The sequence below is a fragment of the Folsomia candida genome, unplaced genomic scaffold (assembly GCF_002217175.1).
Source record: "Folsomia candida strain VU population unplaced genomic scaffold, ASM221717v1 Fcan01_Sc004, whole genome shotgun sequence".
NCBI lineage: Eukaryota > Metazoa > Arthropoda > Collembola > Entomobryomorpha > Isotomidae > Folsomia > Folsomia candida.
The window spans coordinates 4411450-4477536 of record NW_019091196.1 but is presented as its reverse complement, the minus strand read 5'-3'; the positions used below and the strand labels follow the sequence as shown (position 1 = coordinate 4477536).

The window sequence follows — 66087 nt, the reverse complement described above, 5'->3', positions numbered from 1 at the left end:
AACTACTTGTTATTACAACGATACACAAGGGAAATTCACGCAAGTCTAGGTATTGTCAAATCCGTAAATCTTGTATATAAACTTGCAAACTTTTACAAAATTTTAGAAATATTTCTGAAGAAAGTTATCTTACAAATTTTTGTAAACTTACTCAGATCAAGGGCGTCTCATTTTGTAAAAGTTTATGAATTTATTTTACAAAACGCACAGATTTTACGTCTTTATTTTGTAAAATTATTCTACAAAGAACCAATTTTACAAAGTTACCAAAGACTGCGTGAATTGTATCATCTTTTGACAACCTCTGGGAATCTTGTTTTCCAATTAAAATTTCTCAATAATTTTTTTCAATGGAGTGTTAGTATGACAAATGTGAGAAGCGTTGTTTTCTCCGGATAGAAAATCTATCTTGAAATGTTCAGATTTTAATTTTCACTAAAAACTTGAGACAATTCACGCAGGTCTTGGTGACATTGCAAAATCCGTAAATTCTGTAAACCCACAAACTTTTACAAAATTTAGGAACATTTCTGAGGAAAATTAGCTTACAAGTTTTTATAAACCTGCTCCGATCAAGGATATTTTGGGCAAATTTATAAATTATTTTACAAAATACACGAATTTTACAATGTTACCAATGCCTTCTCGCGAATTGGTCTCCTTATTGAAACAAAATTTGCATTGATGCCATGAATAAATGACAAGGTCGGAAGTATACAAAATTCTACCACTTATGTACCATTCATTCCTGGTGGTGGGAGTGGCATTGGTGACACAGGTTGACCTCCAGAAGTTGTCCCATTTGTCGTCGTGGGAGGTGTTGCTGTTGTCGATGATTTTGTCACGTTGGTCGGTGCGTCTAGGGAAGAATGAATATAGAGGGAAATCAGACCAACTGTGCAACAAACCCTGTTTCCATATTCAAAGAAGAGAAAGTGAGAAACTCGGATTCTGGTGGGTATCCACCACCACTGCATACTGTGACTTCACAGTGCCGTATGGTGGTCTTGATTGGATATCATCAGTATAAATTCAAAGGAGCGTTAGTTTTTAATTTGGGGCAATTTTAATAACTTAAGTAATTGCAATTATCTATATATTTTTTTTCATAAGCAGCCATAAGTTTGTTACGGCACTTGCCGTATAAGCCACTCCTTTAGAAACTTTGACCCCAAAAAACTCATTGTTCCCACACTTTTACTTCGGACAATAAAAGGTGAAAATGTAGCTCTTCTCAGGTAGAAAAATCTGGCATCAGGTTGTCAGAAGTAAAAGTGTGGGAACAATGCGTTTTTTAACGATTTCTGTGTATGACAAAAAACCGCCAATTTTCAAATTTTGAAACTTTTGATGCATCAAAATGTTCGTAGGGGCAGGGAAATTAGATTGGCAAATGCAACCTGTGGTCTAATTTTTGTTTTACCCAGTGTGCATTGACTTTCACATTTTTTCAAATTTCCTTCTCAAATTTCTGAAAAGGGGATGGGTGCATGTAATTTAAAAATATACATGCTAGATTTATCCTTGCACCCCGAATTCAACTTGCAATTTTTCTTATCAAATTCGGTGAAATCGACGCGAAACGGGTTTGCACAGTTGGGTCAGCCTGTACCTATAAGGATAAATTGTTACACCATTAACGCAACGACTTACTCGGAATTTTATGTAAAATATGTGCAAATTTATGCTACAATTTTCTGCAAGTAAGGAAACCTAAATTACTAAAGTCAAAATCACAATATTTTCTAACGAAGTGTTTATGATCTTACATTAATTGAATAATATGTCAATACTGATTAAAATATTGCATTTTTCCATGCTTGCTTTTACTTAAAACAATCTTGAGATAAAATTTCCTGCAAAATAAAATTATTAAATAATTTCTTATTGAAAATGTTAGAAGGTTGATGCCCTTAGTAAATTCTTATAAATGTTGTGCAAATTCTGTAAAATTAATGAAGATGCTTAAAAAATTAGTATTAGAAAATAGTGTATTAAAAAAATCGATTTCTAATCGATTGTGCGTAAAAAAAATTGAAATTTTAACAAACGGTTATTTCTGGCCACATCATCAAGTTTGGCCTGTCGTCTACCTTTGTTACACTAATATAAATATCATAAACTAGACAAATTAAGTTAATTGATTACAACAAAGCTCTGAAACACTTTCATCAAAATTGTTTACCATTTTTACCAGGTGGTATTATGTAAATATTTATGCTTGTAAAGAATTATCATCTCATGTTTCACTTGCTACCTTCTTAAGGTAACAGCCGAAAAGGATTTAAATTCTATTTTATGTGGAAAGATAATGTAGAACCGACTAATCTTGCTTAACGTGTAGTACAAAAACTTATACATTGTGATAAAACCCTGAGCGTCAAGGTAATATTAACGCATTCCATTGTCTCAAAACAATGCTTATCGAGATATATTTTTGTGTGCCAATATTGGGGAAATTTGCTTGAGATATGTGAAATAATACGGTTCGAATCATGCAGTGGACATAATACTTCGTAAAAGTATTGCGCAACATCATTTATATAGATTAATACCAAAATGTGTCCTATTCCGGACTGTTAATGTTAAAGTTTACGCTGACGCCGACCCTCAGGGTTTTATATTAATGTATTAGCTTACAATAAGGAGGTGTGAGGTGATAATTTCCGATTTTGATCGGACAGATTTTAAATTGTTTACGCTCAGAAATAAGTGAATTTTGTGTTTTCTAGTGTTTTTCTAGTGTACGGAACTCTCCATGTACGGAATTTTTATATACATTTTCAGTCAAAAGTTGGATTTTTCAAAATGCTGTCACTTTTCGAATTTTAACCCGATTTAAAACATGAAGCACAATTTTTGTTCATAATCGCTTCACTGAAATGACAAGATTTCATTTCTAAAAAAACTCATTTAATCTTCAAAAAATGAATGTTTTTTTAATTTTTAAAGATTCAGAAATATCTGAAAAGTTAAGGTTTTAAAAATTTGAAAGAATGAATCTTTACAACTTCACGGAAACAATTCTGAGCAAAAATTGTGCTTCGTTTTCTAAAAAGGGTTAAAATTCGAAAAGTGATAGCATTATGAAAAATCCAACTTTTAACTGAAAATTTATTTTTAAAATCCTCCACAGGCGAATGCACATGTATTCTATTCTAGAATTTCTAGAAAACGCAAAAATATGAATCCGCTTATGTCTGAGTGCGAACAATTTAAAATATGTCTAGTCAAAATCGGAGATAACCACCTTACACCTCTCCATTGTTTGCTCGGGGTTCATATGTATGTATAAGATTAATATATGTATATACTACATATTTTTTATTGAAACAAAAAAAATCAAAATTCTTACCTCTTAACTTTGTAAATTGTCGATGTTTAGGGCAATAAAATCTTTATTTTGTAAAAAAAAATGCACGGGATTAACACGCTTCAAAACCCCCCATTGAATACACGGAAGAAAGTTGGGGACAAAAAAGTTAAATTCAAAACCCGCAAGCAATGGGGCCTTAAAACAATTCAATAATTATGAATAATTTTTGCCCTGCCTGAATAGGTTCCTCTGTCGTTTTGGACGATCTAGATGCTTATGATTACTACTACTTAACAGCATTCAACGATGTAACCAGCTCATTTCGAGTCAATTATGGTAGCTGTGTTGAAATGCATATGGATAATCCCCCAAATTACAATTCCGACTGGTTTTGGACCATGGACCTGGATTGGGGTAATGTAGGGTGCATACCTGTTCACTTTCATTCGTTTAACTGATTATAATAGCTAATGAGAGTAAGTTTCTTGTCATTTGAATGGAAACGACTGTAGGATTCCGTCATTTCCATTAGAATGAAAAAAAATTATCACTCCTTTCATTTCCTGAAGTGAAATGAAACGAATTTGAACAAAAATGAATGAAAGTGAATGAAAATTTTCTGACTGACCTTTGAATGAAAACAATGTTTTTGAACAGGTAATGTAGGGTCCCAATATAACGACCGGATTTCCAGCATTAAAGGTTGCGGTTTATCTAGTCGTACAATTCGCTGCCCAGAGGGGACTTTTGTTAAGAAAATTGATTGGGATTCGGACAGCTTAAGGAATGGAATAATTCTTAGCTGTTACTCGCCTGGTGGTTTAATTAGTAGTCCCGCAAACAATACGATTCGAACACATGGCCTTGGCTCCCTGGATTATACCGAAAATTGTATAGGAGTTCATGGAATATCTTATACTTATGACGAAAGAAGGCGTGCCGATGTCGGGCTCAGACCTGTTTGTGACACCGCTTCTGGCGATCATGTGATAATGTGTGGAAATAACCAGGCCCTTTCCGGGATGATGGTTACGATCGAGGGTAGATGTACGTTTCTCCAGTACTCAATTATGATTATGTATTTCATAATTACACCTGATAGCAACCAATTAAGACTTCAACAAGTTTCTAATTTTTGAGTTTTTTTATGAAAAACACGAACAATCCATTTTTTAACATTGGAAAGTACAAGGGAAATTACAAAACTTGAGAAGATAAATGCTAGAAAAATCCGCAGTTTAAAATCTGGTTTTCCCAAAATACCAAAGAAATACTCTTTTTTAAAGAAATTTTGGTGTTAGGGTAATTTATGCAGAAGACACATTTGCGTAGTATTTTATTTGACAAACTTTCAAGAAGAAGAGTATTTCTTTGTTATTTTATGGATAATTCGATGGTGCAAAGTATCAATATTAAAAATAATACCGACCAATATTAAAACGCTAATTTATCGGGCTTTTCGTCAAATAGACTTAGAAATTGGATACTATAATTGGTTACTATCAAGTGTAATTATGAATATCGCATCGAAGGAAAATCTTACTAAAAAATCAGGATACGAAAAGGTTAACTGTAACTGTAGTGGATGAAGTTGAGCAGGCTTCCAATTCCCTACACCCAGTTAAATGCAAAAATGTGATAGTCCAGGGTCCCTACTAAGTCCTCCAAGTCTTCTCACACACCGCAAATTATGTCAATAATTTCAAAACTTGACCACACTTGGCAATGGAGAAGCACAAAGTTTTATTACGACTACCGGTTCAAAGTTTAATGTTGCTGGTACAAATGGTAGATTGCTTCTGAGGTTTTATGCATTCAAACATACAAATATAAGTACACGGTTGTAGTCCCAAAAACTGACTGACCAATCACGAACAAGGGTCAAAAAGGTTCACTTATACAAATAAACTCACTTAAAATAATCTTAAAACTACAAATTAACTCCAGACTTTCTGGCACGTTGACTGAAAAATCGAGCTGACTACAACATGGACTGAATACCGCATAAAACTTGACAAAATGAGACAAAATTGCATACTGAAAACTCAAGATTAAACTTACATACTACACATGTTAAAATGAGACAATGCTCTCAACCTTCAAATTAGGGTAAAAATGATAAAATGACCATAATACAAAATTAAAATTATTCTGTCGGCGACATTCTCCCACCAAAAACGCGGTCGTGGCGTTTTCACTCCACTTCACGGAGCCGACGAGGGGACAGGGGACGCTGTCGTTGAATTGCTGGCGATTTGGGGTTCTGGACAAGCGGGAAAATTGTCTTCTTTGGGCATGACATCTAGAACGCATAATTTCGAAACTGGACGACGGTAGATGTGACCATTCGACATCTTCACATCTACTACTCGGATGAGCTTATCTGCGCCAGGGAAAATTTGGACAACTCTTCCTTTCGGCCATCGGTTACGGGACAATGCTGGATTGACTTCCACAACAACATCACCGATCTGTATTGGGCGAGAAAAAGAGCACCATTTTTCACGCCTTAATAATGTGGGGAGGTACTCACGGATCCACCTCCTCCAAAAGTGGTCCGCTAATTGTTGAGAGATTCGCCACTGCTTTCTCCCAAAGACTTCCTTCTCATCAAATCTTCCAATTGGTTGAAGATTGCTCGAGCGCCCAATGAGAAAATGGTTTGGGGTGAGCGCTTCTGGGTCATCGGGATCGTCTGGCACGTGCGTGAGGGGATGGGAGTTGACGACATGTTCTGCTTCCACCATCACGGTTGTAAGGACCTCGTCTGTTAGGGTCTTCTGGTTCAAGGTCGCTCCCAATGCGACTTTGACGGCTCGTACCATCCGTTCCCAGCTCCCACCAAAATGAGGACTGGCTGGGGGGAGGAAATTCCATTGGATGCCAATCACTGTACACTCTTCTTCCATTTGCGATTGGTTCAACTCTGCTAATGACTGGGTCAATTCATTTCTGGCTCCATGAAAATTGGTACCGTTGTCAGAAAATAAGGCTCGTGGACAACCTCTTCTTCCCACAAAACGACGAATTGCTAGGATGCAGGAGTCGGTCGTGAGGGAATTCGCCACCTCTAAATGAATGGCTCGGGTCGACAGGCAGGTGAAAAGAACTCCGTATCTTTTCTCCGGCTTCTCTTCACCACCACCTCTATAGGGCCAAAATAGTCCACTCCAGTAGCCGTAAACGGGTGGACATTGCTGTCGAGACGGTACTTCGGTAACAATCCCATTTCCGGTACGGAGGGTTTACTTTTCAAGTTGCTGCAAGCTTGACACGACATCTTCGCCTTCTTTACTGCGGCACGGAGGTGAGGTATTCTGGCGGATCTCATTGACAATCCGCTCGTGACCATGATGATCGCATGCCCAGTGATAGTAACGAACGATGAGCTGCGCACACGGGCTATTCCTGTCGAGAATTACAGGTCTTTTGACTGCTACTGCAATTCCCTTGGCGTTGTCTATTCTTCCTCGGACCCTCATAACTCCATACTCGTCAAGATATGGAGTGGCTTTGATTAGTCTGCTAGTGTTGGGTATACTTTGATTTGATGAGAGAGCTGCATATTCGGCTGGAAAGCTGGTCCGCTGACTGAATTTCCACCACCATTGCTCTGCCTTTTCCAGTTCGACAATTGTTAAGGATGAGGGATATTTATTTCTGTTCTTCTTGGCAAGGTGATGCTTCGCTGTCAATTGCCGACTGGTTAGAAACTGCACGAATCGCAATACATATGCAGTTGTACGGACGAGTCTTGTCCAAGATGAGAACTTTTCAGGGTCGATGAAGGGTTGCTGTTGCTGAATGAGAAACAATTGATTCTTTCTCAACTCAAATTCGTCGCCATCTAATTCTGCGTCGGCGAGTTCGGCTTTCTCCTTGAGCCAATCTTCTTTTGGAAGTTGGAGAAAGTCTGGTCCATTCAGCCATCTGCTTGTAGGACTCCAATCACAGGGTCTATCCATGCGCGTCAACTCGTCTGCAACGTTGAGCGCGGTCGGTATCCATTTCCACTGGGAGACGTCTGAGAGTTCTTGAATTTCTCCCACCCTGTTAGCCACAAATTGATGAAATTTCTTCCCATCTGCACGAATCCATCCAATGACCGTGCTGCTATCGGACCACAAAATTGTCCTTGTAATGGGAATCTCGAGTTCGGTTTTGATGAATTGAGCCAGGCGACTGCACATCAGGGCTGCTTGCAACTCGAGTCTCGGAATACTCAGAGTCTTCATGGGGGCGACTCTTGCTTTGCTCATGACTAGGGAGGTGTGGATTTCTTCATTCTTTTTTACTACCAAATATGCTGCTGCTCCAAAGGCTTCTTCTCCAGCGTCGCCAAACACGTGGAGTTGAACCTCATCTGCGCTCGATAAATTTGGGGAGTAGCAGCGATTGACTTCAAAAGTGGGCAAATTTCTCACTTCTTCAATCCACTTTTTCCACAATGAATGAGTAGGAATGGGGATTTCTTCGTTCCAGTCAACTTTAGAGCCAGGTAGCTTGTAGTAGAGCTCGTGCCTTTATTGTTAGCACCGTGATGAGCCCCAATGGATCATAAATTGACATTGTAAGTGCCAATAGTTCTCGTTTTGTAGGAATCCTTTCTCCGCTGAGTAGGTCTTCCTTCGTCTTCAGGTAGGAGAGAGAGAATGTGAAGATATCAGGATTTGGCTTCCAAAACAAACCAAGGACTCTCTCCACCAGGGAATCTTCACCAACGTCGAGATTCTTTGATTTCTCGGCGCGAAGCTCTTCTGGGATTGCTGCCATCATCTCTTCTGAATTCGACAACCAATTACATAAATTGAAACTTCCTTTTGCTTGGACGTGATGTACGTCGTGGAACATTTTGATGGCTTCTTCTGGGGTGTCACAACTGTCCAAGTAGTCGTCCACGTAATGGCGACGAACAATTGCTTCATGTGCTGCAGGAAACTCTTCTTTGTAGTCCTCAGCGTTACGATTTTTCGCCTCTTGGGCACATGATGGTGAGCAGGCTGCTCCAAATATGAGCACTCCCATCTCCAAAATGTCAGGATCTCGTGAACGATCCATGCCCCTCCACAAAAATCGCTGCGATTGGGCATCTTCTTTTCTGACCTTGACCCGATGGAACATATCTTTGATGTCGGCGGTGAATCCTACACGCCGCTGCCGGAATTTCAACAGTACTCCGGGCAGGGAGACCAACTTATCCGGGCCTTGGAGTAAGTGGTCGTTGAGACTGGAGCCGTGCGATTTGGCTGCAGCGTCGAATACGAACCTCAATTTGTTAGGTTTCTTCGGGTTGATTGCCATAAAGTGGGGGAGATAGTACGTGCGATTCGTTTCCTCTGCTGCCTCCTCTGGAGAAAGCACTCTGGCAAAACCCTTGTTCTTGTAGTCGTCAATCTTGGCTATGTATTGACGGGCAAATTCTGGATCTGAATCCATCTTTCGTTCCATAGTGGCGAGCCTTTTCATCGCCATTCTCCGACTTTCTGGAAGTTGCACTTCGTCATCCTTCCACAAGAGTCCTGTCTCCCACCCGTCTGATACTCTGACAAGTGTGGAGTCCAAAATCCTTTGCGCTTTGACATCATCTCGAGACCTCGGCGCCTCAATACATGGCTTGACACCAAACGCTTCAGTTGTGAACTGCTCCTTGACAAGTTGATGCAGTTCGTCATCCACCATTTCTCGGACATGATATCCGTACTTTTCCCGTGAGTGAAAGGGAGCAGGTCCACAGAGAGCCCATCCAAATAAGGTTCTCGTGGCTATAGGGGCGTTTCCTCGTCCAAATCTGACTTGACGAGAAAGGACAATGTCGGCGTGATCCATACCAATGAGAATTTTAGGTTTTCCCATATCGTAAGTAGAGAAGTTGATCCCTTTGAGATTATCGTACTTCTGCAGCAATTCTTTTCGCAATTGTTGTGGAGGAAGGGAAATATTTGGTGTAGTTTTCACCTTCCGCAAAGTTCGTACTATTTTGCCGTCGACTGATTCCATATCCACCTCGACGGTCTTGGTAGTTAAGGCCACATTCGTTTGAAAACAAGTGATATTGAGTGTCTTGTCTGGTCCTCTGATACCAGGCAAGTCGAGTTCACGTGCCACATCTTCATCTATAAGAGTGAGGGTTGATCCATCATCAAGGAACGCCAAAACTTCCATTTTCTTCCCACTCGGACCACGGAGAACGACGGGAATGACCTTCAGGCTAACAAATCCTGATGGTGTTACAGTGTGGACTGATCCGTTGATTGCTGCAACGGAACCAGGGGCAATTGTGTCTTGACCACTTGATTCACCTCCTGAATCTGGTGGTCTTCTTCTTGGGGCTTGATCTTCTTTGGTAAAATGCAGGAGTTTGTGGTGATCTCGGGTACAGCCATCGAGACCACATTCCTTCTTCGACCTGCAGTCCTTTGTAGCGTGACCGAAATTGAGACAACCGTAACAGCATCGGTTATCTCGGACAAGTTCCCACTTCTGACGGGGTGCCATCTTTGTGAAGGTGGGACAGGATTGGATCCGATGATCCATTCTATTGCAACAAGGACACTTTCTCTCTCGGCGATCGTGGTGTTCTTGTTTCTTCTTTCCCTCAGTGGTGACAGCATGAACACGTTCTTGCTGATTGTTTCGTCCTTTCGGGGGTCGAGTTGACTCAGCTTTGAAAGTAGGGGGACACAATTGACAGGCCAAATCTGTCTGCATTTCGATCCAGTCTGCAAATGAGTCGATTGATTTAGGATTTGTTGGGTTCAATTGCACCCACGACATCCACTGAAGTTGTTGCTGGACCGGAAGCTTGTCGACGAGTTCCTGTAGCAGGATGGGGTTGCTGAGGTGTTGTGGACAAGATAGCGAGACAATCGTACCTCTGAGATTCTGTAGTGCGATGCCAAATTCTATTAGTGATTCTAATTTCTCTGCTTTCACGGGAGGAGTTTCTCGTACTTTTGCCATCATGGATTTGATAATGTGCTCTGGAGAGCCGAACCTTTTCTTTAATTGCTGGATGACCATGGGGACGCTATTTGGGGAAATGAGGAGGCATTGGACTGACTTGATGGCGTCTCCTCTCAGGCACTTCTGCAGTCTGGCAAGGTTGTCAGCATTTGTGTACTGACACGTTTTGGTGCCGGACTCGTACGCTGCTATGAATCCAGGCCACTGCTCTGGGTGTCCATCAAATATGGGGAGATCTCTTCCTTGGACCTGACGCGCGAGGAAACGATCTGTCGAATTGCTTTGCTGTTGGATTGGTTGTGATCCCAATGCTTGCTGGATTGCCTGTGCAATCATTGTGGAGGCCTGACCTATGGCTGTGAAGTCAGGTTGCTGCTGGGGTTGGTAGCTGACGAATAACGGGTTGTGTGGTGGTGGTGCTGCTATTGTTCTTCCCCCACCTACTGGGGTTGGAGTGATGATGGGGTTTGAGATTTTCAACAATCTCGCTGTGAGGGCTTGGATTTTCTGTTCCTCTTCATCTTGATCATTACCAAGCGGTACAGATTTCGCTGCCCAAGATGTTGTGAGCTCGGTCTTGTCGACATGCTTGCTCACTTCTTCTGGAAGACTGACCCAGTCGGCGTCCAAATCTTCTTCTATTTGTGCATCCACCTCGGCGATTTTCTTTTCAGAGTCTGCCATCTGCTGGACTCGTTTCACGCGTTGCTCGTAGCTCTCGACTATGTATTTCAAATCGAGCATCAAGCTGGACATTGCTGACCTCTTGCTGTTGAGTTCTGTGGTCAAATTCAAAATTGACGATTGATTTGCAGCTTTCTTCTGTAAACTGCAGCTGTCGGATTTGCATTCTTCTTCAAGAGCAGTTATCTCTCTCTCGTGGAAGCCACTCTCTATTTGAAGTTTCAATATGCGATTTTCTATATCGTGTTTCTTCTCTATTAATTCCTCTTCAAGCTTTGATATCTTCTCCTCCGCTTCGGCTTGGAGGAGGATCTTTCTTCTTTCAAGGGCAGCACTACTGCAGCTGCTACCTCCACTCTTGACGAACTACAAATTAACTCCAGACTTTCTGGCACGTTGACTGAAAAATCGAGCTGACTACAACATGGACTGAATACCGCATAAAACTTGACAAAATGAGACAAAATTGCATACTGAAAACTCAAGATTAAACTTACATACTACACATGTTAAAATGAGACAATGCTCTCAACCTTCAAATTAGGGTAAAAATGATAAAATGAGCATAATACAAAATTAAAATTATTCTGTCGGCGACCGTAACATTGTATTTTACAGCTGGGTATATCAAAATGTCCGAATTATTATGTTCAGAGGTCGGAAATGTTGAAGATATATGTCGTGCTCATGACAAGCGGAATGTCCTCTTTATCTGAGACGCTTCCGGGGCTGTGGCACGATTAAAATGCACTTGGTCCAAGATGGTCGGCTATGGGAAAAGTTCATCCTCGAGTGAAACAGAAACAGAGGAATTTAATTTCCATAGTGAGTTTGGGTTTGAAATGGGTTTCGCAGTATACGGACTTTCCGCCAATTTTAAAGCTAATGTGGGCACAAGTAATACTACCGGATATAGCTGGACAACCACTCAAGAATCCACGTGGGCGGAGGAAATCACGATCCAAGTCGAAGCTGAAGCCCCGCCCGGTTGTGTGACAACCGTTTATGAAATAGTTGGCGAATGTTCGTTTATTGACGTGAGACCTTCCAGCTTTCAAAGAACGGATAATTGCACTGGAACCTCAATTATGACCGAGGTAACAATTCCGGAAGGGTTTGATATTTCGAAAGTATTTGTTAGCCATGTTCCAAATGAGATTTGGGAGGTCCTTGGGGTATTCAAGTAAATGTGGCATTATTTTTATCGTGTTGAATTAAATGATTAATTTTGGAAATGCCAAGGTTTTCATTTGTTATTTCAAAAACTTATTCTTAAACCAGGCATCCTTTGTGCACTGTATCCTTAGAGAATTTCGAGATAGGGTCATACCAGTTCAAAATTTCTCAAAATTGTTATTTCCAGATTTTAAAGTTTGAGAATAGGGGAGAGCTTACGATTTATGCTGGGAGGGTATGGTTGTCAAGGGAAATAAAATACTTTACACAGCATCATATTCCGAGTTTAATTTTGCTAATTAAAATATTTAGAAAGCCATTGAACTATGATCGGTATGAAAAACTGTACCTAAAAATTATTCGCATGGAATATTTTATTTTTCTTTGCAACCAAACTCTCCCAGCATAAATCATCCACATTGTCAAAGTTTAAAATCTATAAAAAAAATTTGAGAAATTTTGAACTGACTTGATTGTCGTAGGTTCAGAAATAATCCAAGGATGCAGTCACAGTCACAGGACCCTGCTCATAAGCATATTCACTTTTAACTTGCTTTGGTATATTCTAAGCCTGATCATTAATCATATAAGTCTTTTAGATGATCTATGGTATCTGATTAAACATGTCATGAGTAAACTTGAAATCATGAAATGTGTATGTGCATATGCAGTGACAAAATAAATCTAATACTTATAAAAATTCAATAAAATTGCACTTATTTCAAGAATAGAAATAAATTTTTAATCGAATTTTACTTACCAGTCGTTGTGATATTGGACATCTTTTCCCTGTTGGCTTTTTTCTGCACGACCGTTTCCTCGTCCATTTATTCGGCTTCTTGGCGTCGTTTTTTTAACATGGCTTCATCCTCGTCGATCTCATCGTCAATCTGTTTCCGGTCCGCGGCTTCGCGTTTAAGTCTAATTAATTAATTACATAAATTTAACGTACCTCAGGTTGTGTGACTAAATAATGAACGCAGTGCTTGGTAACTTTGTAAAATCCGTGTCTTTAGTAAAATAATTTTAGAAACTTTTACAAAATAAAGAGACGCACTTGATCTGAGGATGAGTAAACTTAACAAAATATGATCTAATTTTCCTGCATAATATTTGTGAAATTTTGCAAATGTTTGAAAGTTTAGAGAATTTACTGATATTACAATGTTACCAAGGCCTGCGTGAATTGGCTCAATATATTACAAATTTACAAATTTTGAAAGTTTTGTTGGATTTTCAAGCCGGTAAAGTAAAGTCTTGAAGACAGAAATATTAAAAGATTTACAGGTTTGCATGGCATGAGACGGAAAAAATGAAACATTGTAATATTTCATGCCATTACGAGAAACTTTGCAAATTTTCCCGGTGATGATTTCTCACTTTTTAATTTGTGTACTTGAAAAAAGTCTAATATTTTACAACTTTCAACTTAAAGTTTGTAAGTTTACAGAATTTTACAAAGTTACCAAGAACAGCGTGAATTGTGTCAATATTTAGGTGTATAAATGTGCAATCGTATTGAGGAACATAATTTAATGCATTTTTTGTAAATTTGCAAACAATTCGCAAAAATAAGAGACTGACCTTTTAATCATAATATTTCTCACGATGGCTTCATCCCCCTCCATCCGAGAGGTTTGTGCCTCGTAAAGGTCAAGGCTGACGGGACGTTTGTTAGGGGCCGTTCATAAATTACGTAACGCAAAAATCGCGATTTTCTAGACCCCCCTCCCCCCTTTAACATGTAACATAGGCATGATATCATTGGAGCCTTAGACCCCCCCTCCCCCCCTCTTGCATTACGTAATTTATGGACGGTCCCTTACTACTTCCAGTCGTGGTTGTGGCGTCGTCCCGTCCTGTGCCCGGGATCACTGCAGGATTACCAAATATCAGGGTGGGCGTCACCACGGACTTTCGACTTCCGGTTTCTTGCAGGCTGCCTTCATAGTCGTGGTCATGATGTCGGCGCAATTGGCGACCTTCGGAGGTACTGTGGATGCAAAATAGTAATTTGTAAAATTATGTAAAAATTAATAGCGCTAATCCTAAGCTTGTAAATCGATTAATTTTGTGGGATAATGTATTATAAAACTTAAGGTTGCATTGGATGATGATATGATACGGCATAGATTTTTAATCTCACTCTACCCCAATTAAGCCCACAGGTGAAATATGCGACGCCACCTATCCGTCCATACCGCTGCATGTTATTTAATGTGATGTCACTGATTCACAAGAAAGTTTTGAGCGTCACACCCACTGGTGCTTCAGACTTGGTTTTGGCCTCAAAAAAAGCTCCAGAATGTTCTTCGTCTACTCCCGGATATAAACATTTTAAAAAGTTTCTGAAAATGTTTGAAATAATGTATCAAAGTTTTCAAAAAAATTAATTTACACTTTCGGCAACTATTTTTAAATGTTTATAGCCGGGAGTAGACGAAGAACATTCTGGAGCTTTTTTTGAGACCAAAACCAAGTCTGTAGCACCAGTGGGTGTGACGCTCAAAACTTTCTTGTGACCTAGTTCCTAGTTTTTATTTTTTAAGCAGCTGGCGTTTTAACAATTGTGGATGGATTTTATTCATTGTTTTTGAAAAATGATCTGAATGAGTTGTATTTGGAAAATTTTAGTTTTTTTTAAGTTAAAAAAATTTCATGCGCAAACGGCAAAGGTCATAAGGTCAGATCTCACATAGCCCCATAAATGGGGTATGGTTGGAAAGGTCCTGATGAGAGGATTTAGAATATATATACTTTGTGGGGTCTGGGACCACCCCCTGATTATCTAGAGACCAATGAAAATTATTGAGTTTTCCTGGATTTAGTGCCATGTTACTGTTTCATTTGCTGGGACTCTGAAATCGAGGATAGAGTTTTACAAGGGAACTGGCCAAGGTGTACAGCTGCTCCTCCCATAATGGACGAAGTCGGGATTACATTACCCGAACAGCCGAATTACTTTATTATTTAACATCACTCATTTTTATTTTGGCGTTCAAATTATTCAATTTCGTAAGACTTGTACGCCAAAATCAAAATAATAGAAGTAGAAATCACACGAAATTGAATAATTTGAACGCCAAAATAAAAATGAGTGATGTCAAATAATAAAATAATTCGGCTGTTCGGGTAATGTTATCCCGACTTCGTCCATTATGGGAGGAGCAGCTGTACACCTTGGCCAGTTCCCTTGTAAAACTCTATCCTCGATTTCAGAGTCCCAGCAAATGAAACAGTAGCTCTCAATCTGCTCCTGTGTTAATAACGTGGTGGTATACATGAGACACCTGTCTCACAAATGGCTCGCAATGCTGAGTTTTCCTGACCCTGATGATGATAAAAAAAATTTGAAAATAATGTTCTGAAAATTTTGAAGGTATTAAATAGATAATTATGTTTTGATGTGAAACAAATAAATCATTGTTCAAAAATATGAGAAGTTTATTCAAATGTTGCAATCTATCAGTCTTTATACTGCTTTTTCTTACAATGGATGTCTCCCAAATGCTCACAGATTTAGGCCAAAGTAATGCCAATCTAAATTTATAGAAATATGAAATTTGCAAAAGGTAGTATTAACTATCTGTCAATGGTCAAATTTGGCGGAGATATTTGCATCCAAAGAGGCGAAAAGGGCACTAAAGCTGAGAAATTTTGAATTGTCCAAATTTACTGCGCGTTTTCTCCTCTTCAGATGCAAATAGCTCCGCCAAACCTGCGCATTGGCAGATAGTAGGAAAAAAAGTTGGTACAATTTATCTCTTCATTTTTTATTAGTTACATTTGTTATTCAAAAACTAACATATAAACACGGACATCATTCAAAAGTAGGATCACATTTCATACAATATTCCAAAAAAATGTGCATTATATAATTAATTATGGTTTAAACTGAGGATTTAGTCGTCGTCGAGGAGTCCGTTGTGGGTGGCGTTGACGTTCCAGTTGAAGTAATCGCTCGCCGTGAGAAGCCAACTCCAATACCAAATGTTGAACAGGATGAAGACCACGGAAAAAATTAGAAAAGCCCATTTCTCCGTAAATCTGAAAATCAAAAATATTCATATAAAAAGATACAAATCTGGAGCAAAAAAAACGCGTTTTTGAAAAACAGGAAGAGTTACACGATACAAAAAATTAAATTGAAAATTATTCAGTGAAACAAAAGTTCAACAAGTTTTAAAGTATGGAAAACAAAGTCTTTGACTTTGAATTTTTTGTGAAATTTTAAATTTACGAGAGTCCAAAATCAAAATTTGCTACGAATGTTATAGATCGTCGACGTTTAAAAAAATCAGGTTCAAAGTAATCTTACAATGTGAAGAGATTCGATGTAGGTTGAAATTTAAAGAGTTATTTTACTTAAAGTGTAACAACTGCTCGGACATTTATCATAAATAAATTTGGCATGAATTATATGTACAACTCGGGAAAAACTAGTGCAAGGTTTACCGTAAATTAGCAGTTTTTCGGGTATAAGTAACCACTTGCAACAAAATTACCACCAGAAAGTGGTTTCTTGCAAGTATTGCTTTGCACTGCAAGAAATGTCACAAACCTCCAAGAAACTAAACACTGACCGCAAGAAATTGAATTCTTGCAGCTATTTTGACCTGCAAGAAATTTACGGAGCAAGAAACTCCTTGCCGACGTTATACTTGGTACAGGGCATGGTGCATATTTCGTGCAGTTTCTGGCATTTTCGTGCACCTTGCATTTCTTCCTTTTCTTGCTTTCCAGTGCAAGAAATGTAGCAAACCTTTAAAAAGCTAAACACTGAAATTTGGCACAAATTATTTGTTCACTTACTCTGCGAAAGACTCGTAATATTTGAGATCTTCGCTTCTCACACTGCGAGACGGGCTAGGATCACGGTCATGATTTCCATTCTTTTTCCCACCCCCACTTCCGCGACGTTTCTGCATCTGTTGATGGATAAGATGAGATGAGTAAAAGGACCTTATTGGTTGATAAGAAGAAGAAATTCATAACACAAATTTATTACAAGTCTTTCATGTTCGAGTCGTTTTTCTTCGGCGTCCTCGCGAAATGAGCGAATCCAAACGAGCAGGGAGAACTCGAGGAGGGTGAGAAACACGAAAAAGATGCAGAAAACCATCCAAATATCGACGGCCTAGTTTTTACAAAAAATGACAAATTTGAAGAAGCTATTTATAAATATTAAAAAAACAAGAGCAAAGTTTCACAAAATTGCTTCAATATTTCATTTTTTTTAATGTTTTAAAAAATATTTTTAATAATTCTTATACATTTATTCTTACTATATTATTTTATTTTTCCAATTTATTTACCTTAACGTAGCTCACGATGGGTGTTGATTCTCTAAAAAAATACAGATAATGACGGATAATTTAATTTCGAGGTACCATAATTTCTGTATTTGTTGGAAAGTTAATAATGTAAAACTTGATAATCTTAGTTTTCGAAAATATGAGATAAACCTACAAAAATTTGTCACGATTAAATTGTTTAAAGTTTCGTAAACATGCACATATTTAAAATTAGAAATTCTAAAACCTCAAAATATTATCTCGGAAATGCAACCTAAATACTGTAAATTAATTATTGTTTTTCTTGTTCATCCATAAATGGCGTTCAACCTTATGATAAAAACTCTACTGCTTCTCAGATTTTGATGCCCTTTTGGACATTTTGTGTCACCCCGTGAGTGAAAAGTAACCCCACGTGGTTGTTGATGCCATGCGCTTACCACACCCACTCAAAGGGACAAAAATAAATAAAAATCGCCTTGTTTAAACGCTCGCCAAAATACAATTTTGCTCGGATTTAGGAAACCCTTGTAATCCAAGATAGTTGTTTTATCGTGTTCGATAAATATCAATCTTAACTTTAACCTCATTGAGGCCATGATTCTTCTAAAATCACTCGAGTACGATATTCAATTCATAACTGCATCTGTTAAATTCCCATGATTTTCTATAAAAGACCAATATTTATTTCAACCAGTTTCCAAGTTTTGAGTTTTTTATACGAAAATCATGAAACATCCACTTTTTAACATTGGTCGGTATAGGGTAAATTCCAAAATTTGTGAAGAAAAACATACAAAAAAGTCAACTTTTTACCATCGAGTTTTCCACAAAATAATACCAAACAAACACTCGTGTTTCGAAATGCATAGGTCATATGACGAATTTGGTGTAAATGAGGTTAAAAATTTCTTCACGTATGTTTTTTAAAATTTCGCTTTGAAATGTTTGTAAAATTTTGTAAAGGTCTGTAAGTTTACGAAATTTACGGTTTTTACAATGTTACCATGCTTGAATTTCTTCAATACTTTACAAAATTTATTAAACATTTCTAACATTTATGCAAATAAGTTATTTACGTACCGTACGGAGGAGAACATTGCAGTGAGAGTTAGCAGCGTCGTCATGGAGATGCCGATACGGGCCTCGACCATTCTGGCCGGCACGAGAAAGCAGAGCCACGTGATCACGATGAAGAACACGGAGGGCAGGTAAGTCTGTACCATGTGGTAGGAAAGCTTCCTCCGCGCCACGATCGTGAACGAGAGGCCGTCATACGTGTCATCTACAGGAAGAAATAAATATTGACGTGAAAAGTGAAAGTTCAGAGGAGAAAGTTAAATCGTTAGAGGTTTTGTAATTTGCGCCATAGTTCAATTTATAACATTGGCGTAAGTTGGCAACGAATGAACAATGAACGAGATGCACTGCCTTAAATGTCGCCTATAGGAGAAAGAAATGTAGATTTAAAAGTGAAAGTTCAGAGGAGAAAGTTAACCTGCCCTGTTTTTAGCAATGTGCGCCATAGGTAAATTTATAACATTGGGCCCAAGTTGAACGATGAACCGTCATGCAAAACGATCCTACAAATAAAGGCGAAAAGTGAAAGTTCTGAAGGGAAAGTTTGACCGAATTTAAAATAAACTTAAAAAGTTGACATTATAATATGACTAGAATTTGGAAATTATTCGCATAGGTTTATTATATTAAAATTTCCAAAATTTCCGAAATTTCGAAAACTCGCTGATGGAAAACCTTAAATTTGTGTTTGCAGTTTGTATCACAATGTTACTGCCATTCCTGATATTTACAAATTTTACTAGTACCTGAAATACTCATAGATTAAAACGTAATTGAAATTGCGATCTTACCAAGGACTAATCAATTTCTCAACTTGACAAACAGTTTGCGAAATATTTTTGCGAAATAAAAACATGCCGATTTGTTGGGTTAATTTTTGAGTACAAATCTCTGTCTACGCAACAAAGTAATATGCAAAAAATGCATTAAATGAGAAAAAGTTGATACGAAATATGACACAAGTACGGGTGAAAGTTGTGGAGAAAGTGGGAAATGTGAGACAGATGAGGATTTGGTGAAAAACGGGTAAAAATCGGGGGAGAAAGTCCGCATTATTATTTTTTATCTCACTGTTTGATTCATGGAAGACTTGATCAATCTTAATTTCTTGAATGTCGTCGGCCTCCAGGTCGAAATTAGGGTCTCCCGGATCCTGCAGAAATACCCCGTTTCGTAACCAGCTCAAGTCAAGGTCAACATCAAAATAGGAGTCTAGAAGAATTTAAAAAACGATGTGCAAAAATTAGCATAATTTAAATGTGCAAAAATATACACATAAATTCCACTCACAACTTCTCAAGTGAAAGACACACTTATGCGTGTCTGCCGGATAGTAAAAGAAATCCATTTCACACGCGAGACGGACTGCGACCCTGGTTTACATAATTGAAAAAATCAAATAATTTATTTACGGAATGAGTTTTTAAGTGTCCAAAAATCGAGGTAAGGTTTATAAAAAAGTAGGTCTTCAAATGTAAAATTTATCAACTTTTTCGTCAGTATGTTAATTATTATAATAATAATTATTATAAAGGTAATGTAAGGTTAATTATTATAAAAGTTAATTATGACACGATTTATTTTCAAATCTGTAACACCGTAATGTTAGAAACATTTCGATAACCGTGGGGAATAATACAGCTCCAAATTCAAAAATATTCATCTTTTTAAAGCATTGAAAATTGCACTTGACAATATTTGCTACATTTTGACGTCCATAGCAGCAAAATATATTTAATCTATAACTGGATAAAATTTAGGTCTTATGTGGATTTGGGTAAAGCTGAATCTGAATGTAAAATGTAAACCTTTTTGATAATTATCTGAATGTAAAGCTAATTTTCATACAAATATTTGTAAAAGGTTAGAAAGTTTATGAATTTTACAAAGTTTCGAAAGACTGCGTGAATTGATTCATTATATTTTTTCCCTAACAGAAAAACATGTCAAAGACTTGTCTACGATTGTATAAATGTGCCGCAAGGTGCATTATTTTATGTAATTTACTTACCTGAAAGTATATGAAACGAGGCCGGTTCCGGGTGAGAAGAGGAGCGTGTGGGGTGTGGCCATCAATTCCGTCTTATGCACGCGTACCGTCTCATCTATTCATTAAATTAGGGTTAAATGTTCTTCTTAATCAGGATTTTTCGTATCCCGCCTCATTTCGCGAATAGTATGCGAAATAATTTCGCGAAAAAAACATGCCGGTTTGCTGGGTAATATTGTGCACCAACAATTTTAAGCGAAGACTTTCCGGAAAGAAAAGTTGACAACTTTTGTTGATATTCGCAATTTTCAATTTGCTAAATATCGTGAAGCTGCTAAAAAAATGGCAAATGAGATTTTACACAAACTTGGTAAGACACATAATCCACTTGCAATTCGAGTACATCTATTTATTTTTAAGGGTATAAAGTATTCACGCTATTTGTTAATGGCGTAAATGGTTCACAAAATTTGTGCTTATTCCTGTTTTTTTTACAATACGACCCTTTGTAAATGAAATTGCACAGCCCCATCAAAAATATACCGTTTCAAATTTTTGTCAAAATCAAATTTTCAAATTTTCCAAAATTGTACCATTTCCCAGCAACTTGTTTTTGCGAAATTTCCGGCACATTCCTCAAAACTTGCCAAGTTATGCGCTCAATTTGCTCAATTTTTGGTGAGTACGCCCATTAATTAACTACATAAATTAATTAACTATGATTGAGTTAATTAATTAAAAATATTAAGACTACGAACGAACCGATATAAATGTCGGGTTGCCAAATCTTCCTCAAAAAGACAGGATTAAGCGTGGTGGGTTTCGTGGGTTTGGACCTTAAGGCGTTGAAAGGGTCGAAAAGGATCCCGTCCACCCATTCAACTTTCATGTCCAAGTCCAGCACGATTTCCTGTGGAGAAAAAAGAAAACATTAATAAATTGTAATGCTGAGAATAATTTTGTTTACCGGTTTGGTAATAAATTGCACACTTTTCAATTAGAAAGGACATTATCTGCAGATATTTTCATCAATTTAATCGTTTCAAAAATAAACAGTTTGGAATAGAAGGTACTCACTTTTTGCTAAATTTTTTATCCAGGACGAAAAATTTAAAATTTTTAACCAGCTTGATAATTGGTTGATATTAATGTGAAAAGAGATTTGACCTTAAACAATTTTCGAAATTTTGCGAGTAAAACATTTGTGAGTTGTGAGTAAAAGTGACACCATTTTTTACAAGAAAGTCGACACTCGTTATCTCGTGTTTCAAACAAAGTACAAGAAATCAGGCGAACCTTTACCAATTTGATGCAGCCTGTTACCAACTTGATAAAAGATTTGTTTACCGGCTAAGAATTGTACAACAATTTCATAAACAGATCTTAAGCTTTAAATCATTTTGAAAATTTAGGTATTAGGAAGAAAAAAAAACAAATAAAGGTGGATGCTGGTAATTGGTAATAATTTGGTCTACCGGCTTGGTAATAACCAGTGAGCAACCTTTTAATTTTGCTAGTACATTATCTTTGCATATTTTTATTAGTTTAAAAATTTCAAAAATAAATGGTTTGGCGTTTAAGGTATCAAAAATAAATGGTTTGGCGTTTAAGGTATACAGTTTTTATTAAATCTTATTTATTTTTTTCCCCAAGGAGAAAATTGACACTTGTATTCACCTCGAAAGGGAATAAAATACTAGAAATCAGGTGAACCATTACGAACTTGACAATAATTTACTACTAAATTGATAATAGATTTATTTACCGGTTAAAAATACTACAAAAATTTTATACACTGTTAAAAACCTGATAGAGACACATATATTCTCCGTACTGGTATTGATTTGGTAATAACTTCCTACCGGATTGGTAGTAGTTTGTTTTTGAGTTGTAAGTTTTTCATTACCACAAAATAATTAAACGGTAATGCCAGTTATTACCAGTGTCGGTAGAGTTATGTGGTACCACATTCCTAAGATAAGTTTGGCGTTGACACTTTTTCATTTGAAATTCAAATTTTGAATGTCCTCGTGGAACGAAAGTTCAATACAAAATTGTACCAATTATGAAACCTGTTATCAAATTTGATATTAGCTTGATAATTGAGTAATTTTGATAAGAAAATCTACGATCTTGAAATAGTTTTTTAACGTTTTCTGATTTCAAAATTTAAGTTTGACGTAAAAGTGACACATTTTTTCCTAAATTTTCTGCATTTTTTATTGAAAAAAATTGACACTTATTGTATTCACTTTTTTAAAAAAATACTAAAACAATGAAGAATTTCATTCATGATAAATAACATCTAAATCATTTTGGGAATTTAACACAAATACGTTTGATGTTAACTATCAACAATTTTTTGCAAAATTTTCTTTATATTTTAGCGAGAAGAAAACCGACAGGTGTTTTATTATCTCGTGCTTAGAAGAAAGTACAAAATCAGGTGAACCGTAACCAATTTGACAATAGTTTATTACCAAGTTGATAATTGATTTAATCACCGGCTAAGAAAATTACAAGGAGTGTACTCTCATGGAGATGTGCAGCCCTTACTGTCGAATTTTTATAGCATTATGAAAAATTTTAAACTGAGCATTATGAAAAATCCCGAAACATGTGTTCAATTATTTATGTAAGGCTACATAATTATCGATGTTTCATAAAAATCGGAACAAGATCGCTGGCGTCATCGCATTGTAAGAAAAATTTTAGTTTGGAGTCAAAGTTAGACATTTTTGTTTAATTTTCTGTTTTTACCGAGGAGAAAGTTAGTACTTTTATTTTTCGCCTTGTATTTCGAACAAAGTACAAAAAATTAAAAAAGCGTTATCAATTCGATAATAATTTGTTATAAAGGTGCTAACGCTCTGATTTATTTTCCAGTTAAAAAAATTAAGCGAGGATAAAATTATGAGATTCGACCTGTGGTGTATTTTACCACGGATGAAACTATGACACTTCTCGTGAGCCGTTAAGGTCGGGATGGGGGTGGTTGATGATTTTGCAACATTCACAAAATAACAATATTGTTCACCGCCGTGGTGCTTATTACACTGTCTTTATTTTTAATAGAAAACCAATTAGTCCAATCACATTTATAAAACTTAGTCGAATTTAAAAGACAGGGAAGTTCCAATACAAAAACATTGAGACACAGACTTTTAAGTGGACAATGCTTCTTCCACCGAGTCTAAACTGGAACTTAACAAATTACAACTTTTCACAAACTTAAAAGTACTCACTTCCCACAGACAAAGTCCACCCAGATTTACAATTCACCAATGAATGAGTAGTCTACCGACGCTAGGGTGATACCGTCACAAAATAAAGAACCAATGAGACAAAAGGTGAAAAAGGTTCAACAAGTTCAAGGGAGTACATTTTTACAGATAAAATACGAACAAAATTCTACTTAAACTCCGTCAAGCTGGCACCATTCAAATTACTTTTCGTCCTCTTGCCAGTCTCAACATGCCTCTTCAATACCAAAGTCATACAATTATGGGTCAAAATCATGCAAACCATTTTATCATCATATCGCATTAAAATCATGTATATTTTTAAATCAAATTATGTAAAACGACGACACGACCTTTAAATTATTTGGCCAACTTATTAATTAAAAAGAATTAAGCTTGGCGTATAATGGACAATTTTGGCAAATGTTTCTTAATTTTTTCACCGAGGAGAAAATTGACACTTGTTTTATTATCTCGTGTTTCAAATAAAGTACAAGAAATCAGGCGAACCGTTATCTTTAAATCATTTTACGAGTTTAGCCATAAGGAAAAATTAAGTCAGGCATAAAAGAGCTACAAGTTTTGTTAAATTTTCTGCTTTTACAGAGGAGAATGTTGACACTTTTGATATTTACCTCATGTTTCAAACAAAGTACAAGAAATCAAATAAACCGTTATCAATTTGAGAATAATTTTTTACCAAGTTGATAACATTTTGATTTATAAACCGGTTAAAAATCACTAAATAAATTGAATGAAGAGACTTCGACGTTTTAATCAATTTGAAAATTTACTCCTTAAAAAGATAAGTTTGGCGAAAAAAGAGCCACCATTTTCATTGAATTTTCCTTATTTTTTACCGAGTAGAAATTCGACACTGTTTTTTCATGTCGCGGCTGGAAGAAAGTACAAGGATAATTCCAAGTACAAGAAATAAAACTAACTAATCTGTTACCTATTGATAATACGTAACTAGTTACGACTTCGATAATAGATAATTTCATTTTAAAAAATAGAGTAAAATACAAATAAATTACGGTACTGGGAATAATTTGGTTTGCTAGTTTGGTAAGAGTTTGCAATCAGTTAGCACATTTTTCATCTTAATTTGAACAATTTATTTGCCCAGGTAGAGTAGTTTTATCTATAAAAGTTTTTAAGAATTTCATCTTTTCAAAAATTCACACTTTGCCGTAAAAGATACACAATTTTTGTTAAATCTGTAGAATCTTTAGAATTTAGTTATTAGGAAGAAAAAAACAAAAATGAAGTGCAATGCTGGTAATAATTCGGTTTACCAATTTGATAATGACTTGCAACCAGTTTGCACACGTCTTTTCATCTGACAAAAATATCTTTAGATGTTTTTATTAATTTCAAAAATTTCAAAAATAAATGGTTTTGCATCGAAGGTACACAATTTTGTATTAAATTTTATTTTTTTTACCACGGAGAAAATTGACTTTTGTTTTATTCACTTTGCATGCGAATAAAATACTTGAAGTTAGACGAACCGTTACCAATTTTGGTTATAGTTTACTACCATGTTGATAATCGATTTTCTCCTTAGAGGTTAAGAATATTAGAGTGATTACATGCTCTGCTCATGTAACAATGTAATTAAAGTGTAAACTTTACATCATTTTACGAGTTTAGCCTGTTAGCGAGTTTTGGGCCATGATTTTTGCTAAATTTCCTTCATTCTTTTTACCGAGAAAACAGTTGACGCTTATTTTATTTTCACCTTGTGTTTCGAACAAAGTACAAGAAATCAAATCAACTTTTTTTTACCAAGTTGATAACATTTTTCGATTTATTTACAGGCTAAAAATTACTATACTCATAAATTTTGGAAATTTGTCCATTCAGAAAAAGTACGTTTGGCGTTAAAGAGCCACAATTTTTGTTAAATTTTCTTTATCCTGTTTACCGAGGAGAAAGTTGACACGTTTTACTTTTACTTCGTGTTTCGAACAAAGTACAAGAAATCAAATAAAGTGTTACCAATTGAATAATTACTTGTTACCAAGTTGATAACGTTTTGATTTGTTTACCGGCCAATGTTTTCTTACTTACCTCACTGAGCTCGTCGATATCTCGAACGCTGCGTATATTGAGGAAAACGAGGACCGGAACCGGGCTCAATTTACTGACTTTGATCCCAAACAATTTTCCCGCATCGAGTTTCGGAATTTCTAAATTGTTGTAGTCCTCGGGAAGGTAAAGTTCCCCTTTTTTCGCAGGTTTTGGCGTCACCGAGAGGTTTTTATTGCCAAAAAGGAGATGTGGTGGGAATGGGAAGGGGGGTTGACCGGGACGAGGGGGTGGTCCACTTCCGGGTCGAAACATGGCGCCAGGAGGCAGTGCTGCCCCCGGAGGGAGAACGACGCGTCTTGGAACAGTTCCGTTCTTGTTGGGGGGTCCGGTTGCTAGGAGGAAATTAGGCAATTATTGAGGGTTTTCACATCACCTTAATTTGTAACTGTCATGAATAGCGTAAATTTACGACATCTACGAAAACTCCATGCTTACGAAGCTTTGTAAATTTACTCAAGGTTGAGGCATTTTTTTCGTTCGTAAAAAATCTTGTAAACATAAAAAATCATGATATTTCGAACACCATAATTACCGATAATATCAGGCATAAGGAAAAATGAATAAAAAGTACGAAATATTTTTTATGAAGGATTATTCATGTCAACCCGTCGTAAATGACGTAAATTGAGGAATATTTTTGACGAATCCAAGCAGTTACGAAGGTCGTGAAAACCCTCATTAATTTTAGGAGGGAGGAAGAGCATCATTTTTAATTGAAGAGGCAATTCACGTTGACCTTGGTAATCTTTGTAAACCTTTTACAATTCAAGTTTTGTAAAAAGAAACATGTTCCACATTTCTATCGAATTGTCTTAATTCTGATAGAGTTTATGTATCGATTTAAAAAAGTTCATAAAATTTGACCAGTTTACAAAATTTATATAATTTACATATTTTAGAGGTCTACTAAATTTAATTTTTAAACAATTTTTGAAGTGTATTTTTGCCTCTTTGAGTGGGTGTGGCAAGCACATGGCATCAACAACCACGTGGGGGTCACTGTTCACTCACGGTGTGATGTAAAATGTCGAAATGGGCATCAAAATCTGAGAAGGGCAAGTTTTTCTCCAGAGGTTGAACGCCATTTATGGATGATGAGGAAAACTAATAATTAAATTACAGCTTTTAGGTTGCATTTCCGAAACGAAATACTATTTTGATGTTTTAGAATTTTTAATTTTAAATATGTGCATATTTACGAAACTATAGATAGGCTTATCTCAAATTTTTGAAAATTAAGATTATCAATTTTTACATTATCAATTTTCCAAAAAATACAGAAATTATATCACCTCGAAATTAAATTATCCCTTAGTTTCCATGTTTTTTGTAAAGTTGCTCATGGTCAGGTCAAGGGTGTTTCTTTATTTTGTAAAAGTTTGTAAAATTATGCTACGAAATTACCAAGGCTAGCGTGAATTCAGGCATTGGCTTTCTTATCGGAGTAAAAATATTTTAAATAGGGGAGAAATATGCCGTAAATAAATGACATGGTCATAAATATGCAATAATCGATTAATTACCGTTCATTCCTGGCGGTGGGAGTGGCATTGGTGACACCAATTGACCTCCAGAATTGGTCCCATTTTTCGTCGGGGGAGGTGTCGTCGTCGTCAGCGTTGAGTTTATCACGCTGGTCGGTGTGGCTAGAGAAGAATGAATATTTATTAATAAATTGTTGCATAATTAATTAACTCCGAATTTTGTGTAAGTTTATGCCACAAAATTCTATAGGGTAGGAAAACCTAAATTAGTAAAGTGTAAAGTACAATATTTTTTTGATGAAAGGTTTCTGACTTTGAATTATATAAACTAATTTTATTACTGGTTAACATATTGAATTTTTAAAAATTCATGTTTTTGGAATGAGAAAAAAATGGAAAATAATAATATAAAGAATTATGAGTTTAAATTTTTGAGAGGTTGACGACTTTAGTGAATTCGGATTAATGTGTAAGTGCTATGAAATTAAGGAAGGTAGCGTGTGTACTAGAACGCGTTTAAGTTCAATATTTTGTAAATTTATTTTTTTATGAATTGTACAAGGAACTTTTTAATTTTTATAATTAGGAATTCTTCAACTTTTAATCGTTTTATTAGTTTTGCAAATTCGACTATTTTTGCAGAGTTATTTATTTGCATGAAAAAGCTAAAAATAATTATACTAATAATACCTATTGGAAATTTATAAAATTTCTTATAGATAATTGTAAATTTAAATAATTGTTTTCAAGAATGAGCCAGATTTTATAAAAATATTAAAATTGCTAAAGGTTGATGTCACTATTGAATTCGAATTAATGTGTAAATGGTATAAAATTAATGAAGATCTCAAACAGCAAAGGGAACCACAGAAAATTTATATGCAATATTTTATTGACTAGTTTTCGTCATTTTGTTTATTGATTCTTCTCTTTGCATGCAAATATCTCCACCAAACTGAAGCATTAGGAGATAGTGCATTTGGCAAATATTAATTTAATTTGTGATCGATTACGTATTAGAAAAATGAAATTTTCAGGAAAAACCATTTCCTGATCATTTACGTTTGACCGATCGATAATAATAGAGTATTTTATTTTTCTTGACAAACAAACTTTCCCAGCATAAGGCACCCATATTTTCAAACTTTAAAATCTGTGAAAAAAATTGGAGAAATTTTGAACAGACAGTCGAACGTCTAGAAATTCTTCAAAGATGTAGTCAAAGGACCAAAAATAAAGTATTTTCATTGACATCTCAATAAACTGTCATAAGTAAAGCTGAAATGTGCACGTAGTTCATTCGCAAAAAAAAATAATGCTGATCAAAATTCATTAAAAGTGTAATTATTTCTAGAATTAAAATAAATTTTAAGTCGAATTATTGTATTTACGTACCTGTCGTTGTGCTATTAGTCATCTTGTCCTTGTTGGTTTTTTTCTGCGCGGCCGCTTCCGCATCCATCTCTTCGGCTTCTTGGCGTCGTTTTTTCAACATGGCTTCATCCTCGTCGATCTCATCGTCAATCTGTTTCCGGTCGGCGGCTTCGCGTTTTAGTCTAATTAAGTAATTTCATTATCTTTACCTCAGTTTGGGTGACTAATTAGTCAGGTAAATCACACAGTCATTGATAATTTGTAAAATCTCCGTAAATTTTGCAAAATAACTTTAAAAGCTTTTGCAAAATTATTTACTTAAAAGACGCCCTTGATGTGTGTAAACTTACAAAATTTTGTTAGCTAATTTCCCTCAGAAATATTTGTGAAAATTTGTAAAAGTTTGAAAGTTTACAGAATTTACAGATGTTACAATGTTACCAATGCGTGCGAGGATTGCTTCAATATTTTACAAATTTACGATTATTTTGAAAATTTTGTTGAATTTCCAAGCCGTGAAAGTAAATTCTGTTAGACAGAAATATTATAAGTGATGCAGGTTTGCAGAGCATTAGTCGAAAAAATTAAATATTCAATATTTCACGCTATCGTGAGAAACTTTACAGATTTTCTGAGCGATGCTATCTCATTTTTTGATTTTAGTGCTTGAAAAAAGTTTTAAATTTTGCAGCTTTCAACTTGCATTAAGTTTATAGAATTTACTATTTTTTAAAAGTTATCAAGTCCTGCGTGAATTGCCTCAATACTTATTTAGGTAAATGCTCAATCGTAATTGTACTGAGGAATATAATTAAATGTATTTTTTAAATTTGCTAACAACGTATTGAAGAGAATAATTTAATGTATTTTTTAAATTTGCAAACAATTCGCAAAAATAAGAGTAACCTTTTAATCATAATATTTCTCACGATAGCTTCATCGCCCTCCATCCGGGAAGTTTCTTCCTCGTAAAGGTCAAGGCTGACGGGACGTTTGTTGCTACTTCCGGTCGTGGTTGTGGCATCGTCCCGCCCCGTACTCGGGATTACGGCAGGATTACCAAATATCAGCGTGGGCGCCGCCACGGACTTTCGACTTCCGGTTTCCTGCAAGCTGCCTTCATAGTCGTGGTCATGATGTCGGCGTAACTGGCGACCCTCGGAGGTTCTGTGGATTCAAAATAATAGTTTGAAAAATTATGACAAATTAATAGCGCCAAGTTTGTAAATCGGGGTATTTTGTGGGATAATGTATTATAAAACTTAAGGTTACATTGGGTGATAATTTGATACGGCATAGATTTTTAATCTCTTTTTCGAAATCTCATAAATTTCACAAAACCTCACAAGTTATGGAACTATGCTCAATTTGCGAGATATGTGAAGGTCGACGTGAATACGCTCAGTATTAACTAGAAAGTAAATCTATTATCAACTCGGTAACCAAACTATTTTCAAATTGGTAACGCCTAATTTCTTCGAATCACGAGAGAATCAAACAAGCGTCAACTTTCTTCTGGGTAAAAAACCTAAAGAAAATTTAACAAAAATGCGTCGCTTGTACCTCAAAATTAAATTTTTAAACATAAAGTTCCCAAAATTATTTAAAGGTCCCCTCCACATCACTGACATTCTTTCATTTGCAGACATTTACATCAGTCCTAAGCACTTTCAGTTAACTAACTCAACCTTTATTTACATAATTAATTTCCATAATTAGTTAATCGGCGTACTTACGGAAAATTGAGCAAATTTAGTGCGTACAATAGGAAGTTTTATTAAGTTTGCCCGATTTCGAAAAAACAGTTTGCTGTGAAATTGTGTAAGTTTGGAAGAAATTAACAATTTAATTTTGAAAAAATTACAAATTTTGCAGCATTTACGCCATTGAAAAATAGCGTCAATACGTCATACCTCTGAAGATGGGTAGGTATATAAATAACATTATCTGTTGTTTGAAAAAAAAAAATTAATTTGGTAGTTCTGTCGATTCAAAAGTTATTGGAGGTCAAAGTCTCCCAAACCCCAATTTTTTTACACCATTTAAATCAAAACTTTGACCGTCCAAAAATTACAGAAAAAATTTACAACGTTTAGGAATCTATAAATGTAGAAACTAAATAAAAATGCACAATTTCTGAATTCTGTCGTGAAACTTCAAATATTTTCAAATTTTGTAATACCTATATGTATTTACTCCATTTATAAAATATGCAGAAATTTGATCAGCAAATAACCGTTGAAGATATGTACATATATGAGAAAAGAGATTTGTACTTACAAAATTCACACAAAAATTTACACATTTTATAAAATTAACTTGATAAGAAATAAATAAAACTTATCACTCTAAAACTTATATACTCACTTATTTTACTTGTAAAACTTGAAATATTTCCAAACTTCTACTCTATTTAGAAAATTATGAAAAAAAATTCCTAAAAATTCGAAAAGAAATTCAAAGCTTTTTGTTAACTTAGAAACTTATTTATTTCCTTTTTTTATAAAAATTTTGCCCGTAAAAATTGCAGCTTTTGTTTTATATTACACCAAAACTCAGTATGACCTGAGCTTACTTTACGAAGTGTTAACAAAGTAAAAATTCACAAATCGACTTTAATACGCAGCAATATGTCAAAGTTCTGGCAAGTTGAAAATATCAGTTGTACTCACTGCAAACTCATAATTTTGTAAAATTTCAAAAAATACGTACGTTTATTACGAGGTTGAAACTTCTATCTCAGAAACTGACCAAGATAAGACAAAATTTTGAAAATTTCAAAAAATATGGAAATTTATTACAGGGAACTACCTTCTATCTCAAAAAACTGACATGTTTTAAATCCAAATCTTAACGAAGATAAATTTCCTAAACTTACAAACTCTTACGAATATTTCTAGGGAAAATTAGCTTCCAAATTTTTAAAATTTGCCCAAATCACGGGGGTCCTTTATTTTGTAAAAGTTTGCAAACTTATTTTACAAAACATACTCTGATTTTATAAAGTTACCAAATTACTGTGTAAATTACCTTATATGTTGATTTTAAGACCTCACTTTATTAAAATGCATCCTTCTAAACCCCACTTAAATTAAAACCCATTGGGTTTTAATCAACACCAAATATTCGAATTATGCAAAGTCAAAAGTTCACTAAACTTGTATAAAATTTCATACATTCAAAACATGCATTTTTCTGTTTCCCACATTCTTCCAAACACGGCGGAGATGGAGGTTTAAAACGTTAGAAATTAATTTGCATACAAAATTTACATAGTTATTTTATTCAGTTTTTGAAACAGTAGTAATAAATGTACGGATTTTTGAAATTTTACTAACTTACGGCATTAGTTGACATTAAAACTGAAACTTGAGAACTTTCAAGTGTTGTTGAGTATTAACGTCGATTTGTAAAAAAAATATGTTGTCAACACGTTACGAGAAATGCAGATACCTGTTGGTCCTAGTTTTCACGTATATCATGCAAGCTGTGATTTTCACTGAAAACTTGTATGAAATGAGTAGCAACGAGGAAATATCGAGACAATTCTTGCGCAGTCCTTGGTAACTGCATAAAATCCGTAAACTTTTACAAAATTTTACAAATATTTCTGAAGAAAATTAGCTTCCAAATTTTTGTAAACTTGCTCAGACCAAGGGCGTCTTTTTATTTTGTAAGAGATTGTAAAATTTCACAAGATAATTTGGTAAAACTTACGGATTTTACGAGATACCGAGCAATGACAGCGTGAATTGCTTCGTTATTTTGTTCATTTTATTATAAAAATGTATGTAAACATGGAATTATTACTAAATTATGAATATTTTGATTCGATTGTTACTCACATTAAGAAAAAGAAGACGAGGACGAGGGTACAAATCCGATCCGATATTTGATAATTAATCTTCATTTTAAAAATCTTTCTAGCATATTTATTTCATAAATTATGTTCTACGTATGTACACACGCACCACTTTCACAATAAAACTATGTAAAATAATTTGGTAAAAACTTGGTAAAATAACTTGGTAAAATTTGGTAAAAACTCCTAGGCAAAACTTGAAACAAATGAATAAAATTAGTGAAAAAGTTCAATTTGCGTCTTTTTCACTCAATTAGCAATCCCTTAATCGGTGACTGACGCCAGTAAACACTTTCTGACACTCACTATGCAGAAAAATCCATGTAACAGAATTCCAGTTTGACACCAGCAGCAGCAGAACAATGATAATATTTAATTTTATGCAGATTATTAAACAAAACTGGTTAAACGTTTGAGTCAAAGATTTTACATATTTTTTTGCACATGTCTTGTTAACAATTTCTGGTAAATTCCTTGCCCGCAATAAAATGTGTATTGTTCTTCTTATCTTTTCAGCTTTTATAGAATTAAGAGATCTGCAAATGTATGTAGCGTGGAGGAGGCAAAGTCATTTACATTTTATGATGCAGAAAATGCAGGTGTGTTGTAGATATTCGACAGGTATTTCTTTGGCAAAGACGAGTTCTCCAGAGTGACTGATAGAGATGAAGGAGAAGATGCGATATGGATTAATGCGAGCCAATTGTGTGGACAAAAAAAGTGGGCAAAAAGAAGTGAAACTGGTTACAAGGTAGGTATTCTCAAGAAATGGGGTCGTTCAAGTGGAAGGTGAGAATAAATGGGAGACAGAAGGAGCGATGCACCACGTTTATTTTACACGTGGTACGTACCATCATGTGCTACGTAATAGGCGTGTTATTTTTATTAGATGTATTTTACCAGGTGTTATTTTTTCCATATTATTATGGTTTACCAATATATGTGACCACGTGGTATGTTTACCATGTTGTATATTTACAAAGTTACTTTTACCGTGCTATATTTACCATGCGTTATTTTTACTACATGTAATATTTACCATATGTGTGCTATTTTTACCATGCGGTATATTATACCATATGTTTTACCGATTTATTTTCACCATGTACATATATTATACCAATTAATTTTCACCACATATAATATTTACCTTATATAAGTCATTTTTACCACGTGCAATATTTGCCATTCTCGTGCCCTTGCCGCGTCCACATGCGATTTACAGTGTTATTCTTAAAATTAGATGATTGAATTTGGTGACTTAATTTTTGCACGGTCCCAACAGCACCCACATGGAACTTTGCAAAATTAATAAGATCTGAGTTGACGATGTATGTACTCCATGAATTTGCCAAGATTTATTCCCTGCTTTAATATGCAAATGACACTAAAGTTCGCTTTGTTAAGAAAAATAATTACTTCAGACATGCACAGTTTATGCGACGGATAACAAAATTTGGGGATGTGTGAAATAAGGACGCAACTTAAATTTAGATTGGTAATGTACAATTGATTTTTAACTCGTTCATCGTATCAAGATGTAATTATCTATTGTTTTAAAATTTATAACGTAAATCGAGGAATTATATATTTAAAAGTTGCGAAAAAGTGTAAATGTTCCAAAATATTTATGGTTTAAAGGTATAAATATGGATTTTTCGATTTTTTCTTATGAGGCAATTCACCCAGGTAGGGATGGTAATCCGTATCCTAAATTAACCGATCCGTAGGATAGGATCGGATAAATACAGGATCGGATCGGATCGGATTTGCTCGCTTTAGGATCGGATCGGCTCCCGGTTCTACTCGAAATCCGATGCGATCCGATCGTAGGATATCCGCGGATGATATGTGTGAGACACCTTGTGTCTAACTATGGAAATACTTTACCAGCTGCTTTTCTTTATTTATTGGAACGGTTTTTGGTGAGTTCATCACATGGCGTACATTACCCGAATGAGCCGAATTATCCTATTATTTTACACCAGTTATTTTTATTTTGGCGTTGAAATCATACTAAATTGAATAATTTGATTTAGTATGATTTAGTAATTCAATTTAGTATGATTTCAACGCCAAAATAAAAATAACTGGTGTAGAATAATAACATAATTCGGCTCGTTCGGGTAATGTACGCCTGTGATGAACTCACCAAATGTGAAACGAGTTTACATCGGATGATCCGAGGATCCTGTGTGATGATCCTAGGATCTCATCGGTTAGGATCGGATCGGATTGTCTGATCCTCGGATCCTCTATCCGATCCGTGTGAAAATCCGATCCTATCCGAGTTTTTACGATCCTAGGATAGGATCGGTTACGGATTACCATCACTACACCCAGGCGTTGGTAACATTGTAAAATCCGTACATTCTGTAAACTTTACCTCATAAATTTGACAAAATTTCCTAAATATTTCAAAGGAAAATTAGCTTCCACATTTTTGCAAACTTACTCAGATCAAGGGCGTCTCTTCATCTTGTATAAGTTTGTAAATCTATTTTATATAACGAACGGATTTTAAAAAAGTTACAAAGGACTGCGTGTATTACCTCATTGAAATCCTCGAATTAATGAAACCATTTTTTGTAAATAAAATTTTCCAAATTTATAAGATTTTTTAGACTAATCAAACTTTTATGTCATCACATGACAACTATTTCACTAGTCCACCTGTTCTGCCAACATATAATTAAAAAAATTAAGGTTTTTAAAAACTACGACTTGCAAATTTTACAAAAATGAATAAAAATTTGTTTTGCAAAAGACTTACGACATGGAAAAATTTTGAAATTCGAGTAAGTACATAAATTTAGGTTACTTGATTCTTTCTTCAAGGAGTCCAAACATTTCAAATTTAATCTTGTATCGAGGATTTTAATTGAATTTTGGCATCTTTTAAAATTCGAAATTAGCCCATTATGGGAAATATAAAAAAGATTGGGAACCTTGAAGGTTCGACCTTCTTTTTGGGATAAACAAAATAAAATTGGTTTCATAAACTAAATCTGTGTTATACAGGTGAAAGACTTGCATTGTTAGCACGATCCAAAGGATCAAACTGATAAAAATCAAGCACGAACGATCTCCAAAATCAAACAGTTTTCGAATCTTCATCGTTTTTTTTTATTACCCCAAGAATCGCAATTCACTAATGGCACGAATCTCTACGAATTTTAATATTTTAAAATAAATTTATTATTTATGTAAACACAATTATGAATAATTGTTTAAAAATCCTGTATTTTACATAATCAGATATTCATATATATCATATTATCAACTTTGCATCATAGGGGACAAATGGCTGTAATTCTCAATTAAACTAGTGAGATCACATCCAAAGAAGTCATTCACGCAGTGACGGGTAAATTTATAAAATCTGTAAAATATTTTTACAAACTTTACAAAATAAAGAGACGCCCTTGATCTGAACAAATTTATAAAAATTTGGGAGCTAATTTTCCTTCAAAATATTTGTAAAAGTGTTTGGTTCTTGCGGGTTTTACCATGTTACCAAGAACTGCGTGAATTGCCTCATTATTTCGTGTTTTCTGTAAATAAGTCAACATGTTTTGGTAACAAAGAGGTAATAAATTATTCACATTTTTGGTACACACCACACGACAAAAGGATTCCGTGTGATGACGCAGGCATATTTGTTTTCTGAAAATGGAACGTGGTCCTGGTTGTGGTGTGGTCTGGTCAACTGGTCATCTTTCTTGTCTTGATGTCATCTTCACTGGCTTCACGCCAATTTATTTTTTAGCAATGATGACGAAAACGGTGGTGGTGGTGGTCATCTTTTTTCTCTTGAACGTAGGACTCACCAAAATCGTCAAAATCATCACATTTTTTCAGCAGCACATCATTTCTCGGTTCTGAGAATTAATTTTAAAATTCTGACCGACAGATTTGTAGTCAGTAAGTTGATTAAAGGAATGGCGGTGAGCTTTTGAAGCCAGTTTCGATGAGTCCCAATTTTTCTGAGGGTTTCTTAAACACGACATCTTCCCTTTCAAAAATTGTCAAAATGTGGAGTGTATAACTTTACTTTACTTATACTGTTGGTTATGCGGAGAGAGTTGGAATCCATCGCCGATTTACATTACCCGAATGAACCGAATCGCATAAGGTTATCTAATTATTTAATACGAAGTTCTTTTATTTTGGCGTAAAAATCATTCGATTTTGTATCTGGAACTTGAAAAATTGAATGACTTTCACGTCAAAATAAAATAAACTGGTATTAAATAATAAGTTAACCTTATGCGATTCGGTTCATTCGGGTAACGTAAATCGGCGATGGATTCCATCCAACTCTCTCCGCATAACCAACAGTACATTTAAAAAAAAATTGGAAACGACCTGCTCTACAAATTTGTCGTCCAAAATTTTAAAATAAATTCCCAAAGCTGAGAAATTATTTAAAATGTACTGATTTTTGACTATTCTAGCGACGAGTTACGAGTCCTTCGTTAACTCATCTTCACTCACTTCAAGCTAATTTATTTTTTAATAATGATGACGAAAGCGAAGGTGGTGGTGAAGGTACTGGTAATGACTATCTCTGATGATTGGTGTTGTAATCATTGTTATGTGATTTACATATATTTTGGTATAAATCATCGCTACAAGTGCACTTGTTTAGGTGAAGTCACGTCAATTTTTAACGAGGAAAATTAAAAATCATAAGAATTATATTGTAACGTTTTTCGTAAGTCAAAAAACTTACATTTTTTATTCATTTTTCTAAATTGAATTGTATATTTTGACAGTGCATTTTCTAATATTTTTTAATTTTTTAAAAATTTGGGCCAATTTTGTAATTTGCGAGATTTTCACGTCAGAAATTAAGAAAGTAAGAATATATAAATCTTAAACCAAGGTAGGTTTTGTAGTATGGTGTTGAGACTTTCAGCGTGATTTAAAATGTTTTAACATTTTCAAAACTCCTGTTCTTAGAAATTTTTAAAATGCATATCAGAAATTATGATCGTTTCTGGTCGAAATCCAACGCAAATATGGAGGATTTTGAATTTTACGAAATTTTGCCTCATCATGGTTAGTTTTTGAGTCAGAAATGTGTATTTGTCTTTTTAATTTTATGACAAGAACTGTGAATTGTTGAGTATTAAAGTCGTCTTAGGAATTTTTAGTTTGCTAACATTTTTGAAAATAAATGTAGGTTAATGTATGATTGATCGGTTGCTTGATTTGTACGAAGCAAAGCAAAGTTGCGATTTTGACGAATGAACTTTTGTGAAATGATTTAGAAACGAGGAAATATTGAGGCAATTCAAGTGGCCCTTGGTAACTTCGTAAAATCCGTAATTTTTATATACTTTCTTAGGTCAAGTATGTCTCTTAGTTTTGTAATGGTTTGCAAAATTGCCTCAATTTCTTGGAGTAATTTCTTACAGGTGGTATTTTTTCGGTGCAAACACCTTCCTGATGAATCTTTTTTTGCCCAATTTTCTAAATAATTGCGTTACTTCCAAGATTACAAAGTTGACCTGAATACGCCCAATCTGTGAAAAATATAGTTAACAATCGAATGATTTGTTTGTATGTACGTGAAAAATTCCTTTTCAACCAAACCCAGCAAAAAATTCAAGCTACAAATTTTATCGCTGGATGAACAATTCACGAGAAGAACATGACCAATTTTATTCTAGGAGATGACTTGACATAAAATTGACAACTTTACACGATAGACAATTAAGCAGGCAGTAATTAATCTTAATTAAAATTAAACACAATGTCAATACAACAACGCTTTCATGCATGTAATTATTATGCAGTAAGGATCGTTCAAATATCAATGAGACTTCTTTTTTTGGCGAAAAGCTTAAGGTGGAATAACTCCATCATAGATTTTAAATCTCACTCTTGCCCTATTAAATATCTTTAAACTTCTGAAATGCCATCAATTTCATGGGCTTTAAGATACATGCAACCTTTCATAGTTTAAGGTAACGCTAATTTTAGTAATCAAAACTGTCTGTTTGAAAACAAATTAGAAATTTAATTTCTGAGGAAATTTATTTTAAAAAGGTGACAAATGAATTGGGAATATTTATCAAATCGATAGTTTTATAGTACCAAAAATTAACTTTACATTCAAATATGAAAAGTTGTATTTATCTCAACATTCGTGAAATTGATGCTATTTTAGAAATTTTGTATTTAGACCTTAGACACATTGAATTGGGGTAGAGTGAGATGAAAAATCTATGTCACATCAAATCGTCATCCTGTACAACCTTAAATTAGCAAGTGTTCGATTATATGAGTAATAGGTTTTTCATTTGGTGAAATATTTATTGTTTTACAAGCATTTCTTTAAAACTGTCTTGTTGTTTTCTGAACGATCTATTAGTTTTTAATGTTTGCATGAATCAAGGTGCATGTCAAATTAATAAACATTGGACAAAATGTCAGACTTTGTAAAATATGCATGGCGAAATTATAATTCTCTCTCTGGTCTGTGCTAGCTCCATAAAACTACGCATAAAACCAGTAAGCATAAAATAAGTCAAACTACAATCTTATCTTGAAATAATTTTTGCACTAACAAATATTTTAAGATACAAAACGGCGCATAAATTATGCATTTGTTAATTTTTTTGTTACAAAATCCTGAAACTGCAGTTATTTCAATTCACATGCATATTTGTAACTTTGTTAAATCATCAAACTTTTATAATTCATGTGCCGTTTCATATTTTAAATTATTTTTGGTACATGAACGATGAAAAAATGAAAGATGAAAAATTTTGATAATCTTTGGATATACTCAATCTAATTTTTATTACTAATTAGTGAAACTTTATAGTTAATTTTCAATTCATGTGCATTTTTGCAACTTGGTTGATACGCGAAATTGATGTCCCCACAAGTTTCTAAATAAGACCAACGGTCAAATCTAATAAAATTAACTTCTAACCAAATAATTTCAGAATTTTGGATTTCGTCGCCCAACAATGCAAAATATATCTGAAATTTGTACAATCTTTTTTTAAAAAATTGGGAAATTAGAGATCAAATTTTTCCAAATTGGAAACTTATACAAATAATAATTTTGCTAAAAGTCTTGACCTCAGTGTATCAATTTATTCTCATGATTAAGCATTCGATTTTGAAATTAAAGTAATTTTGGTAACATGGGACTCGATTACCCTTCATCAAAATCAACACGTTTTTAATTTTTCGGCTCTGGGAATTTATTTTAAAATTCTGGGCTAATTCTACACAAATTTGTCGTCAGCAAGTTGATTAATGGAGTGATGGTTAAGTTTTTTAAGCTAGTTTTTCAGAAAAATGAGTCAGCTCGAAAAATGAGTTCCAATTTTTCTGGAGGCTTCTTAAACTGAGATCTCTTTCAAAATCTGGTGTGTATATTTTTCCAAATTTGGCAACGCCCTACGCTAACAATTTTCGTCCAAAATTTTAAAATAATTTATATCTCAGAGATGATAAATGATTTAAAATGTGCTCATTTTGACGATGAGTCATCGAGACCTACGTTATACACGAAATATTTCCCATAAATCTGATTTAGAAGTGAGTTCGCCTTCCGCGAATATATAATTTCGTGTGCATGACATACCTTGAAGATTACGTCGGTGGATGATTATGGTAAAATATAGGGTATATATTTTTTTTTAATTTGGCTTTTAACCATTTGTTGTCCAGATTTTTAAAATAATTCTCAGAGAAGCTAAATGATTTAAAGATGTACTGATTACGAGTCGTTTAGACCTACTTTACATGAAATATTTCCCACAAATCTAATTTTTGTGTTAGTCTGCATTCCTGGAATATGCAATTTGGCGTGTTCAACATGTCATGAAGATCGCATCGGGGAGTGGCTATGAAAAAGTGTATATTTTGAAGAAAAAAATTGGCAACGAACTACTTTATTATATAATTTTTGTTGTCCAGAATTTAAAAATAATTTCTCAGAGCTGAAAAACACTTAAAAATGTGCTGATTTTAACGAGTCGTCAACGAGACGACGAAGTATTTCCCACAAATCTGACATTGACGTGTGATTGCCTTCCGCGAATATATAATTTTGCTTGCAAGACATGCCAGAATAAAGATTGAGTTGGTGGGTGAACTGTCAAAATCTGAAATGTATATTTTTTTAGATTGAAAACTACCTGTACCACTCCTCCAGAATTTTAAAATAATTTCTCAGAGGTGAGAACTACTTAAAAATGTGCTAATTTTAGTAATGAGCCATCGAGTCGTACGTTACACAAAGTATTTCCCACAAAAATCTGATCTTGACGTGAGTCCGCCTTCCTGGAATATGTAATTTCGCGTGCACGACATGTCAAAACGAAGATCGCGTCGGTGGGTGGGTGGTATGGTAATGGTAAAACATGCGAATCATAATTCTCCCAAAGCGTCTAAATCATTTATTAAAGAGGATGTTGATGTGGTGATTATGCTGACATCGCTAATTGTGTGGGGGGGCATGCAGAAATGATGTTGATAAAATTTTTAGCCTGGAAAAAGATGGCATTTTGACATATTTATTGTGTAAATAGGGAAGAAAATGAGTCAAAACGGGCAATTTTTTTTGCACGGCCCACCAGACACCAGACAGACAAGGATCCAGTGTTACATTAGGCACATATAATTGTACTTCACGGTACTAAATGATTTGAACAGAAATTAATTTAATGAAGGTTGCTTACACGGAATTAGGATTTTTTTATTTTAAATTTTTTGAGTTGAGTGTTAGCCACACACGAACGAATTATGAGTGAAGTTCATATTTCATGTTATGATCACCGCTTTGTTCAGCTTGACTAAACTTTTCCTGCTTGAAAGAAAAGAGACTTTGATGTCGATAAAAGTGATGCGAGTCGTACGTACAGGATGCCTTATGAAAATCTAGTTGCTGAAAATTTTGCCAATATTTCTGCAGAGTCGATTCCTGTAATTTGTAGATAATCTGTGGATCTCTAAATTTTTGCAAAATAAAATGTCACCCACAAAACACAGTTTTCTTAAAAACAAAGTTATCTATCCGGTATGCATGGGCACAGTACAAATTTTGAAATCAGAATGAAGCAAGTGTTGTGAATTTTGTAAACTTTTTAGAAATTTTTTTTGAAAGTATCTAAATAAATTTCCAGAAAATTGATGACATCGTTTCTGGAAGGTCTCCGTTTTCGTTTCTCGATGGCAACACAATTACCTAATAAGTTTCAACTCCTATCCAGTGTCATTATTACAACACAATTATTCATGACTGACGCGTCATAAAAAATTGATGCCAGTAAAAAATCTCTGTTGCAGAGATCACCTCATTTTAACACGAAGGGTGATGTTTCATTTCATAAAGCGATTTGGTTTCCAAGAAAGAAAATAAGATTCAGTTTCAATTTGGAGGATGGGAATCCGCTGAATAGTTTTCCAGTGAAATGAAATCTGAGATGAAATTTTGCCTGGGAAATTCCCACCTCGAGTTGGTCCGTGCATTAATGATGTGACACATTTTTTTGCAAATTTGTGAGCAACTAAATACACTGGAAATAAATTATAACCGAGTGGTATTGGTGTACGTTTAGAAATAATTTTTGAAATTCTGACTTGCAATTTTGTATGTAATTCTTAGTCGGGTGGAAATCCTTATTAAATTATCTTATTAAAGTTTGTATATCAAAATTTTTTCGAAATTCCGATTATAAATTTTGCACGTGCAACTGTACGTTCAGTGAAATTTTTCGTTTGAAATCTGCAAAGTTTCAGTAGAAAATTTGTATTTTGAAACTTTTTTAAGCGCATATTCTATACAATTTTGTAGTAATTTTTACTCGCAAAAAATTGACGACATAATTTTTGCACGGGGCATTTTTAGGACATGAATTGTTTAATAAATCGTGACATTTTTTTCACACTTGTCAATCTCGTCAGCACGTAGCACACACTTCACTTTTGTTGCCGGTATTAATTTTACTCTTGAATACGCTAAAGTTTAATTGTCGTCTCAAGTCTAAATTTGCAACTCGGACCATTTATGGCATTCCGTGGAAAATTGGTTGCTCGGGTGACACTTTTGAAGACCAGAGTAAACAATGAGATGGAAAATAAAGAATAAGTATAATTTTTTATTTGCATTTGATTGACAGATTGTGCAAAAAAATGGACAATGTGAGAATATCATTTCCATCAATTAAGTAAATATTTCCGATATCTATATGTAGGGTTCCGTCCAAAATTACACGAAATGCGCACCCCACACCAAAATTTCGACCGCCTTAAAATGACAAAAGTTTACCAATTTGGTGAGCGAAATATGTCATTAACTACACGCAGTGATGACTTTTTTGCAAGTTTATTTACTGCTGCATTTGTTTTAAGAGTTCCAAGTGAACTACAATTTTGTAAATTGTAGTTCACAATTTCTTCTTAATTATGAATTACATGTAAATTATAATTTGTCAATTAAAATTTCACAAATCTCGTTTAAAATTACTTGTTACATACCCTGAAAAACTGGGATGGTTAATTTCGAACATTAATCTCTCAGGTTTAACGCCAGGCATGAATTATTTGTATTATGAAAAATATAATATTATCAAATTAATTTCAGGTAAATATATCCAGGACCTTAGAAGTCCAACTAAATCGCAAAGCGCAAACCTCGTCAGAAAATTTGTAATTTGTAGTACAAGATATTTTCATAATTGTAAATGATTATTTTTAAAATTTTAATTTCATTAAAACAATTCCTGGAAATTTTTCCACGCAAAAATTTTGGCAATCGGTAGTTACATACATGCAGAATTAGACATATCCATCACACCTCTTATTTCATATATACGGTTACTTCTTAATTTCCAAAAATAAATGGTATGAATTTCCCAAAAACATAACCTAGCTTCCTTGAAACAACACTTAAATATGTAATTTGTACAAGAAAATCAAGTTCATTCATAACTAAATATGTGACAAATTATTTTCAAATTTTGCATCTTTAGTTTTTTTCAAAATTTATACCAAAATGTTTAGAAATTCATGTAGAAGACGAATATGAAGTCCAATTCCGAAAATAAAGACGTCAACTTTCCTCATAATTGAAAACATACATGGAAACATACATACAGTTTCCCATTTTGGATGAAAACATTTCTGATCTTAAATTGAACAAAAAGAGAGGTAATTTTCATGAGAATTTTCACATAAAACCTGCAAAATCATATATAATTTTGATGAAAACTTTCGAATAGTAATGACATCAACGGTGAAATACGTAGACGAATGCAGGATCAAAAGTATTCAGGTTTTTGTTAAGATGAGACTATTTATGCTGCAAGATTAAAAAAAACTAATTTTCGAGCAGACTGGCACACACAACTCTGCAAAGAAATATGTATTTTAAAATTTACAAAAGACCAAAGACTTGATGACGTAACGAAAAATTTGTAAAATAAATGTACAATTTAAGTTAACTAATAGATATGTATAGGTAACGATTCTTACAATTAGTATACACTCTAAATAAAGTTGAGTAAAGCTAGTTGGGTAAAACGAAGTTGAACAGTTTAAGTTTCATTTTATCACATTTCGGAAATATATTATTTGCAGAACTTTACTCGAACTATAAATATCGCTGCTTATAAATCCGCACAAAATTTTTGAATTCTTGGGATCCATATTTTCCATTAATTGAGTCAGGACAAATCAATCAGAAATAAAATTAGTTAAAATTTTATGCAAAATTCTCATTTTTAACCGAACTTCAATTTTAAACATCTCAACGTTTAAGGTGTAGTCAAATTAATTACAATTTATTTACTTCTTAACCCTCTCGCAAATTCAAAATTTGAACTCGATTTCTTGAAATCAACTAACAAATATAACTTATATAAATTTTTCATAAATTGGTTTGATATTTGTCACATTTGACGGTTGACGTTGACGTTTAAAAATGACAGTTGACGTCATTTTTAGTGAAAAGTATTTATGTAAATAATCAAATTATGAAATTTAGGTGCGTATATCATCAACTACAAGTATAATGCGATACAGTGAATAAAAAAAATATTTGATTCATTCAGAAATTTCGAAATTGGTCACAAATTTGAAAACTTTGTCATAAGAGTGAAAAGATTACGAAAAGATTAGGAAAATTAGGGTACAAATTAAGTATATAATGTAAATAAATCCCTGTTTACATTAGTTTTTAAAATTTATTACAGTTTGTTTAAAATTAAAACGATTTATTTTACCCCGGTTAAAAAATCGTAGATCATAACTCGCTGTTAACTAAGACTAGGACGCAATTGTCACTCGATTCCGTGTGAAATTAGTAATGGGTTAATAATCTTCGTAAATTTCTCATAAATTGATTTTAAATTTGTCACATTTTGACGTCGTTTGTAACGAAAACGAATAATTTGACGGTTTTATAAAAATTTTATATACTCCAGCATGAATTGGGCTTTTGACTAAAAAATATATGAAAAAAAGATAAAAGACAAAAAATCCTTTAATATTTCCGTTACAAAGAATTTGCGTGAACTTTATAAACCTTGAAATCATAATCCTGCACAAATTACGATGAAAAATAAGGTTACAAATCAAGGAAAGATTTACTATTTTAAAATTTAGGAGGCTAAAATTTTTCTGAAGTCGCATACAGCTGAATTATAACTTCAGAATTCATAAACTATAGTATGCACCATTGTTTTTTGATCAATTAAGATATTGAGACAATTTCCGCCGGCCTTAATAGTTGTGTAACCACGTAAGTTTACGAATATCAGCTTACGAACCAGAAACATGTCTTTTATATTAGTAGTAAGGTTTTGTAGGGTAAATTACCTTCGGATGTTCCTAATTTTGGTCAAAATTTCGTACGTTTCTTAAGTTCATGTGGTTAAGGAGTTATGAAGGTTGCCTTGAATTGCCTCATTTCTTTTATAGCTAAAGGTTCAGATGTTTTGAAAATTTGAAATAAATGTACATACATAATATGTATGCAACTAAAGTAATAGTAACGTGTTTCGATAATATGACAATATTTGTGACAGGAAGTTTCTGAAAAAACTGAAATTTAATAATTTTGACACACATTGTCACAAATTTTGGTACACATTAAGACGTAAAAAATACAAGATTCTTTAAAAGTAAATACATGACACTGGAACTAAACTACGTAACTTTGTAACGCAAATATATCAATTCAACCAGTAAATGAGTTGTTATTATAGCATATTATTGAATTAAGGAGTTACTGGGTTAAGTATTCTAAAATTTAAAAATTGCTAGAGATCAATGCCATTAGTCAATCCGGATAATTATGAATGTATTAAATAGTTTCAAAGGTATAGTGCTCTCTTTTAATTAGTCTCAATGATCTCTCAATTGGAAAGCAATATATATAAACTGATATTTGGTGACATTAATAAGGATTGCTTGATTTGTCTCAAAATCATGTTCACAATCGGACTACAGAATCAAACACTTCGAACTTTGCAATATTGCATTGGTTCTTCTACACCAAATTATAAAATAGTACTCAAAAGCTGAATAGGAACTCATGATATGACAATTATGATGATAATTAATGGCTTCACATTTAAGAATTTGAAGTTAGAAGCTACCAAAGTTTGACCCATACTGTTCTTTAAAATCTGTCAATTTCAGATGAAATTTAATGTGGATGTGTATACTGTTTTGTATATTTGTATGCCATTGTACAATTATTTTCAAAATTTTAAATGTGCCAGATGAAGGAAATTCATTTTGTACAAAATGAACGTTCGGCGATTAATAGGTTTCAAAGTCACCGTTTGAATACATAGACAAAGGGAAAATTGTAACAAAAATTCATACTCAAAACCCACATGCAATGGAACGTTAACAATTTTTACACGAATTTTTTAAAGCATTGGCTTTGTGCTTTTTTAGTTGCGTAAGCAAGTTTAAATTTATATCAATTAAAAAATTTACGGACACCTTCAAAATCACACAAATTTTAAAATTTTAGAAATCTTGTTTAAAATTAATCCTTTTCCTTACATAAATACCTTAAAAATGTTTATATCTAATCTCGAAATGTATCTCAACTTCAACGCCATTTATGAATTCTTATGAAAACTATACTGCACACGAATTAACTTCAGATGTCGGAGAATCCACTAATAATTTGTAAACTCTAGTTCAAAATTAATAAAAAAATTTTGAACGATGATTTTTTTAAAATTTTAATTTCATTACAATATTTGTATGCCATTGTGCAATTTTGATCAAAATTTTAAATGTACTTGATGAAGGAAAAATAATTTTCTGAAGGTTTGTGAGCAACAAATTTAAAAAAAAACTCCTATGTACGAGTCCTGAAAAAAAATTCTTACTAGCATAAAAATTATTTCTTGGTAATTTAATTTCTCACTAAAACTTTGCTAAGCAGTCCGTGTAGAATTTGATGTATTCGGTGAACAATGTTCACTGCACATTTTATCCCATAGATGGTTACGCCTTAATTTTAGTATAAATTTCCCATACGTTTTTAGGGAATACAAAAACAATTTACCTTCAAAGTAAACTTTTTCTCTGTTTGTGTAAAACTTCGGTATAATAAATATCGCAGGTTTAACGACAATTGCCAATTATTACGAAAACTGTGCAACACACGAATAAACCAAAGATTTGGTATAGCTCGTCGCCAATTTTGAAATTCTAGTTCATCATTTATTATTAATTTTGGAAGATTTGTTAAAATTTGAATTTCACTGAAATAACTACTTGAGATAATTCCTCCCTAAAAATTTGCCAAACTGTACTTACGACCTTTTATTATTGTTTGTCAAAAATTTAATATTATAAACTTCCGATAAATTAATTTTAAAATCTCGCTTAAACAATTTGCATATGCGATCGAGAAGGGTGACGAGGCGGAGTGGCAGAAATGCCGTCCTGCTTACCGTCCACCTGAGTGGGCTGAATGGAGGTGCTGTGTTCAAGTCCTAGTGCCTGCAGTGGGTTTTTCTCGTTTTTCCCCACTGCCAAGCTCAGGTACTCTTCTCCCTCCCTGGGTAATGGCCCATTCGTGGGGTCCAGTGGTTGTAATAAAGGTTTTTTTTTTCAAAAAATTAGAATTATAAATTTTTCATAAATTAAAATAATAAAAATCTAGTGAAAATGTGTATCTTTTAAAATTATAAATACCTCAACATAACACGACAAATTCCCTACAAGTTTAACGTCATTTGCGAGTTATTATTAAAACATTACTATTATGCGTTTTTTGGGTAATGGGCCCCCTGTTTGAATTTGAAATCCGCCCGCTACCATGTTAACTTACGGACGAAATGAAACAGCGGCAAAACCAGGGGGGCCCATTACCCAAAACATTCATAATACAAACAAAGTAAATTAGGGAACAGATAAACGAGTTCGAGTTAGCTCTTAAATTAGGTTAGAATTGATCCCAAGTGTATAAATAGGATTTCACAGTTCTTCTTAATTGTGAATCACAATGCAATTTATAAGATGTGAATTAAATTAAAATTACTTGTTACATAGCGTCAAATCTGAAAAATTAGTATAATTAATTTCGGACTGTAAATATGTCATGTTTAACGCCAGTTATCAATTATTATGAAAATCTACAAAATACTGAATTACCTCATATGTAGTGTACGTCAAACATAATTTGTATGTAAAACGCAGTTCGAAAATTGAAATGCAATGTACTATTTCCTAAATCCTACACGCAGACAGAAGAAGGAAACACGTGTCGACTTTCTCCTTAGAAATAAAAAATGTGATTTGTGAAATCTCAATGCAAATTTTGCAAACCTTCTCATGCTATATTGATTGCTAAATTTGTGAGATACGCAAAGGTTGACTCTCACCATATATTTTTAGAAATATTGGACAAGTGTGCATTATTTCCATTATTATTACTTAGTTCTAAAAAAAGGTGCCGAAATGAGTTACTTGTTACGAAATGAGCATATTACTTGTTTTAGCACGTTTCCCAATTTTAGAAAGTTTTAAATAATTTGATACATCTTTCATCGTTTTTAACCGTGCTTTTGCCGAGAAAATGAGAAATTCCGAGTTTTCGTAATTTTCCCAGTATCAACCTTCCCTCTCGTTTTTCATATAGCATTATTTCGCCTATCGCGAAACTTTACATCGACCTTGTGATGGGGGAGAGGACGAAATCTGGCAAAAAAACGCTGGTTTGTTGATAAATAATAATTTTTCTGAATTTTTCCTACATTATCCTCAAATTTTATCGTTTCTGCTTTACGCCAAATTTTTATATTTTGATTATTGAACATCAGAGTTTAGTGAATAGATTAGGTAAGATTATTATATTTGACACATTTGTTGAACAAGTTATTTATTACCTAATGAATTTTCACAATGGTAAAAAAACTAATTGAAAATCGTAGCAAAAGTTCGTACCAGCTTGCTTAGCTTTTTAATACTTCTAGCACGCATGCCAAATACGTGTTAACGTTATAGCTAAACTTGACAAAATGTGTCCTTTTAATGCCAAAGTTTTATTTTTTGACTGGTTTAGAACGGAAACTGAGTACAAAGATCAATACTTCACCGCTTTACTGATATAATACGTGTAAAAAAACTACGTCGTAACAGGTAACAATTTATTATCAAAGTGGTAATAAATTAACGGAAAAATTGTATCAATATAATTTATTATAAAATTAGTGACAGATTATTCCCACTCGCGGTAAAAAAAAAGGTGTCAACTTGCTGACTAGGAAAAATAAAGGAAATTTAACAAATGTTAAAGTTTGATGCCAAATTCTGATTTTTGCTGATGTTTAAATCCGAATAAAACAAAAAGGTGTCTCGCTCTCTGATAGTACAAATTTAAACAAATGTAAAAATTGTAACATAAATCAGCAAAATTGGAACTGTAACTTCAATTAGTTATTCTTATTCCCACGAGAAGAAAAAAAACAGTGTGGAATTTCTTCCAATAAAGAAAATTATGAGAAAAATTCTTCTATTTTACGCTGAACGTGCATTTTTTATTAGTTTAAATAAAAAATTAATACAAAGATTACTCATTTACTTTTCTATTTTTTTAAAATTTTACATAAAACTCGATGAGTGATCACCGAAATCGTTATAATCAGCACATGTCCTTCTAGGTATGCAATTAATTGATTTAAAGCATTATCAGCACAATCTGACAAAAAATAATGATTTATTTTCGTGCTTTTGAAAGATTGCGTATCACCGACTAATATCTATAAGTCGTAATGAAGTTGGATTAAAATGGCCATGGGTTATTTGCTGCAAATTAAATAAGCAGTTGAATAGGCAAGTAGTGGAAGTACTAAATTGTGCACAATGATGAAATACATTTACATAAGAAGTACAGTGCTTACGAGGTAAATTAATATAAATCAGAATTTCATTAATGATTTTTTATAGAGCATTCCTAAAAAAACACCAAGAATGAAGTGATTTAATTTTTTTCCGTGTGTTGCAGTTAACTTAAATCTCTTCAAACCTATTTTTATATTTTTTCTCAATTTCGACAGCAGAAGAAGAATCAGAAGCATTTAAAAGTGGCATTCTGTAAAGTTTTAGTAACGGTGAAGCTGCCTTGTGGAATGTTGGCCTCTTCGAGCTACCATCGTTTCATACGAACTGCCGAATATTTATTAAAATGGAAAAAAAACATGTAAGATTTTCAAATTTTCAAAATTGTAGACACGGCATGATGCAGGAAAGAAGAAGATGGTTTGCAGATACTAATAATATAATTTAATAATTTGATAAGAGAATCGACAAATTTTTTACTTTCCTAATTTTCTGCGCGTTTTCTCCTCTTCGAATGCAAATATCTCCTCATTCTATTTCCTGAATCCTACACGCGGACTGAAGAAAACAAGTGTTGACGTTTTTCCTTAGAAAAATAAATGTGCCGAAATGCTATATAAGGTTTAAAGCCAAACTTGACTTTTTTCTGTGGTTTAGAACGTAAGTTGAATACTAAGATACTAGATCGACGGAGGATAAATATTTTGTCAAAAGCAGTAAAATAACATAATTATAAAAATATTTCAAACTTCATTTGTGTACATTTTTTTTAAAGTGTAAACTTTAAAAAGAGTAATTTTGATCAAGAAATAAATGAAATTTTAAAAATGTTTGAGGTAGATGGAATAGTAATCCTGAGGGTAATTAGCTTTATCAGGGGGAGAAAAAAATGTTACACCCGAAAATTATAGCTAACACCCTGAATATAACGGGCTGAAATTCGTAAAATATTTTAGGAAATTTATAAAAAAAACTTCAGAAATAGATGAAATGTATTGACCAGCATTTCTATTAATTAGTTCCAAATTAATATAATATATTTCAATTTGAATTATCCCTGGTCAATGAAATATTACAATTTTTTCAAAATTATTATCCGGCATTAGCATAATTAAAACGGATACGATCCGTGTTTCGGGTGCAAGTAATCACTTGCAAGAAATAAGGAGAAGGAAGTGTTTTTTTGCAGGTATTTTGACCTGCAAGAAATGCAAGGCACAAGAAATTACGGCTGCTGCTACACTTCTTACGGTGCAAATTTCTTGACAAAAACGTTCAAAAATGCAAACAACGATCATTTCCATTAATTAGTCGTCAAGTTAACTTCATCTAAATCTTACTATTTATTATTAATTTCCGAAAAATTCTCTATTAGCATTAAAGTGTAACGCAAATTAAGGATTGGTTTTAAAACTGATAAAATGTATCCAAACAAAACTGAAACTCGGCATTTATAAAACCACCCCCACCCCCACCCAAATCGTCGTCCTAAGGCAAGTTTTGCTGCCGAACTTTTGACATTCCCATTCAATATATCCTGGTAAATATGCTGGTTCATTGTAGTTTCAACAAACTCCATATTCCCCGGACCTGCAGAGCTGAAACAACCCCACACCATGACGCTGCCGCCCCCGTGCTTTACGGTTGGGTTTAAATTCTTCATTTTCAGGGCTTCATTTGTCTTCCTCCATACTCTAATCCTACCATCAGACCCAAAGACATTAAATTTGCTCTCGTCGGACCACAAAACTTTGTTCCAGAACGATTGATCCTTGTGGATGTGTTCCTTTGCGAAGTCCATCCGCTTCTTGATGTTCCTCTTGGAAATGAAGGGCTTCTTCTTTGCCCGAAAGTTTTTCAATCCATCTTCATTTAATATTCTCCGGATGGTTTTAGGACTTGCCTTCTTGCCAAGATCAATTTCAGCGGAATTTGCAATATCCACCGCGCTGGCTCTAGGATTCACCTTAACGGTTTTGAGAATTGAGCGCTTCTCTCGGGTGTTGAAAATTGATTTTCGTCCTCGTCCAGGTGTATTGCAAATTGTTTTGGTTTTTCTGTAGCGGTCAATGATCCTCCAAACAGTTTTATAATTGAGTTTGAAAAAATCTGATATTTCCTTGGGAGTTTTGGACCCATTTTCATCTCCCTCCCATGCTTGGATAATGAGCGCCCTTTGCTGGATTGTGGTCTCGGTCCTGACCTTCGACATCCTAATTAATTGATGAATATTATGTAAATGACTTATCCAGACATGAAAATGTCGATTTTGAAACAAAAACATCTTACCTGGTCAAGTCCTGCTGGAATGTTTTAAAAATCTACTCAATTCTGTCCGTCTGAAATTTTACTTTTTTTAATTATGCGCATAATCAAAGCGCAGGTTTTAGACCCTTCGTATTTAAGTTGGCTGTTTAAGTAGCCTATTAAATTGTGCATAACATGCAAATAGAATTAATCGATTCGGTCACGCAGTTTCGGAGATTTCGAAGACACAATCAGTTCATGCATCCAATCTATTCCTTTTTGTCCCGTAGTGTATACAAAATAGTGCGTGCATACAGAAAAAAACAATAGGGAGGTGATTTAATTTTTTCTCATGGGTTTGCAGTTAATCTATTCATGCCTATTTTTTATATTTTTCCTCAATTTCCACCGCAGAATCAGAAGCATTTAAAAGTGGCATTCTGTAAAGCTTTAGGATCGGTAAAGCTGCCTTGTGTAAGTAATGCAAGATTTTAAAATTTTAAAATTTTCAAAATTGTAGACACGTCATGATGCCGAAAAGAAAAACTTTAAATTAAATATATTTAAACAAATATTTAGGTACATATGTTCTGTTTTTGGCTTTTGCATGGTTTGTGTATTCTCAAAACTCAAGAATATGTAGATAAATAAAAGTTAGTGTTTGAATTTTGTTCTAAAACAAATAACCTGTCAAAAATACTTAAGTCTTGATTTAAGAAAATTGCAAAATCGAAAAAGTTACTAATAATACAAAATTATTTATCGAGACCTGAATCAAATCAGACAACAAAATTGACAACGAGGAGCAATTTCATCTTCAGCACTCTTTTATACGGGCAAAATTATTCAAACTCACTGATGGCACGAATCTCGGACAATTTTAATATTATTTCATAATTAATCTTAATTAATTTTATGTAAATACATGATGTGTAAGATGCCAGTAACTACATATTTTTGTCAAATTAGATATATTCGAGTATCTTGGCTTGGTGTCCAGGGTTCAAATACGCTTTAAGTTTTACAATTTTTGCATTAACGTTACATTAGTAACTAAATTGTATTACCGATTGTAAAAAAAAAATCGACAAAAGTGAATCTTGGTAGGACAAAGCGACACAAAATTAATAAACAAAAATTTAATAGACACCATTTTGACAAGATTTAATATTATTATATGAATGCGTCACAAGTTGTTAATTAGGAGAGTCGATTACCTAATTTCGCCTTTACCATTTTTTGAATTTTGTGATAAATACTTGCAATTTATATAAAAGAATTTTTACCAGATGTAATATTATTACATGAGTCACCAATCGTTAATTAGGAGAGTCAATTAATTCATCTTTACCCCTTTTTGAATTTTGAGATAAATACTTGTAATTTATATAAAATAATATCAAATTTGTGAAATTTGTGAAAATGGGTATATTTTAAAATTTTAAGTATGTACCTCGACACGAAAGGACGACGAGCCAAAATCCATACAAATTTTAACGTCATGCAAAGCTCAGTTAAAATTACTTAATTACTTTAAGTAATTATAGTTAATTAAATACACAATAATATTGTATACGTAGGTGTTTTATTATTAATTTTCAAAAGGTATGTTCCGCACTGTTTCTGACCAAAATTGTGATGAAATAACAAACTTCAAATACATTTAGGAGGCTGTGATTTTTTTCAGCTCTGTGGGTTAACATAAACACTAGCAATAAATCGGCAAACTTTACCTCGACGGAAAAAATGCTAGATTTGCAAATTAAAGATCGTAGTGTGATTTAATTTTTAATGCTGGATGGGCAATACGTGTCGCAGATTTATGGTTGAATGCTTAAAATGTACAATGAAAACTGCCCAACACAAAACACAAATTCAATTGGGTCAATAATTTTTAATGATGGCGAAACGAGGTCTCGGGCAAAAAGTCGCAAGGACGCTCAAAATCCGCTTCTTCCACAGAAAGGCTCCGGAAACTAGAGGAACCAATAATGAGAGATCCGCGATTGAAACTGTCCTATATAGCAGATGAGATGGGTGTTCCAAAACCAGCAATTTGTTCCATGTTAACTGAAGACTTAGGTATGAAAATGGTTTCCGTCCGTTGGGTACCAAAATTGCTTTCGGCATCTCACAAACAGGATCGAGTCGACTTTTGCAATGCAAATTTTAACCTATTAAATGAAAACTGGAACCTGCTCAATATTTTATTAGCTGCATATGGTACTTGGGTTTACTATTATGACCCGGTGACCAAATAATAATTCCCTCATTGGAAGCACGAGGGGTTGCCACCGCCCGTGAATTGAAAAGTGCAAAAATCTGACAAAAAAATGATGATGACCACTTTCAAGGATACCAAAGGTCCCCTCCTTATAAAATTTATTGCTGTAAATACTACAATAAATGGGGCCGTGTATGCAGGAACCCCGAAGGAGCTGCGTCCTCCGGTTGAAAAGAAACGTGGGGTCAAAATAAAGAGTTGGCCTTTTTTTAGACGACAACGCGCCACCTAATACCTGGCTTTTTGCGAGGGTTAGTGCAGACGAAAATCGCTTTACCTGCACAAACCACGCCCCGTGCAGTCCAGACTTGTCCCTTAGTGATTATTATTCGTTTCGAAACTTAAAGAAAAACATCAGGGGAAAACGGTTTTCGGATGATAATGAAATCAAGTCGTAAATTTTGGCATATTTTCGAGGTAAATTTTAATGAGTTATTGCTAGTGTTAATGTTAACCTACAGAACTGAAAAAAATCACAGCATTCTAAAAGTATTTGAAGTTTGTTATTTCATCAAAAGTTTGGTCAGAAACAGTGCGGAACATACCTTTTGAAAATTAATAATAAAACACCCACGTATATCGTTAGAAATCGGTAAAATTAGTTTCGCAGGTTTAACGCCATTTATTAATCATTATAAAAATATACTTTAAACTATTTAATTTCAGATCCTGTGTTTTTGTCGTCAATTTCGAAATAAATTGAAATTTAAAATTTGTGTTTATTATTACACTCGCATTTTTTAATTACAAGTAATTTCATTAAACTAATTTCGTGATTCACTAAAATTTTGGCAAACTGTACTCACGACCTTAATTCCTCGTATTATTTTCAAAAAATCAGAATTGTAAATTTTTCATAAATTAAAATATTAAAAATCCAGTGAAAATGTGTATCTTATAAAATTATAAATACCTCAACATGACACGAAAAATTCCCTACAAGTTTAAAGCCATTTGCGAGTTATTATTAAAACTTTACTACAAACGAAGTAACTAAGGTAACAGATAAACTAGTTCGAGTTAGCTCTTAAATTAGAGTAGAATTGAGCCCAAGTGTATAAATAGTAGTTCGCAGTTCTTCATAATTGTGAATCACAATGCAATTTATAAGATGTGAATTGAATTAAAATTACTTGTTACATAGCGTCAAATCTGAAAAACCAGTACAATTAATTTCGAATTGTAAATATGTCATGTTTAACGCCAGTTATCAATTATCATGAAAATCATACAATATACTGAATTACCTCATATGTAGTTTACTTCAAACATAATTTGTATGTAAAATGCAGTTCGAAAATTGAAATGCAGTGTACTACTTCTTAAATCCTACACGCAGACAGAAGAAGGAAACACGTGTCGACTTTCTCCTTAGAAATAAAAAATGTGATTTGTGAAATCTCAATGCAAATTTTGCAAAACTTCTCATGCTATATTGATTGCTAAATTTGTGAGATACGCAAAGGTTGACTCTCACCATATATTTTTAGAAATATTGGACAAGTGTGCATTATTTCCATTATTATTACTTAGTTCTAAAAAAAGGTGCCGAAATGAGTTACTTGTTACGAAATGAGCATATTACTTGTTTTAGCACGTTTCCCAATTTTAGAAAGTTTTAAATAATTTGATACATCTTTCATCGTTTTTAACCGTGCTTTTGCCGAGAAAATGAGAAATTCCGAGTTTTCGTAATTTTCCCAGTATCAACCTTCCCTCTCGTTTTTCATATAGCATTGTTTCGGTTATCGCGAAACTTTGTATCAACCTTGTGAAGGGGTAGAGGACGAAATCTGGCAAAAAACGCTGATTTATTGATTAATAATAATTTTTCTGAATTTTCCTACGTTATCCTCAAATTTTAGCGTTTCTGCTTTACGCCAAATTTTTATTTTTTGATTCTTGTACATCAGAGTTTAGTGAACAAATTAGGTAGGATTATTATATTTGACACATTTTCTGAAGTAATTATTTATTACCTAATAAATTTTCACAATGATTAAAAACGAATTGAAAATCGTAGCAAAAGTTGGTGGCCTAGTTTTTTTTAATACTTCCTAGATACATGCATGCCAAATAAACCGTAGTAACGTTAGAAGTAGCTCACCCTGTCATAATGATTTCCATACAACTTTCCACCATTCCACCAAAGGTACGGAATAAGGCGGCAAAATAGATTTTAACTCTCACAGATTATTGCACCAATGGTGTAATATAAACGGAAAAATTAAAAAAACGAAAATAGTTTGCACCACTAGTGGAACATTAGCGACCAACGGGATACATAATTTTGAAGACTGAAAAAATGTATGGTTCCTTATCCCGACATTCTGCATCATTGGTGCGTACGGCATCCCTTTCCCAATTATTTATTATAAAATTTATATATTTTAGCGTCAATGGTGCAGAAAAATCGAACAAATAGAACAGATTTTTGGGGGGAAATAGATGGTCCAACTGTTACGCATCATTTTTAATAACCAATTGCTCGGTACTAATGGGGCTACTTATTCTATAATTATAGTCCTATCTCGATGTACTTGCACAATTAATTCGCACCATTTACTCTACGGATTATTCGATACCAATGGTGCGCCGAACTTATCCAATAATGGTCAAGGGGATTTTTAATTAGCATCAATTGATGCAAAAAACTCGTTAACAGACGGACAGACAGACAGACAGACGGACAAGAGGAATTCAATAGCTATCATGCTACGCAGGGTGAGCTAATAAGTGTTAACCTTATAGCTAAACTTGAAAAAATGTTTCCGTTTAATGCCAAAGTTTTATTGTTTTATTGCTTTAGACGGGAAATTGCGTACAAAGATCAATTGATACTAATTCACCGTTTTACTGATATGATACGGGTAAAAAACTACGTCGTAACAGTTTATTATCAAAGTGGTAATAAATTAACGGAAAAATTGTATCAATATAATTTATTATAAAATTAGTGACAGATTATTCCCACTCGCGATAAAAAAAAGTGTCAACTTGCTGACAAAGAAAAATAAAGGAAATTTAACAAATGTTTAAGTTTGATGCCAAGTTGTGATTGTTGTTGATGTTAATCATAATTTAAACAAAAAGGGTAATGCTCTCTGAAAATACAAATTACAACAAATCATTTTAAAATTCTCAAAACTGTAGATACGACATGATGCCGAAAAAAGAACGTATAAATTAAATATATTAAAACTAACATTTAGATATTTGAGTTACGTATGGTTTGATGCATTGCAAAAACTCAAAAATATGTAGATAAATACAATTTTATATTTTTACTTTTATTTTTAAAATAACCTGTCAAAAATACGAAAATTGCAGAATAAAAAGAATTACAAATAAGAAATTAGTTATCGAGACCTGAATAAAATTGGACAACCAAATTAAATAAAAGGTCCTTTGTCCTCTGGTAAAACAAATTAAAATAAATGTCAAAATTGTAACCCAAATCAGCAAATTGGGAATTGCAACTTCAATTAGTTATACGTTCTTATTCCCACGAATAAACGAAACAGTGGGGACCTCAGACACACGAAAAAATCGTCGATTAGAATTTTGCTTTGTTTTTCGCTTATCGATAGCATGGCCAAAATTATGAAAATTTCAAAATTTTGTTCCGATTGAGACTAACCGACCTTAACCCCACTTCTGGGTTGAGTTTCTGTTCGCTTGCCCTAGAGCTCGCTTATCAGGAAGTAAGCGAAAAACGAAGCTAAATTCTAAGCGATGATTTTTTCGTGTGTCTGAGGTGTGAAATTTGTGAGATTTCTTCCAATAAAGAAAGTTTAACTTTTGAGTAAATTTTCTCCTCCTTTTTCCTCCACGAGGCGAACACCAGGGCGAACATTGCCCCCAAATATTTTTCTTCAAAGGGGACATTCAACGAAAAGATAAGTATCGTCAATCGTGTGATTCCTAATTTTTGGCTAAATTTTTTGCACAACTAGCCCAGCTATTTTAATGTAGTTGGAAAAAAAGTGTAGGAATGAGAAATAACGGTACTATGCAAAAATTTGGTGACCCCGGCTTCCATCGAAGGAAAGCATTTTCCGGTATAGCCCCAGACGTACTCCTTTGTACTACGCGACCACCACATCAATGCACCCGTCAGATCTCACTCATACTTTTCTTCCCCACAAAAGGTTCCAGGCTCATTCCATCTGAACCCACACGATCGTCGTCGCACCCATATTTGATATCTTGTCCACAATCATATCATAGTTGCATAATATAAAATAAAACATATAAAAATCAAAATTTGAAAATTAATTTTTTTCGCAAAGATATAGCATTTTAAAGAAAATTTGCAAATGCATTGAAAATGCTTTCGTCACGAAAGTGTTGGTTCAAAGGGGTAGGTTACATTTACAGATTTTATTCATTGATCATTATTTGCTATGAAAAATTTTAAAAAATTCAAAAATTCAAAAAAATCTGAAATTTGAAATGTATTTAAAAACTCGATTATCGAGAAGACGGACAGGAATCGCTCATTGAGAGATAAGCCAATCGATGCCTTTGGGCCTGAGGAAACAAAAAAGTTTAAAACTCCACGCGATTTTTGTCCGTCTTGGAGTTTTGGCAATTTTTCGAAAAGGTAAAATTAACATGGGCTGCTTGTGTAGACAGTAGTAAATAATTCTGTGTTCCTACGTGGCCGGGAACATTGACAAAGTGTGAGTTGTGTAGTGTCTCTTGCAAAAGTGAGAAAATACATGGCCAGGCAACCACCACCACCAGGGAGCAGGGTTTAGCACCTCTATTTCCTGGTACTTGATCAAACGTGTTGCTTACAAATGGAATGAGCCTCCATTGGCAGTTAAAATTACTTCAATTACTATGCTTCAAATTGTACTTCAAAGTAATTACATTCAAGTAAGTACACAACAATATTGTAGATTATACCGTTAAAAATCGTTAAAATTGGTTTCGCAGGTTTAACGCCATTTATTAATCATTATGCAAATATGATTTAAGTTAATTAAGCAACCTCAGATACGATATTCCTTTTCTTCACTAAAACTTTGGCAAACTGTACTTACAACATTTATTCCTTGTACTTTATTCCAAAAAAAAATACTCGACATGATTGTACACCGAAAAGAAAAACTTTTAAATTACATATATTCGTGTAAAGAAATTTCAGTTTTTTCATAAGATGACAATATTTATTACGGAGTTTAAAAATAAACTAATTCTTATTAGGATTTATCCCGAAAAACCCAATTTTTCCTTAGGGCAGATTGTAAAAATGGGAAAAGTGGTTTTTACTGGTCAAAGATATGATATGCCAATACTCAGATTTTGCAAAAATATTTGCATCCAAGGAAGAGAAAATAATAAAGTCGACAAACATTATACTTTCCGAATTTTTTGCGGGGTTTCTCCTCTTAGAATGCAAATATCTACTCCTTCTATTTCCTGAATCCTACATGCAGACTGAAGAAAACAAGTGTTGACTTTTTTCCTTAGAAAAATAAATGTGCCGAAATTCTGTATAAGGTTTAAAGCCAAACTTGACTTTTTTCTTGGGTTTAGAACGTGAATTGATTCCTAAGATTCTAGATCGACGGAGGATAAATATTGTCAAAAGCAGTACAATTTTAAAAATATTTTCAAACTTCATTTCTCACTTTGTGTACATTTTTTTAGGTGTCAACTTTCTCCTCAAGAAATACATGAAATTTACAAAATGTTTGAGCTTGATGGAAGAGTAATTCTGAGGGTGATTAGCTTTATCAGGGGGAGAAACAAATGTTACACCCGAAAATTACAGCTAATACCCTGAATATAACGGGCTGAAATTCGTAAAATATATATATATGTATCACGTAGGAAATTTATAAAAAAACTTCAGAAATAGATGAAATGTATTGACCAGCATTTCTATTAATTAGTTCCATAAATTAATATAATATATTTCAATTTGAATTATCACTGGTCAATGAAATATTACAATTTTTTCAAAATTCTTAGCTGGCATTAGCGTTTTGGCTCTATCGTGCCGGACAGACGGACGGACGGACGGACATGACGGTTCCATAAGCCCTGACTCAGGCTAAAAAGGAAATTAAATATACCGTATAACCTAATAATCAGATATATGTACATATGTGTCATGGGGTCTTTGAAAGTCTGTGTAGAATTTTGTAACTAGAATTTTCTACTGACTTGAGTTTTGAGATAAATACAGATATTTACAATTTGTTATATAAAAGAGTATAAATTGTATGAATTGGGTGAAAATGAGTAACTTTTAAAATTACTAATACCTGGAGAGGAAACGAGGACGCCCAAAATTGCATACAAATTCAAAAAATACACATGTTTATCATTTAAAATTACTTCATGTGCTTACCAGGAAAAATTTGTATAATTAATTTAGAATTTTTAATATCTTATATGATAAATAATACTATGAAGTAAAATAGTTTAGATTTTGATTCACGGAAAAATTTTCAAATTGTAGTTCAAACTTTCTTATTAATTGTGTCTGATTAGTTTTAACATTTTAACTTCATTAAAATAATTACTGGAGACTATTTATCACTAGAAATCATCATCAGATTTAAACAAATTGCATAAAATTGATCATTACACTGCCAATCTATTGATTGTAAACTGTTTTAAATAATTTTGAATTTTTGTATGTTTAAAAATTGCATCAACAAATTATTGCGTCTTGGTTGCATTAGCGTTATTGCGGAGAAAATGTGGTCGTCGGCGGAAAACTCCCGGAAAAGTAAAGGCACACCCAATGTGCCGGGCAGGGTTCGGAAAAACCCAGGGTTTTATTCAAAAAGTAACGACCCAGGGGTTTTAATGGGTTTTAATGGGTTTTTTGGGTTTTAATGGGTTTTATGGGTTTTATTGGGTTTTATTAGGTTTTACATAAGTAATACATTGAACAACAATTTTCACAACTATTGCAATCCAATTTCAGTTAATATGCAAATCCTCCTTGTCCATGTTAGAATTTGTATCCGTTTCGAAAGGGTCCTATTTAACTGATCATAGTTTAATACTTTATGAGACCATAATTACATATATTACCTTTTTCTCGAATACTTCCTCTCATCATAATGAAATTCAAGTTGTTTAAAGGTTTTTAAAATTTAATGTTTCAATGCGATCTTAACGTGTATTATCAATTCTGGAAAAAATCGAGTACTTATGAACAACGAAAGCACAAAGAACGTATGTATTACGATCGAGAATATAATAAGTGCTTTTTACAGATATACTCTTTTGCTCATAATAAAGTACTTTCAAGAGGTGATATTATATCACCGTGATAATTAAGATCGGTTTGAAACATTTTAAAAAACTAAATTAAATAAGTTCTGACTCGGGCTAAAAATACTATAGTATTTTGTTTAATTTATTCGCTGAGATGAGAGGAAGTATTCGGGAAAAAAAAGTATTGATTATGATCGCAAAATGTATTAAATTATGTATGATCAGTTAAACATACCTCGTTCCCAAATTATTTTTGTGTATTTTTTGTCACTTGAAACCTTTAATGGTAAGGGATGTCCCTGATTTATTGCTGGTTTTCAAAACTTACAGTATTAATCAAATAAACTACTTAGCTGCCATCAAACAACTTCGACTAATGTATGACAGCTGTTTTCAGCTTTTAGAATATAGTTTTAAGCTAAAACACAGTTAAAACCCATTAAAACCCTAATAAAACCCATTAAAACCCAAATAAAACCCATTAAAACCCAAATAAAACCCATTTAACATGGTAAAACCCGTTGGGTTTTATTCATTAACAACCCATTAAAACCCATTAAAACCCAAAAAACCCAACCCAATAAAACCCTGGGTCGGAATACCCTGGTGCCGGGTTGAGCATAATAGATTTAGATAACACACATACATTAACACACATACATACGCATATCATATCTTTGACCAATAAGAACCACCTTTTCCCATTTTTACATTCTGCCCTAGGGAAAAATTGGTTTTGCTGGGAAAAATCGTAACGAGAATTAGTTTATTTTTAAACTCCTTAATAAATATTTTCATAAAAAACAGAATTAAAACTTAAAAAAGCTCAGTTTATTGAATTGTGTTTTCCCAGTTTTATCTGAACATAAGAAATATTGCATTTTTAAACTATAAATTTTAAAATTATCACTTTACTTAATTGTACATATTAAGATCAATTATTCAATAATATTAAAATTGTTAGAGATTCATGCCATTAGTGAGTTTGCATAAGTATTAAAAAGTGGCGAAGATCACTTGTTAGCACTGGTTATCAAACAAATTGTTTGTATGATTTAGTTCTGATCTCGATAAATAATTTCGCATTTGTAACTCTTTACAGTCCAATTTTCTTGAATCAAGTGTTCTCACTTAAATATTTTTGAGAGGTTATTTTTTCAGAAAATTAAAATAAAATATAAAATTTCTATTCAATCATCAATATAAATAAATAAATTATGTAAACGAATTTTGTAAGAGCACCGAAATTATCTTAATATCTTTTAGACTTAAATATTTAATTTAGAAATTTTTCTTTTCGGTGTAAAATCATGTCGAATATTTTTTTAATTTAAAATATTTAAAAAAAAATTTAAAATCTTTCGATTTTTTGCACTTTGATAAATATTTCGTCGTAGGTTTACGTATGAAAAGGTGGTGGCTTAAAATGGTTTTACACTTACACGGGAGTTATATTAAAACTTTACAGAGTGAGATACAAAAAATGATTATGATTCTGCGGTCGAAATTGAGGAAATGCATAAAGCAGACTTGAACCGATTAAAATGAATTTAATATGAATATGAATATGAATTAATATGAATTTTTAACCGCAAACAGAGTTTAACTGCCGTACAACGCACGGCAAACAGCGATATCGCTTCACTCTTGAATTTTTTTCTGAATGCATTATTATAATAAAACCAATAATACGTTGTAGTACGTGCATACTTGCGTGATTTTTATTTGTGGTTTGTAGATACATCTGTTCCTACGTCGTAACTAAAAAAGGGTTAAGATTTATTACCGATTTTATTAAGACATTTCTGAATTTTAAAATTTTAAACTCCTGACAAATTAAGACATTTTTACGGGACGATTTATTTGTAAGATAATCTCAGGGCGCATTAAATTTTGCCCATAATTAATTTCTTTCCAGATTGTGCTAATGACGCTCTAAATCAATTAATTATTTACATGGAAATGAAGATATTGAACACTTTGACGCATAACTAATTCCATGCGACACTCTAAAAAAATTGACAGCAATACGTCACGAGTCACGTAAAATTGGGGATATAAACCTGCATGGAGCAGGGGATGCAACTGCACCGAATTATTCAGCTTGTCTTATTCTTTCTATTATGAAACCTGTTCAACTCCGTAGGTTTTTTAAAAATGAAGCTTTTTTGCCTTTAATTTATCTTTAATTGTACAGAAGAAGATTAATTAGTCAAAAATATTAAAATTGTTGGAGATTCGTGCCATTAGTTAATTTTGATTATTGTGGAAATACCGAAAATTTAATAAGATTAAATATGGCGTACACTAAAAAATAAATTGGCGTACTTTTGTAAGTTTTGTTTTTTAAAAAAATATTTTAAATTAAAAAAATATTCGACATGATTTTACACCGAAAAGAAAAATTTCTAAATTAAATATTTAAGTCTAAAAGATATTAAGATAATTTCGGTGCTCTTACAAAATTCGTTTACATAATTTATTTATTTATATTGATGATTGAATAGAAATTTTATATTTTATTTTAATTTTCTGAAAAAATAACCTCTCAAAAATATTTAAGTGAGAACACTTGATTCAAGAAAATTGGAATGTAAAGAGTTACAAATGCGAAATTATTTATCGAGATCAGAACTAAATCATACAAACAATTTGTTTGATAACCAGTGCTAACAAGTGATCTTCGCCACTTTTTAATACTTATGCAAACTCACTAATGGCATGAATCTCTAACAATTTTAATATTATTGAATAATTGATCTTAATATGTACAATTAAGTAAAGTGATAATTTTAAAATTTATAGTTTAAAAATCCTATATTTCTCAGATAAAACTGATATGAAAAACTTAGGTGAGACACTAGTCAATAAACTGTGAGTTTTTTTTACTTATTCTGTTGTTTTTTTATAAAATGACAATATTTATTATGGAGTTTAAAAATAAACTAATTCTCGTTAGGATTTTTCCCAGCAAAACCATTTTTCTCTAGGGCAGATTGTAAATATGGAAAGGTGGTTTTTACTGGTCAATATATGATATGCCAATACTCAGATTTGGCAGAGATATTTGCATCCAAAAAAGACAAAATCCAGCATAAAGTCGACAAATTTTATACTTTACAAATTTTCTGCACGTTTTCTCCTCTTCGAATGCAAATATCGTCTTCTATTTCCTGAATCCTACACCCGGACAGAAGAAAACTGGTGTCAACTTTCTCCTTAGAAAGATAAACGTGCGAATGCTTAGGTATAATGCCAAGCTTGTCTTTTTTTTGTGGTTTAGAGCGGGAATTGAGTGGTAAGATACTGGATCGATGTAGGATAAATATTATCAAAAGGAATAAAATAACAATTTAAAAATATTTTCAAACTTAAATTTCTCACTTTGTGTTCATTTCTGAAAAAAATAAGTGTCAACTTTCTCCTCAAGAAATAAATGAAATTTACAAAATGTTGGAAGAGTAATCCTGAGAAATCTAACTTTATCAAAGTAGCAACAAATATTTACACCCGAAAATTATAGTTAACACCCCGAATTACGAATTTAACGGTCTGAAATTCCTGAAATTCATGTATCACATAAGAAATTTAAAAATAAACTTCAGAAATAGAAGAAATGTATTGATCAGCATTTCTATAAATTAGTTCCAAATTAACATAAAATATTACAGCTGAATTTTCACTGATCAATACAATATTACAATTTTTTCAAAATTCTTAGAACTAGAATTAGCACAATTAAAACGGATACGATCCATTTTTCGGGTGCCAGTAATCACTTGAAATAACGGCAAGAAAGTGGTTTCTTGCAGGTATTTTGACCTGCAAGAAATGCACTGCACAAGAAACCACGCCTGCCGCTATACACTTTTTACGGTGCGAATTTCTTGCAGGTTTTTGCACCTCGCATTTTTTGCGTTGCTTACTTTGCAATGCAAGAAATGTAACACGCTAAACTTCATAAGACGCGTATTTCTAGAAATTTTTTGCAACACACATTTCTTACTTTAGTGTCCAAGAAATGTAGCAAACTCACAAACATAACGTAAAATTTGTTTTCAACTTTTCAATGAAAATTTTTTTTTTTTAACAAGGGCAAAATTAATTTTATTCCAATTTAAGTACATTTCACATCAAATTATTAAAATAAATATTAATTAATATGTTGAGGCGACGTCTTCTAAACAGGACTTAACTTTTTGGCCGTCAGGGGAAGGAACTAAGCCACTGCCTGTTATTCTCAATCTTCTGGCCTCTTAAGATATTATTACTCTATTAATACATAATTTGTTTGCTTAAACTAATTTATTTTTTTGGATTAGTCAGGCAAGAAAATATAAAAAGAAAGTTAGTTATTCAAAAGCCTAAATTTATGTTTATTTTAGAGTAAGAATTAAATGATT

The 66087-nt window shown here is 33.4% G+C and overlaps 2 protein-coding genes across 2 annotated transcripts; both read right to left on the bottom strand.

Moving 5' to 3' along the window:
• Positions 1-5520: 5520 nt before the first annotated feature.
• LOC110848963 lies at positions 5521-11035 on the bottom strand. Its single transcript, XM_022096337.1, has 3 exons — positions 7884-11035; positions 6566-7837; positions 5521-6463 (listed from the first exon to the last, which is right to left on the bottom strand). Exons 1-3 carry the CDS (start codon positions 11033-11035, stop codon positions 5521-5523), a joined length of 5367 nt encoding a protein of 1788 aa, XP_021952029.1.
• Positions 11036-15891: 4856 nt separating this feature from the next.
• Positions 15892-33217, bottom strand: LOC110848405 (glycine receptor subunit alphaZ1). Its single transcript, XM_022095614.2, has 14 exons — positions 32546-33217; positions 29607-29867; positions 28722-28882; positions 27366-27488; positions 25822-26174; positions 21266-21413; positions 20525-20618; positions 19804-19886; positions 19585-19725; positions 18517-18718; positions 17455-17485; positions 17148-17276; positions 16952-17067; positions 15892-16186 (listed from the first exon to the last, which is right to left on the bottom strand). Exons 1-14 carry the CDS (start codon positions 32608-32610, stop codon positions 16042-16044), a joined length of 2052 nt encoding a protein of 683 aa, XP_021951306.1. The 5' UTR covers positions 32611-33217; the 3' UTR covers positions 15892-16041.
• Between the last annotated feature and the right edge of the window lie 32870 nt (positions 33218-66087).

What these genes read in the sequence shown, in the direction of transcription:
- LOC110848963 (XM_022096337.1), bottom strand. Translation starts at nt 11,035, where the DNA reads ATGTCCAGCTTGATGCTCGATTTGAAATACATAGTCGAGAGCTACGAG. An exon ending in GAACTATTGGCACTTACAAT is followed by an intron (nt 7,838 to 7,883) that starts GTCAATTTATGA and finishes CTAACAATAAAG; the next exon opens with GCACGAGCTCTACTACAAGC. An exon ending in AGCTTGCAGCAACTTGAAAA is followed by an intron (nt 6,464 to 6,565) that starts GTAAACCCTCCG and finishes TTGGCCCTATAG; the next exon opens with AGGTGGTGGTGAAGAGAAGC.
- LOC110848405 (XM_022095614.2), bottom strand. Translation starts at nt 32,610, where the DNA reads ATGAAGATTAATTATCAAATATCGGATCGGATTTGTACCCTCGTCCTC. An exon ending in CTCGTTTCATATACTTTCAG is followed by an intron (nt 19,887 to 20,524) that starts GTAAGTAAATTA and finishes TATGTAAACCAG; the next exon opens with GGTCGCAGTCCGTCTCGCGT. An exon ending in CCATCGTGAGCTACGTTAAG is followed by an intron (nt 17,277 to 17,454) that starts GTAAATAAATTG and finishes TGTAAAAACTAG; the next exon opens with GCCGTCGATATTTGGATGGT.